The sequence below is a fragment of the Mauremys mutica genome, chromosome 2, assembly GCF_020497125.1.
Source record: "Mauremys mutica isolate MM-2020 ecotype Southern chromosome 2, ASM2049712v1, whole genome shotgun sequence".
NCBI lineage: Eukaryota > Metazoa > Chordata > Testudines > Geoemydidae > Mauremys > Mauremys mutica.
Genome location: NC_059073.1, coordinates 171,328,677 through 171,400,765, shown reverse-complemented (window position 1 = coordinate 171,400,765; position 72,089 = coordinate 171,328,677). Strand labels below are relative to the sequence as shown.

General features: G+C 43.2%; 2 protein-coding genes across 2 annotated transcripts; one reads left to right on the top strand and one right to left on the bottom strand.

Annotated features, from left to right (window-relative positions):
• Positions 1–26,498: 26,498 nt before the first annotated feature.
• On the bottom strand, positions 26,499–56,997 carry NDUFS6 (NADH:ubiquinone oxidoreductase subunit S6). Its single transcript, XM_045006934.1, has 4 exons — positions 56,787–56,997; positions 44,507–44,560; positions 29,191–29,313; positions 26,499–26,649 (listed from the first exon to the last, which is right to left on the bottom strand). The coding sequence occupies exons 1-4, from the start codon at positions 56,925–56,927 to the stop codon at positions 26,581–26,583; spliced, it is 387 nt and encodes a 128-aa protein (XP_044862869.1). The 5' UTR covers positions 56,928–56,997; the 3' UTR covers positions 26,499–26,580.
• Positions 56,998–57,342: 345 nt separating this feature from the next.
• On the top strand, positions 57,343–57,672 carry MRPL36 (mitochondrial ribosomal protein L36). The gene has a single exon (XM_045004107.1). It carries the CDS (start codon positions 57,343–57,345, stop codon positions 57,670–57,672), a length of 330 nt encoding a protein of 109 aa, XP_044860042.1.
• Positions 57,673–72,089: the final 14,417 nt, after the last annotated feature.

The window sequence follows — 72,089 nt, the reverse complement described above, 5'->3', positions numbered from 1 at the left end:
TGATCAATTTGTCTTTATTTGAAAACAAAGATTACCTTTGGGAATTCAGGATCTCAAGATCTAAGTATGGGTATGGGGCTTTCCCTTGTTCAATTCCTATCCTCAGTTCAGTGCTATATAGATATTTGCCCTGTACCTGGAAGAGGAGGTTAGAGACAAGTTACACAATCTGTTAACATATGGACATGCTACTGTACTAGTTAGTGATACAAAGTAACCTGCATGACACACCCTCTACCATCCAAAAAAAGATGACCATCTCTGAATAACATTGGCCCAGAGAATAAAAATCAGTATTGTTCCCAAAATTTGAGAACTCCAGAAAATCAGGTGGAATTGCTCAATGATAAGGTGGTGAATTGGCTATTGCTGTGAACCTTTGGTTTGTCATCCAGAAAGCTAATCAATCTAATGGCAACTGACTTTAAGTAAAGGCTGTCATGCTTCATTTTTAGCAAATTACATACATCATGTATTACATGTACAGATTTAAGAAAGGCACTTGTGAAAGTGGCTTTTATTGTTACAAAGGACATATTCAGAATTTACCAGTACGTTCTAGCTGCTTTGCACTTCTTCAGCAACATAAAGCAGCCATAAATGAGGCATACCTGGCCAGCCTACCTGCTGTTCTAAACTGCTGGTGGTAAGAATATTCTAGCCACAGTCTTTCCTGCCCCCGTCTCCTCCAACATACCCATTACACAGAAAGGAACAAGGTAGAGCTGAAGATGCCGGCTTTATGCTATATAGAGTTATCACCTTACTAGGAAAATCCCCAGCTACTTCATTAGGGTAGATTTCCAAATACTTTGCTCTCCCTGAACTGCACAAAGCAGTTGGAATGGGGCCATGGAACTAAGCTAACTACCAGCCTTTGGAATTTATTTATTTGCTCAATATAGACTTCTGAACTTCTAACTTCAGGAAGTTAGAGTTACAGTTTTAAAGATAAATCAATTATTTCACTGAGGACTAGATACTCAGCAAATTTTGGCCTCAACCCTTATTCTGCTAATTGAATGTAAAAAATCATCATCAGTCATCATCTTGGCTTTATTCATTATTAGGATTCCCTCAATAACTTTTGAGCTTTTTTGGTTTTGGTTATTTTCACTATCCAAAGTGACTGAACAGTTTGCTGTGGTAAATCAGCACTTGATTTTAAATTTGAGTTCTGTTTGTTGATTGTGATTGGTCAGATAGGGTTCTGTTCCCTGAGGGGGTGAGCATAACTTATTCACCTGCAACAATTTCCTTAACTCTATATTAGTTGCAATCCTACAAAAATGCCCTCTGACACTTGTGCTCTTGATGAACTTAAGTTTCAATCTCCAAACCTCAAGAGTTGGAAATCCAGGAAATGTGGAATTAAAGTTCCCCTGCATATATCTTCCAAGAGTTAGAGTTACAGTAAAAACAAGAGCATTAAAAAGCTGGGAAAAGAGTTAATACACAGCCACGTGCCCTTAACTCCACCCCATTTGAGCTGCCAACAACTGGTTTCATCTTTCTTTTGGAAGTGGGAATATTTGCCTTTAGTGATCTGACCTTCAGGAAAGACTCAGCAAAATCCTCTAATGCAGTGTTTCCCAAACTTGGGACGCCGCTTGTTTAGGGAAATTCCCTGGCGGGCTGGGCAGGTTTGTTTACCTGCCGCGTCCACAGGTCCGGCTGATCACAGCTCCCACTGGCCGTGGTTCGCCGCTCCAGGCCAATGGGAGCTGCTGGAAGCGGCGCGGGCTGAGGGATGTGCTGGCCGCTGATTCCAGCAGCTCCCATTGGCCTGGAGCGGCGAACCACGGCCAGTGGGAGCCGTGATCAGCTGGACCTGTGGACGCGGCAGGTAAACAAACCTGCCCAGCACACCAGGGAATTTCCCTACACAAGTGGCGTCCCACAGTATTCTTGCCAGCAAGTTAAAGAAGTATGGGCTGGATGAATGGACGGTAAGGTGGATAGAAAACTGGCTAGATGGTCGGGCTCAACGGGTAGTGATCAATGGTTCCATGTCTAGTTGGCAGCCGGTATCAAGTGGAGTGCCCCAAGGGTCGGTGCTGGGGCCGGTTTTATTCAATATCTTCATTAACGATCTGGAGGATGGTGTGGACTGCACCCTTAGCAAGTTTGCAGATGACACTAAACTGGGAGGAGTGGTTGATATGCTGGAGGGTAGGGATAGGATACAGAGGGACCTAGACACATTAGAGGATTGGGCCAAAAGAAATATGATGAGGTTCAACAAGGACAAGTGCAGAGTCCTGCACTTAGGACGGAAGAATCCCATGCACTGCTACAGACTAGGGACCGAATGGCTGGGCAGCAGTTCTGCAGAAAAGGACCTAGGGGTTATGGTGGACGAAAAGCTGAATATGAGTCAACAGTGTGCCCTTGTTTCCAAGAAGGCTAATGGCATTTTGGGTTGTATAAGTAGGGGCATTTCAAGCAGATCGAGGGATGTGATCATTCCCCTCTACTCAGCACTGGTGAGGCCTCATTTGGAGTACTGTGTCCAGTTTTGGGCCCCACACTACAAGAAGGATGTGGATAAATTGGAGAGAGTCCAGCGGAGGGCAACAAAAATGATTAGGGGGCTGGAGCACATGACTTATGAGGAGAGGCTGAGGGAACTGGGATTGTTTAGCCTGCAGAAGAGAAGAATGAGGGGGGATTTGATAGCTGCTTTCAACTATCTGAAAGGGGGTTCCAAAGAGGATGGATCTAGACCAGGGGTCCCCAACCTTTTTAGGTCCAGGGACCGGTTTCGTTTGCCGGACCCTCCGCAGGCGTGCCTGCGGGAGGTCCAGCTGAGCCGCGGGACGAGCGCTCCCTCCGCAGTCGTGCCTGCGGGAGGTCCGCTGCTCCCGGGGCTCAGCTGGACCTCCCGCAGGCATGCCTGCGGAAGCTCCACTGGGTCGGTTCGCGGCCCGGTTTCTAAGAGGCCGCGGACCGGTACCGGGCCGCGGACCGGGGGTTGGGGACCCCTGATCTAGACTGTTCTCAGTGGTAGAAGATGATAGAACAAGGAGTAATGGTCTCAAGTTGCAGAGGGGGAGGTTTAGGCTGGATATTAGGAAAAACTTTTTCACTAGTAGGGTGGTGAAGAACTGGAATGGGTTACCTAGGGAGGTAGTGGAATCTCCTTCCTTAGAGGTTTTTAAGGTCAGGCTTGACAAAGCCCTGGCTGGGATGATTTAGTTGGGTTTGGTCCTGCTTTGAGCAGGGGGTTGGACTAGATGACCTCCTGAGGTCCCTTCCAACCCTGAGATTCTATGATTCTATGAAAGAGGTATTGTCAGCCTCTTTCATTGGATTCATATAGCTGGAAGCAAGGAAGAGGCAGCTCAGTGTCTCAAGTGAGATCTCTGACCAGCAGCACTTACTTTCCTGATCAATGCTGCTAGAAGGATTACACTGAAGGCCCTACTGTACTGAATGACTTGGATTTGAAGTTCTAGTGGGCACAGGAAAAATGGCTGGTTTTGTTAGAGAGGAGTAAGGCATTTTGATGTTCTTAGTTTCCCTATGAGACTAGAATTAAAGTTGTATGGTTGTATTCTAGGGGAAAAGTAAAATTAATTCTGCATTTCCCAAGTTTCTCATGTTTTTAAGCTTACTTTGGGGAGTGATCCTCTGATGTTCAGAAAGGGCACAAGCAGCATAAGGAGCACTGTTATATAGCTACAATCATGAAGTCCATGTAGATTTTTTTGTTTGAATTTTTTTTCATACTTACAATATAATTTTTCTCAGAATAATGAGAGAGATTAATTATGTTGCTTTTGCAACCTTAATTCTATGTATCTGCATTGCAATACCAGAGAGTTCTTTCAAAAGTGCTTGATTTAGGAGCCTAAATACCATTTTCCTTAGACTTGGACACTGAGAATTGTAGAGTCTCTGAGAAAGTCAATGGGATTTAGGCTCTTGTGTCACACAGGCACTTTTGAAAATGGGTCTTGAGCATCTAAGTCACTTAAATTTTTTAAAGGCATTTAGGCACCTAAAGGTGCAGATAGGTGCTGAGAAGCAGCTTTCAAAAGCACCTAGACATCCTGTTACTCTAAGATACTATGGTGAACTTCAAATTTCAGTATCTGGTGTGCACTCACCTTAAGACATCAAAGGCCTAATATTTCAGGTGTTGAGCACCCACAGATGCCATTGACTCCATTGGGCATGGTGAGTGTTCACCACTTCTAAAAGTCAGGTTCTAGGTGTCACAAGACAGGCATCCATAAAATAAAGTTAGTGAGTTCAATGCATTCCCAGCAGCACAAAAGAAGCCTGTTACTGAGCTTGGCACAAAACCCAGTTCTCCTGAATTTTAGGAGAGTGCCTTAAACACAGGACCATCCTTTCTCTTCCTGTAGACTCCTGCCTCATTTAATCCACAGAAATTGTGTAATATGCAATTATTCATTAGCCAGCAATAGAATACTGCACATAAAAATTTCTGGGTTCTCTTCTTGACTCTGGGAATAGCATGTGGCTTAGCAGAGGACTGACTGCTAGGATGCTTGGGTGCTATTTTTTATTATGATTTACATAATGATTTATCTGTAAGTCTCAAATGTTTTGTAAATGTGAGTATATAGGAGTAGCCTCAGTCTGCAAACAACATAGTCAGACTGCCTCTCAAAAAGGATATATTACATCTAGGCTAAGTGGATGAAACTTGGGTCTGCTATGTTAGAATTTGAAATAGAAATCAAGTCTCTATCAGAAAAGTTCTTATGCAAACTTTTAGGGACTCAGTTATTGAATCTGTGAGATAGGAATCTCATAGCTGCCTCCATCTATGGTAGGGATATGAAGTTTCATTCATTAATGGTTGTGAAATACAAAATTATTAATGCCATTCAGTGAGAGGATGCATTTTCTCCTCATTCCCAGCCCAGTCTTTCTTATCCTAGGCTAATGGTGTATTGATGAAGAAAAGCAGCAGTAGCTAGCCATTCATCTTACCTATGCCCTGAATGGCTGAAAGCCTGACACCTCCATCAGAACAAGGAGCATGGGCTCATCTATGAAATGACTTAGGAATTAAGCTTCCCCAATAATGAACCTGCTATGAATGACAAGCAGGAAGTGCTGGGCTCGCAAGCCAGAGAAAACTAGTATGCAGGCAATCTGAAAGTGGCTTGCCAGAACTACCATTCCAGAGCAGAAACCCACAGCTATCCTAGCCTTGGGGTGAGCCTAAATCTAATGGAATACTACTATGTGCCCAGTGACTTGCGTATCTGTGAAACTTTTGAATAGTGAGACAGAAAAAAAGTGATTTGAATATGTGAAGTAGAAGCATCCAACCAATTCTTAGAGATAGGTAGTACCAGAATTCTGTAAGAGAAATTCAGTCTTGGGCCCAGCTCTACCATAGCATTTTTCAGACCTATCATTTTTATTTGCACATGTCAGAGGAAGGTGAAAATTAGAGCTTATAATAGGAATAGGGTTGCAACTTTGAAGTTGAGTGCTACCTCCTCCATAATAATCAAGAGGAGAAAATGAAGATGCCTGTGGAACCTTAAAGCTGAATGAGGTAGATTATACAGAGATGTAGCAGTTAAACAAGGATTAGAAATTGCAAACCTTTTACTTGCTGCAGCTAAGGTATTACTCCAACAAAAAATAGGCTAATATAAGGTTTATTATCTGGGTCTAGAGTTTAAATTATCTCTAATTACATTCACACATTAATTCTCTGTAGATGTAGCTCAATTGTGAAAGGTGATGTCAGATTTCAGGCACTCTGATTCTGTGCCAGGGTTGTAGTGGGAGAGGGGCTGGTGTGATATCCTTTGTCAAACTATATTCTACCCCAAATAAAATCAGTGCAGGTGCATGCAAGTTTAAAATGCATTATCCACAAGTACTCTAAATATGCAAGTTTGAAATTTGCTGTCAGCACTCATTTATGCCCCTCAAGCAGAGTCACTTAAATATTTGAGGAAAGCTAACACAGGGGACATACATGATTACAGCTGAAACAAGTTCATTTTTAAATTAGTGAATACTCAAATACTGCAAAATCTCTGCCCAGCTCACTTCACCATAACTTCATTTTAGATTTCTATTTCCTAACATCTTTCCTCCTTTTGTAATTTCTCTACTGATAAAAGGCCTTTCCCCACCTCAATTATATGAGAAAATACAGGTTTGACTTATTGCACACAAGGCTTTAACAGTTCTAGCCACATACCTGGCTGCTTCAAAATCACTTTAAGTAGCCCATAAGAGATCACTTTAATCAACGATAATAAAGTGAACTTTTAAAAGATGCAACTTCAGTAAAACTGGAGAACCAAAAAAAAAAAAAGAATTTTTTTTTTTAAAAACCACAGGCATACTGAGATGTCAGAAGCCCTAGACTTGCTCTTAAATTGGAGGTGCACTAGAAACAAATAATAAACTAGCCATCTAGAAGACATCAGTTTGAATACTCAGCAATATTTACTCAGGGTGATAAACTATACCCAATATATCACCATAACTACACAGTGTTTGAAGGGGGAGAAAAAAAGACATTCCAGCCATAGATTCATAGACTTAAGGTCAGAAGGGACCATTATGGTCATCGAGTCTGACCTCCTGCACAATGCAGGCCGCAGACTCTCACCCACCCACTCCTGTAACAAACCCCTAACCTATGTCTGAGTTACTGAAGTCCTCAAATTGTGGTTTAAAGACTTCAAGGTTCAGAGAAGCCTCCAGCAAGTGACCCGTGCCCCAAGCTGCAGAGGAAGGCGAAAAAACTCCAGGGTCTCTGCCAATATTTCCCTGGAGGAAAATTACTCCATGACCCCAAATATGGCGATCAGTTAAACCCTGAGCATGTGGGCAAGGCTCACCAGCCAGACACCCAGGAAAGAATTATCTGTAGTAATTCAGATCCTACCCCATCTAACATCCCATCACAGACCATTGGACATATTTATCTGCTAATAATCAAAGATAATTAATTGCCAAAATTAGGCTATCCCATCATACCATCCCCTCCATAAACTTATCAAGCTTAGTCTTGAAGCCAGATGTGTCTTTTGCCCCCACTACTCCCCTTGGAAGACTGTTCCAGAACTTTACTCCTGTAATGGTTAGAAACCTTCATCTAATTTCAAGTCTAAACTTCCTAGTGTCCAGTTTATATCCATTTCTTCTTGTGTCCATATTGGTACTAAGCTTAAATAATTTCTCTCCCTCCCTGATATTTATCCCTCTGATATATTTATAGAGAGCAATCATATCTCCCCTCAGCCTTCTTTTGGTTGGGCTAAACAAGCCAAGCTCTTTGAGTCTCCTTTCATAAGACAGGTTTTCCATTCCTCAGATCATCCTAGTAGCCCTTCTCTGTACCTGTTCCAGTTTGAATTCATCCTTCTTAAACATGGGATGCCAGAACTGCACACGCAGTATTTCAGATGAGGTCTCACCAGTGCCTTGTATAATGGTACTAACACCTCCTTATCTCTACTGGAAATACCTCGCCTGATGCATCCTAAAACCGCGTTCGCTTTTTTAATGGCCATATCACATTGGCGGCTCATAGTCATCCTATGATCAACCAATACTCCGAGGTCCTTCTCCTCCTCTGTTACTTCCAACTGATGCATCCCCAATTTATAACCAAAATTCTTGTTATTAATCCCTAAATGCATGACCTTGCACTTTCCACTATTAAATTTCATCCTATTACTATTACTCCAGTTTACAAGGTCATCCAGATCTGACTGTAGGATATCCCGGTCCTTCTCTGTGTTAGCAATACCTCCCAGCTTTGTGTCATTGACAAACTTTATTAGCACATTCCCACTTTTTGTGCCAAGGTCAGTAATGAAAAGATTAAATAAGATTGGTCCCAAAACCAGTCCCTGAGGAACTCTACTAGCAACCTCCCTCCAGCCTGAAAGTTCACCTTTCAGTATGACCCATTGTAGTCTCCCCTTTAACCAGTTCCTTATCCATCTTTCAATTTTCATATTGATCCCCATCTTTTCCAATTTAGCTAATAATTCCCCATGTGGAACCATATCAAATGCCTTACTGAAATCGAGGTAAATTAGATCCACTGCATTTCCTTTGTCTAAAAAATCTGTTACCGTCTCAAAGAAGGTGATCAGGTTGGTTTGGCACGATCTACCTTTTGTAAAACCATGTTGTATTTTGTCCCAATTACCATTGACCTCAATGTCAGTAACTACTTTCTCCTTCAAACATTTTTCTAAGACCTTACATACTACAGATGTCAAACTAACAGGCCTATAGTTATTCAGATCACTTTTTTCCCTTTCTTAAAAATAGGAACTATGTTAGCAATTCTCCAGTCGTACGGTACAACCCCTGAGTTTACTGATTCATTAAAAATTCTTGCTAATGGGCTTGCAATTTCATGTGCCAGTTCCTTTAATATTCTTGGATGAAGATTATCTGGGCCCCCTGATTTAGTCCCATTAAGCTGTTCGAGTTTGGCTTCTACCTCGGATGTGGTAATATCTACCTCCATATCCTCATTCCCATTTGTCATCCTACCATTATCATTAAGCTCCTCATTAGCCTCATTAAAGACTGAGTAGATATTGAGCCATGCCTAGATTATCCTTAACCTCCACTCCATCCTCAGTGTTTAGCGATCCCACTTCTTTCTTTCTTTCTTTTCTTCTTATTTATATGGCTATAGAACCTTTTACTATTGGTTTTAATTCCCTTTGCAAGGTCCATCTCTACATGGCTTTTGGCCTTGCTCACTTTATCCTGTTTTATGTTCTGACCTCAATAAGGTAGCTTTCCTTGCTAATCCCTCCCATCTTCCATTCTTTGTAGGCTTTCTGCTTTTTCTTAATCACCTCTCTGAGATGCTTGCTCATCCATCTTGGTCTACAACTCCTCCCTATGAATTTTTTCCCCTTTCTTGGGATGCAGGCTTCTGATAGTTTCTGCAACTTTGACTTGAAGTAATTCCAGGCCTCCTCCGCCTTTAGATCCACAAGTTCTTCAGTCCAATCCACTTCCCTAACTAATTTCCTTAATTCTTAAAGTTAGCCCTTTTGAAATAAAAAACCTTAGTCCCAGATCTATTTTTGTTTATCCTTCCATCTAGTTTGAACTGAATTGGCTCATGATCACTCGAACCAAGGTTGTCCCCTACAACCATTTCTTCTATGAGGTCCTCACTACTTACCAAAACCAAATCTAAAATGGCATCCCCTCTTGTTGGTTCTTCAACTACTTGGTGAAGGAATCCATCAGCTATCGCATCCAGAAAAATCTGAGCCCTATTATTATTACTATCACTTGTCCTACAGTCTATATCTGGAAAGTTAAAGCCTTCCATGATCACACAATTCCCATTAGTGTTTACTGCATTAAAAACATTAAAGAGGTCTCTATCCATATCCAAATCAGATCCCGGCAGTCTGTAGCACACCCCAAGCACTATCTCAGGGGAGGCTCTAGTAACTTGCTTTCCAAATGTGATTTTTGCCCAGACAGACTCTGTCTTATCCATTCCATCACTTATTTCTTTACAGTTTACCTCATCATTGATATACAAAGCTACTCCACCACCTTTGCCTTTATTTCTGTCTTTCCTAAACAGCACATAGCCTTCAATACCTGTACTCCAGTCATGACTACTATTCCATGTTTCTGTTATCCCTATAATATCCGGTTTCACTTCCTGCACCAGTAGCTCTAATTCCTCCATTTTGTTACCTAGGCTCCTCGCATTAGTGTACAAACATCTTAATTTCTGCCGTTTGGCTTCACTCACATTCTTTACCCGATTAGGCACAGACATTCTACCACCAGTATAACCTATTAGACTGGTATCTACACTACCCTTCCTCCTTATGTCCATTCTCCTACCCACGGCTGTATCCTTTCTTACTTTGTTTTCTTTTCTCTCAATGTTAAATTCCAATGTGGAGATTACCTGGACATCTCCCCCAAATTCCTAGTTTAAAGCTCAGGGGGAGGGATAGCTCAGTGGTTTGAGCATTGGCCTGTTAAACCCAGGGTTGTGAGTTCACTCCTTGAGGGGGCCACTTAGGGATCTGAAGCAATAATCAGTACTTGGTCCTGCTAGTGAAGGCAGGGGGCTGGACTTGATGACCTTTCAAGGTCCCTTCCAGTTCTAGGAGATTGGTATATCTCCTATTATTATTAATCAGTTGTGCCAGCCTCCATCCTAGAAGTCTATTTCCCTCCTTACTCAGGTGAAGTCCATCCCAAGAGAACAGTCCTCTGTCCATGAATGCTTCCCAGGGGCCGTACATCCCAAAGCCCTTCTTATAGCACCACTGTTTGAGCCATCTGTTGATCGCCATAATCTTGTCACACCTTTGTTGCCCTTCTCTAGGAACAGGCAGAATCCCACTGAAGATCACCTGGGCCTCGACTTCTTTAAGTGTCTTCCCCAGTCTGGCATAGTCTCTCTTGATATGTTACAGCAAGAATCTAGCCGTGTCATTTGTTCCCACATGAAGGACAATCAGTGGATTCTTTCCTGCTCCCATTAGGATTCTCTTCAGTTCCACATCCCATATCTTAGCACCCGGCAGACAGCACACCCTTCTGTTCTCTGGATCAGCTCTGGTTACAGGCCCGTCTATTCTTCTCAGTAAGGAGTCCCCAATCACATAGACCTGCTTTATCCTGGTGACAGTGCGATTCTCCGGTCTATCCCCTGTTCCTTCTGGCTGCAAGTCCTCTCAATTTCTATTGTCCCTTGCAATCCTCTGCAACACATCCTGTATCCTTCTGGGACTCATATTTGGTGTTGTTATCTCCATTGACTCTTCCCCTCTTACTATAGAACTAGCTGCTCTTCTCTTCTTCCTTGCCCTCTCACCTTCAGTGACCACCTCCTGTGCCCCTTCTTCATTTTCCAACTCTGCAAACCTGTTCCTGAGCTCTATTTCTCCTTCACTGGCCCGTCTTTTCCTCTGCCTGGTTCTCTTAGTCACATGCTTCCACCATCCACTTTTCTCACCCAGCAGTATCCCCTCAGAATTCTTTGGTCCTGCTTCCATCTGCAAGTCTGAGCTTTTCCCTTCAGCCTCATGTCTTTGCTCTATCATCCGCTCGAACCCCCTTCTAAATTCTACCAGAGTTTCCACCTGCATCTCCAGTCCTCGGATTTTTTCTTCCATCAGCTCTATCAGGCAGCACTTCATGCAGACGAAACTCTTTTCAGGTACCCCCTCCAGGATCATGTACATGCTGCAGTTTCCACATCCAGTCATCCTCATTGTGTCTTTCACTGCTGCCTCTGTATCAGTCATAGCCTTCCCACCTAAAACCTGTTAGTCCAGGAAACACAAACCAAAGCAAACCGCCGCCACCTACAGCAAACCAAACTCCCAACAGGCACCAGAACACCGGCAGAACACCACTCCCTCCCTTCACTAGCTTGTCAATTCCTCTGCCTAGGTCTCTTAGTCTCCCCCGCAAACTCCCCCTGTCAACTCCCCCTGAAACTCCCCTGTTTACAGCTCTGTTTGCTGACTCCTGTGCCACTGCAGCTGTCTATGCCGCTGCCTGACTGTCTGGCTACCTTTATAGGCCCCCTAAGCAGAGAAGCCCCGCCCCCAATCAGGGCTCACTTACTCTCCCAGCACACTGCCCTTACCAGCCTCCACACATATAACTACAAAATACAAGAAGCCTTTATTTGCTTTCTGTCACTCTGCATAGACACGCAACAATGACGCCCTGAATCTGGGCCCTAACAGTGTACAGGGAATAGATTTTGCTAGTGCAGAGTGTTACATCAGAGGTGGTCTTCAACAAAGGCTGCTGCTGAAGCTTGTGATCTTAGTGAAACTGTTCAGCCTGAACTAGCAGAGTTTCAGAAAGAAGAGCATCCCTTGCTTTGTTAAAGAGTCTGTTCTTCATGAAACTGTGCAGATAATTCAAACACAACTTTTGAGCCAGCTGAACACTTTCATGAAGATCCTCTCTGTAAAAATAGCTTACTTTGTCAAACATCCTGTTCTTATCATCAACAATAAGATGAGACACAATATGGAAATCAGATACAAAGAAAGATGTAAGAACAAAAATGAAAAGCAAGACAAAGTTAAAAAGGAAAAACAAGCTTAATCGAAAATGGAGCATTTGAAAATCAAAACGTTTGTACAAAACTAGAACAATTGCAGCTACTCTTACAAGTTGAGTAATATTCAAATGTAAGTATATAATGTTTACTTCCATTGTACACCAGGATCAAATCACTGTTTAGGTCTGGGATTTTTCGGTTGCAGAGTTAGCTGTCCTGTCCCCTCAGAGGAAGCAGCCAGTATCAAGATACACCATGCCCAGGAAGGATATTTTCAAAGGTGTTGAGCAGATTGAGCTCTCACTTGCTTCCAAAGAGTACTGCTCATTACCTCTTGTTCATATGTCTAACTTGACACCCAAGCTTGAAAAATGTAACTTTATCAATACTAAATGCGATAGGGTTCTCTATCTGCTAACTGTGAATAAAAATACTTTTGTAAAGAGTTTGAGAGGCTCAGACAAAAGAAGCTGTAAGTGCAGAGTAACAGTATTCTGACCTTTTATGAGAGTATCAGATTTCATAAGATGGTATATATGCTTTTCAGAATATGCTGGGAGGAACTTGTGTGGCCTGGGGTATGACAAAGAAATGCAGGACTCCTGGTAGCTAGATTTAGTATCCTAAGTCAAAGGTTAAAGTGTGATGTATCTGGGTTAGTTTTCTCATATCTAGTACCCATTATCCCTTCCTCAACGGTGTGTGTGAGAAGGTACGGGAGAGGGCTCATTAGGCATGTGGGGGAGGGAAGTTTCCTAATACTTCCTTTAGGAAAAGCACATAGAGGCAAGCACCACTACAGCCATAGGAAATATTCAAGAAATAAGGTACTAATCAACATGAGGAAGGATGGCGGAAATAGGCATATCATTAGAGTACAGCATTCAAACATAATTCTCTCTTGCCACATTCTCTGCATGGGTGTGTAGAGCCCTAATTGTGAAGGGTGAGGTTAGAACCTTGCCCAGCTTGCTTGCTCCTTTGTCAGGGCTCTAGAGTGGGGGTTTGTCCCAAGCAGTATCCAAAACCGTGAGAATATATCACTTTTGTGAATACTGCACATGCAAAATTAAAATTAGCAATCTGAGTAGCTCAGGATCAGTATTTGACATTTGCTTTCTGTGAACCAAATTTGATCACTAAATAGTCACTGAAAGTGAACATAAAAGGGGTACAATCATTATTGAAGCAAATTGATCAAGTGTTCATGAAAGTTGTGATCTACACCCAATTTTAGATCTACCCTCAGATAAGCATCTAGACAAGTTATTTAGGGTAAAAATTTCAAATGGGAGTGGTGTTTAAAGCTAGATATCTTAATCCTTATTTAGCTGCCTAAATATGCATATGGACCTAAGTTATTAAGTTGGGAACAAATGTTTGAAAATTGAGATCTTAACCTCATTGTTGCCTTCTGTAAAATGGGGATAAAACTGTCGCATTGAAGATTGGGAATGATTGTAGTCCTATGAAAATATAACTTTGTACAGAAGTATTAAGTGAACCTATAGCTGAAAGGAAGAGAGAATAGCAGTGCATATGAGATAATACTACAGGACACTTTCCACAGTGAAAACTGCTTCATGGGAGGTTATCCTGGCCCACATCCCCTTCCATTCTGGATTATGCTGATCGCTCATTCATTCATTAATGAGGTGAAATACCCCGTGGCAACTGCTCAATTGCTTACACAGAGAAGTGATATTAGGAAAGTACTTGATTTATTTTGAGCCACCTTTGAATGCATTTTAGCAGTGCAGAGTGAGCACTACTCACCCAGCAATCTACAGGCCACTGTCAAGAGCTGCATAAACCCACAGGTTTAACATTGTGAGCCAGGGAATCCATCAATACCAACTGGCAGAGGACATACTACAACACAACTCACTTCACGCATGACATGCTCACTGTATGTCTGTATCTAAAAGGTGTCTTATGCAAACTGCTAACAGGTTTGCCTTTAATATTATTGCATGGTATATGTAGGGATTATGAATAAAGAATTACACGTGTGCTGGAAATGTTCCTAAAATGTTTGGCAGGCCCTCCCTAAGTCTAGCCTGTTCTAGACAAAAGAATGTCATTTTCCAGGGTTGACTGTGTCTCCAAAGTAAATTAAGCAAGATGTGACCAAAGAGAATGAAAAGTACACTTACAAGTAAAGTAAACCATAGCCAACAGGAGAGTAAGTAGGGGAAGATGACCACTTAATCTTGACAAGGGTTGGAGACTGCACCCTTGAGGAAGCCTTCCTACTGCTTGAAACAGTCTGAGTGAACTTTGAGAAGATATATTCAGAGGCAAAAAGCCATTTTGTCATCCATCACTGGATGGACACAAGGGGCCAGAGCTCTCATAAGCTGAGGTCACTGTATTCTTCAAGCAAAGGAAGCTGAAGTCTCTGGGAGCTAATTATAGGGAAGAAATATGCCTAGACAAAGTAGCTTGCTGAAGTTAGGTTTTAGTCAATAGAAATCATGTTATGTCTTGTTTTACTTAAAACCGTACATTTTTTATTCTCTCATCTGTTCTTTGTTGTTAAACTTATTTTTGTTTTATTATGAAACCATCTTAGTGCTGTGTATTAATCAGTTTTAATTGCACTGTTAAACAATAGAATACCAATTGAAATTTATTAAATATTTTGGATGTTTTTCTACAGTTTCATATACATTGTATTCTGTGTTGCATTGAAATCAGTGTATATTTTTATAACAAATATTTTCCCTGTAAAAATAATAGTATTTTTCAATTCACCTCATACAAGTACTGTAGTGCAATCTCTTTGTTGTGAAAGTGCAATTTACAAATGTAGATATTTTTTTTTGTTACATAACAGCATTCAAAATAAAACAATGTAAAACTTCAGGTCCTATGGGTCCACTCAATCCTACCTACTTCTTGTTCAGCCAATCACTAAGACAAACAAATTTGTTAACATTTACAGGAGATAATGCTGCCCTCTTCTTATTTAAAAGATCACCAGAAAGTGAGAACAGGCATTTGCATGGCACTTTTGTAGCTGGTGTTGCAAGGTATTTACGTGCCAGATATGCTAAATAATCATATAGCGCTTCATGCTTCAGCCACCTTTCCAGAGGACATGCTTCCATGCTGTGACGCTCATTAAAAAAATAATTAATTAATTAAATTTGTGACTAAACTCCTGGGGGAAAATTGTATGTCCCCTGCTCTGTTTTACCTGCATTCTGCCATACATTTCATGTTATGGAAGTCTCGGATGATAACCCAGCACATGTTCATTTTAAGAAAACTTTCACTGTAGATTTGACAAAACGCAAATAAGGTACCAATGTGAGATTTCTAACTGACCCGAGATTTAAGAATCTGAATTGCCTTCCAAAATCTGAGAGGAATGAAGTGTGGAACATGTTTTCAGAAGTCTTAAATGAGCAACACTCCGACGCGGAAACTACAGAACCCAAACCATCAAAAAAGGAAAATCAACATTCTGCTTGTGGGATCTGACTCAGATGATGAAAATGAACATGCATTGGTCTACACTGCTTGGATTGTTATTGAGCAGAACCCATAATCAGCATGGACACATGTCCACTGGAATGGTGGTTGATGCATGAAGGGACCTATAAATCTTTAGCGTATCTAGCACGTAAATACCTTGCGACACCAGCTACAACAGTGCCATGCGAACACCTGTTCTCACTTTCAGGTAACATTGTAAACAAGAAGTGGGCAGCATTATCTCCTGCAAATGTAAACAAACTTGTTTGTCTTGGCAACTGGCTGAATAAGAAGTAGGACTGAGTGGACTTGCATGCTCTAAAATTATACATTGTTTTATTTTTGAATGCAGTTTTTTGTACATAATTCATAGAATCTCAGGGTTGGAAGGGAACTCAGGAGGTCATCTAGTCCAACCCCCTGCTCAAAGCAGGACCAAACCCAACTAAATCATCCCAGCCAGGGCTTTGTCAAGCCTGACCTTAAAAACCTCTAAGGAAGGAGATTCCACCACCTCCCTAGGTAACCCATTCCAGTTCTTCACCACCCTACTAGTGAAAAAGATTTTCCTAATATCCAACCTAAACCTCCCCGTCTGCGACTTGAGACCATTACTCCTTGTTCTGTCATCTTCTATCACAGAGAACAGTCTAGATCCATCCTCTTTGGAACCCCCTTTCAGGTAGTTGAAAGCAGCTATCAAATCCCCCCTCATTCTTCTCTTCTGCAGACTAAACAATCCCAGTTCCCTCAGCCTCTCCTCATAAGTCATGTGCTCCAGCACCCTAATCATTTTTGTTGCCCTCCGCTGGACTCTCTCCAAATTATCCACATCCTTCTTGTAGTGTGGGGCCCAAAACTGGACACAGTACTCCAAATGAGGCCTCACCAGTGCTGAGTAGAGGGGAATGATCACATCCCTCGATCTGCTGGAAATGCCCCTACTTATACAACCCAAAATGCCATTAGCCTTCTTGGAAACAAGGGCACACTGTTGACTCATATTCAGCTTTTCGTCCACCGTAACCCCTAGGTCCTTTTCTGCAGAACTGCTGCCCAGCCATTCGGTCCCTAGTCTGTAGCAGTGAATGGGATTCTTCCGTCCTAAGTGCAGGACTCTGCACTTGTCCTTATTGAACCTCATCATATTTCTTTTGGCCCAATCCTCTAATTTGTCTAGTCCCTCTGTATCCTATCCCTACCCTCCAGCGTATCTACCACTCCTCCCAGTTTAGTGTCATCTGCAAACTTGCTAAGGGTGCAGTCCACACCATCCTCCAGATCGTTAATGAAGATATTGAACAAAACCAGCCCCAGCACCGACCCTTGGGGCACTCCACTTGATACCGGCTGCCAACTAGACATGGAACCATTGATCACTACCCGTTGAGCCCGACCATCTAGCCAGTTTTCTATCCACCTTACCGTCCATTCATCCAGCCCAGACTTCTTTAACTTGCTGGCAAGAATACTGTGGGAGACTGTATCAAAAGCTTTGCTAAAGTCCAGAAATAGCACATCCACTGCTTTCCCCTCATCCACAGAGCCGGTTATCTCATCATAGAAGGCAATTAGGTTAGTCAGGCATGACTTGGCCTTGGTGAATCCATGCTGACTGTTCCTGATCACTTTCCCCTCTTTTAAGTGGTTCAGAATTGATTCCTTGAGGACCTGCTCCATGATTTTTCCAGGGACTGAGGTGAAACTGACTGGCCTGTAGTTCCCTGGATCTTCCTTCTTCCCTTTTTTAAAGATGGGCACTACATTAGCCTTTTTCCAGTCATTCGGGACCTCCCCTGATCGCCATGATTTTTCAAAGATAATGGCCAATGGCTCTGCAATCTCATCGGCCAACACCTTTAGCACCCTCGGATGCAGCGCATCCGGCCCCATGGACTTGTGCTCGTCCAGCTTTTCTAAATAGTCCCGAACTACTTCTTTCCCCACAGAGAGCTGGTCACCTCCTCCCCATACCGTGCTGCAGAGTGCAGCTGTCTGGGAGCTGACCTTGTCTGTGAAGACAGAGGCAAAAAAAGCATTGAGTACATTAGCTTTCTCCACATCCTCTGTCACTAGGTTCCCTCCCTCATTCAGCAAGGGGCCCACACTTTCCTTGACTTTCTTCTTGTTGCTAACATACCTGAAGAAACCTTTCTTGTTACTCCTAACATCTCCGGCTAGCTGCAACTCCAAGTGTGATTTGGCCTTCCTAATTTCACTCCTGCATGCCTGAGCAATACTTTTATACTCCTCCCTGGTTATTTGTCCAATCTTCCACTTCTTATAAGCTGTTTTTTTGTGTTTAAGACAAGCAAGGATTTCTACATTTGTAAGTTCAACTTTCATGATAAAGAGATTGTACTACAGTACTTGTATTAGGTTAATTGAGAAATACTATTTTTGTTTTTTTAAAAGTGCAAATACTTGTAATCAAAAAATTATAAAGTGATCACTGTACACTTTTTATTTTGTGGTGTAATTGAAATCAATAGATTAGAACATAAGAACATAAGAATGGCCGTACCGGGTCAGACCAAAGGTCCATCTAGCCCAGTATCTGTCTACCGACAGTGGCCAATGCCAGGTGCCCCAGAGGGAGTGAACCTAACAGGCAATGATCAAGTGATCTCTCTCCTGCCATCCATCTCCACCCTCTGACGAACAGAGGCTAGGGACACCATTCATCCTGGCTAATAGCCATTTATGGACTTAGCCACCGTGAATTTATCCAGTTCCCTTTTAAACATTGTTATAGTCCTAGCCTTCACAACCTCCTCAGGTAAGGAGTTCCACAAGTTGACTGTGCACTGCGTGAAGAAGAACTTCCTTTTATTTGTTTTAAACTCGCTGCCTATTAATTTCATTTGGTGACCCCTAGTTCTTGTATTATGGGAATAAGTAAATAACTTTTCCTTATCCACTTTCTCAACATCACTCATATCCCCCCTTAGTCTTCTCTTTTCCAAGCTGAAGAGTCCTAGCCTCTTTAATCTTTCCTCATATGGGACCCTCTCCAAACCCCTAATCATTTTAGTTGCCCTTTTCTGAACCTTTTCCAGTGCTAGAATATCTTTTTTGAGGTGAGGAGACCACATCTGTACACAGTATTCGAGATGTGGGCGTACCATGGATTTATATAAGGGCAATAATATATTCTCAGTCTTATTCTCTATCCCCTTTTTAATGATTCCTAACATCCTGTTTGCTTTTTTGACCGCCTCTGCACACTGCGTGGACACCTTCAGAGAACTATCCACGATGACTCCAAGATCTTTTTCCTGACTCGTTGTAGCTAAATTAGCCCCCATCATATTGTATGTATAGTTGGGGTTATTTTTTCCAATGTGCATTACTTTACATTTATCCACATTAAATTTCATTTGCCATTTTGTTGCCCAATCACTTAGTTTTGTGAGATCTTTTTGAAGTTCTTCACAATCTGCTTTGGTCTTAACTATCTTGAGTAGTTTAGTATCATCTGCAAACTTTGCCACCTCACTGTTTATCCCTTTCTCCAGATCATTTATGAATAAATTGAATAGGATTGGTCCTAGGACTGACCCTTGGGGAACACCACTAGTTACCTCTCTCCATTCTGAGAATTTACCATTAATTCCTACACTTTGTTCCCTGTCTTTTAACCAGTTCTCAATCCATGAAAGGACCTTCCCTTTTATCCTATGACAGCTTAATTTACATAAGAGCCTGTGGTGAGGGACCTTGTCAAAGGCTTTCTGGAAATCTAAGTACACTATGTCCACCGGATCCCCCTTGTCCACATGTTTGTTGACCCCTTCTAAGAACTCTAATAGATTAGTAAGACACGATTTCCCTTTACAGAAACCATGTTGACTATTACTCAGCAGTTTATGTTTTTCTATGTGTCTGACAATTTTATTCTTAACTATTGTTTTAACTAATTTGCCCAGTACAGACGTTAGACTTACCGGTCTGTAATTGCCGGGATCACCCCTAGAGCCCTTTTTAAATATTGGCGTTACATTAGCTAACTTCCAGTCATTGGGTACCAAAGCCGATTTAAAGGACAGGTTACAAACCTTAGTTAATAGTTCCGCAACTTCACATTTGAGTTCTTTCAGAACTCTTGGGTGAATGCCATCTGGTCCCAGTGACTTGTTAATGTTGAGTTTATCAATTAATTCCAAAATCTCCTCTAGTGACACTTCAATCTGTGACAGTTCCTCAGATTTGTCACCTACAAAAGCCAGCTCAGGTTTGGGAATCTCCCTAACATCCTCAGCCGTGAAGACTGAAGCAAAGAATTCATTTAGTTTCTCTGCAATGACTTTATCATCTTTAAGCGCTCCTTTTGTATTTTGATCGTCAAGGTGCCCCACTGGTTGTTTAGCAGGCTTCCTGCTTCTGATGTACTTAAAAAACATTTTGTTATTACCTTTGGAGTTTTTGGCTAGCCGTTCTTCAAACTCCTCTTTGGCTTTTCTTATTACACTCTTGCACTTAAGTTGGCAGTGTTTGTGCTCCTTTCTATTTGCCTCACTAGGATTTGACTTTCACTTTTTAAAGGAAGTCTTTATCTCTCACTGCTTCTTTTACATGGTTGTTAAGCCACGGTGGCTCTTTTTTTAGTTCTTTTACTGTTTTTCTTAATTTGGGGTATACATTGAAGTTGGGCCTCTATTATAGTGTCTTTAAAAAGGGCCCATGCAGCTTGCAGGGATTTCACTTTAGTCACTGTACCTTTCAACTTTTGTTTAACTAACCCCCTCATTTTTGTATAGTTCCCCCTTTTGAAATTAAATGCCACAGTGTTGGGCTGTTGAGGTGTTCTTCCCACCACAGGGATGTTGAATGCTATTGTATTATGGTCACTATTTCCAAGCGGTCCTGCTATAGTTACCTCTTGGACCAGCTCCTGCGCGCCACTCAGGATTAAATCTAGAGTTGTCTCTCCCCTTGTGGGTTCCCGTACCAGCTGCTGCATGAAGCAGTCATTTATAGTATCGAGAAATTTTATCTCTGCATTTCGTCCTGAAGTGAAATGTTCCCAGTCAATATGGGGATAATTAAAATCCCCCACTATTATTGGGTTCTTAATTTTGATAGCCTAATTTCTCTTAGCATTTCATCATCACTATTACTGTCCTGGTCAGGTGATCGATAATAGATCCCTAATGTTACATTTTTATTAGAGCATGAAATTTCTATCCATAGAGATTCTATGGAACATGTGGATTCGCTTAAGATTTTTACTTCATTTGAATCTACATTTTCTTTCACATATAGTGCCACTCCTCCCCCTGCACGACCTGTTCTGTCCTTCCGATATATTTTGTACCCCGGAATGATTGTGTCCCATTGATTGCTCTCAGTCCACCAGGTTTCTGTGATGCCTATTATATCAATATCCTCCTTTATCACAAGGCACTCTAGTTCACCCATCTTATTATTTAGACTTCTAGCATTTGTGTACAAGCACTTTAAAAACTTGTCCCTGTTTATTTGTCTGCCCTTTTCTGATGTGCCAGATTCTTTTTATGTGACTGTTTATCATCTGATCCGGCCCTTACATTATCCTCTTCCGTCCTCTGCTCCTGACTATAACCTGGAGACTCTCTATCATCAGACTCTCCCCTAAGAGAAGTCTGTGTCCGATCCACATGCTCCTCTGTAGCAGTCGGCTTTCCCCCATCTCCTTGTTTAAAAACTGCTCTACAACCTTTTTAATGTTTAGTGCCAGCAGTCTGGTTCCACTTTGGTTTAGGTGGAGCCCATCTCTCCTGTATAGGCTCCCCCCATCCAAGAAGTTTCCCCAGTTCCTAATGAACGTGAACCCCTCCTCTCTACACCATTGTCTCATCCATGCATTGAGACTCTGAAGCTCTGCCTGCCTACCTGGCCCTGCACATGGAACTGGGAGCATTTCTGAGAATGCCACCATAGAGGTTCTGGATTTCAGTCTCTTCCCTAGCAGCCTAAATTTGGCTTCCAGGACATCTCTCCTACCCTTCCCTATGTCATTGGTACCTACATGTACCACGACCACCGGCTCCTCCCCAGCACTACACATAAGTCTGTCTAGATGCCTCGAGAGATCCGCAACCTTCGCATCAGGCAGGCAAGTCACCATACGGTTCTCCCAGTCATCACAAACCCAGCTATCTACGTTTCTAGTAATTGAATCTCCCATTACTAACACCTGTTAATTAAATGGTATTCTATTATTGTGTAACAGTGCAATTAATTGCAATTAATTTTTAATCGCTTGACAGCCCTAGAAGTTACATATATGAAAGGGGAAGCTGATAGCTACTGATTTATATTTATTATTAGAAATTGTAGAAAGTTGATAAGGGAGGTAAAAGGACAAGGAGACGCCTATAACCAACACTAAGGAGTTTAAATACATTAGGAGTGAAAATAATCCTGACAATGGTGCTGGTCCATATTTTTTCCATCTAGTAGAATTACCAGTAAAAATAATGAAGAGGCTGATTTAATTCTTTACTAAAAGAAGTCCTATAATATAATTAATGCAAGCCTACATAGGTTTATGGAAAACAGATCCTGTCTAACTTTTTACCAGCCAAACTTGTAATTTCATAAAAAAAGAAGATTAATGTAATTACTTAGATTTCCGGAAAGCATTTGACTTGGTAGCACATGGCATTTTGATTAAAAACTAGAAAGATAAAATTAACATGGCACACATTCAATGGATTAAAAACTGGCTAATGATAGGTCTCAAAATGTAATTGTAAACAGGGAATCATCAAATGGGTGCATTTCTAATGGGGTCCCATAGGGATCTGGCTTTAGCCCTATGCTATTTAACATTTTTATTAAGGAAATGGAAGAAAACAGAATCAGTGAAAGTTTGCAGATGACAAAAATTAGGGGAGTGGTAAATAAAGAAGAGGACAGATCACTGGTACAGAACAATATGGATTGCTTGGTAAACTGAGTGCAAGCAAACAATATGGCTACATGTAGATGTCTACATCTGGGAACAAAGAACACTTACAGAATGGATGACTATCCGGGCAAGTAGTGACTCTGAAAAAGGTTTGGTGGCCATGGTGAATAATCAGTTGACCATGAGCTCTGAATGCAATGCTGTGGCCTAGAGAGCTAATGCTTAGATGCACAAAGGAATCTCAAAGCAGACAGGTTATTTTACCTCTATTTGGTACTGCTGCAACCACTGCTGGAATGCTCAGTTCTGTTACCCACAATTCAAGAAGGATGTTAATAAATTAGAAAGGGTTCAGAGAAGAGCCACAAGAATGATTACAGGATTAGAAAAGATGCCTTATAGTGATAGACTCAAGGAACTCCATCTATTTAGCTTAACAAAGAAGGTTAGGGGGTGATGATTACAGTCTGCAAATACCTACATGGGATATAAACATTTAATAAGGGGATCTGCAATCTAGCAAAGGTACAACATAATCCCTTGGCTGAAAGCTAAACTAGACAAATTCAGACTGAAATAAAGTAGAAATACACTTGATCTGAGCTCAAAGAGCCGAGATTTAACAGAGTAATTAACCATTGGGACAATTTAACAAGGGTTGTGGGGCATTCTCCATCACTGACAACTTTTAAATCAAGATTGGATGTTTTTCTAAAATATATGCTCTAGGAATTGTTTTGGGAAAGTTCTATATCCTGTGTTAGACAGATCAGCGGGTCTAAAACTGTGGGTCGGGACCCCAAAGTGGGTCACGAACCCATTTTATGGGGTCACCAGGGCTGGTGTTAGACTTGCTGGGGCCCAGGGCTGAAGCCCGAGCCTGAGTCCCACCACCCAGAGCTGAAGCCCAACCCCTTGGGCTTCAGCCCTGGATGCTGGGGCTCAGATTACAGCCCTCTCACCTGGGGCTGAAGCCCTGGGGCTTCAGCTTTGAATCCCTCCCCCCTGGGTCATGTAGCTATTTTTGTCAGAAAGGGGTCACAGTGCAATGAACTTTGAGAAACCTTGGACTAGATGATCAAAATGGTCCCTTCTTGCCTCAGAATCTATCAATGTAACATTTCTCAATACACTTCCTATAAAATCAATGATCCAGAAGAATATATAAACACAGTGCTATTGGTGAGGGGGTAAACAAGGAGGACAGGTCACTGAGCCAGCACTCCAGGGCATGTGGTAAACTGGGTGCAATTAAACATATTTTAATAAAGCCAAAGGCAAGGTCACATTTAGGAACAAATGTAGGCCTTATTTAAAGGACGGGGGGAGTGGTGACAAGAGACTATCCAGGAAAGCAGTGACTGAAAAGGATTGAGAGATTATATTTTAACCAACTATACAATCATCCACTGCAATACTGTAGCAAAAAGGTATATGTATTTTCTTATGCCTCTGTCTCTGCCCATGTTATTTTGAAATGCTGATATCGGTTTGTAAAAAAGATTACAAATAGCTGCTGTTGCCTAATAAGCCTCTGATATTAAAAAAAAAAAGTGTACAGAAAGTTAAGAATGCTTCTAAGGAGGAGTTTAAGCTAGACCCCAGATTGGGAATCAGATTAATAAATGATTTCCTGAAGAGCAATACAGGAACCAATTAAAGAGAAATGCTGTTTTACACAGTATATCATCAAAATATAGGGTATGGTGTCACTGACACTGGATTTAACATGAGACTATTAAAATTAGTATGTGTAGTTATGTATTCTAACAGACTAATAAAGGTAATCTAATCTCATGCTTCAGGGTATAATCCAATACCTTTCACTGGTCAGGGCCAAAAAAATGCAATATATAGTACATATACAGTAAAAAATCAATTTGGCATCACTTAGTCCCATTTTTCATTGACTGCCAAATGTTTGTCACAAGTCCTTAAATAAATTATCTGTATGTGCAGTTTATACACACCTTGTGTATGCCACAATTCTGTGGACACAGAAGTTACTGTAAAGATACTGCTTGCTGCAGAATTGTGCTTCAGAATCAAAGCTCATTTAAAACAAAGCTGAAAGCCTGAAGATAGCACTTGACATTTAAATTATTTCACATCAAGCCACTATGCTTATCCCACAATATAGGACTGCGTCCTATGCCTTTCCATGTGCCAAAAGCTCCAAATGCCAAATCCTACAACTTCTACAACGCAGGCATGTAGGAAGTTCAGAAATATTTATATCAAAGTATAGGAACAGCAAGTTGAATTGAATATAAAAATAAACAGGGTTAAAGTATCAATTGTATTATTCAGTTTGTATTCAATTCAGTAAAAGCTTCCAATTTTTTAAACTTAATTTCCAGTCTGCTGCTACAGAGTGCAACAGAATTCAAGTTTACCTTTCCACTAAATACATGGGGGTTCTCTCTGATAGCTAATCTACATCTAATTTCTCCTCTGCTGTTGATGAATCTTGAAAGGTTATTCTGAGGTACTGCAATACTGTTCTGAAATACTGTAATGAAATGCTTAATAAAATAAGTTATATCTGCAAACTATTCTAAGTGTAGAGTGGAGAAAAAAAAATTTGAAGATTCGCTCCTTCCACTCAATATGATGAAGAAAACCACAAAAAAAGTATTGTACATATATGAATGGATACAGTGGTGGAGTTCAATGTTCTACTTTTTGAACTTAGTCCACATTGAAATGAGAAGAATGTAGATGGTCTGGTTCTCCATTATCCTGCACCAAATGTAGTAATTTGCACCAGTGCTAAGTGGTTATAAAATCCCACTGATTTGATCTGATAGCATTTTGTACCTACTTCACAATCCTGTAAACGACTACACATGGTGCAGGATAATGGACAATCAGATCCTAAATGTCTTTTCAGCAGTTAAGACAGAAAGTGACCAAGATTTACTGGTTATCAGCATCATTAACTTTTTTAAAAACTTTGAAAGTTTGTTTTTCATATTTATGAAGAGAATTTAAGTGTGGTCAAACCTTTTCATTGTACTTTAGACATTTTGTGATGTTTTCAAGATGGCTGAGAAATATAGCCAATTACTATAGCCCGTTCTAGTCAGCTATAACTTCTAGCTTTGAAAATGAGAAATCTCTATCCCACACAACAAAAGAGCAAATGGATTTTAATTTAGTTAGTTATTTATATCAGCAGAGAAATGGCACACAATGACCAATCTATGAACAGGAGCAATAATGAAGCCAAGAGACAAATGCCTAGAATTATCAAACCTCATATCCTCTAATCTGAAAACCAGGTCTAATTCAGGCTTGAAAAGAAATTATATATATTTAACCTATCAGAAGGGAAAGGGTATCAAGATTTCCATTTCCATTTGATTTCAGCATCAGTTCCAAGTCAAAGACCTTTTACTAAGAGGCATCCCAGATGGTAAAAGTATAACATGGCACCAGGTCTATTCTATGAACAAATTGATATTAGAATTTCTACCTCAAAACTTCTTTACATTCATCTCTCAAAACACACTTAGGGCTGTCTACACAGTAGGATAATGTGCACTACGGGGCTGTGATTTCTAAAGCACACTAATGTGTTGTGCATTAATTGGTCCACGTAGACCATGGGTAGTCTATTATTTTTGTCAAGGTCCAAATTTCTTGGTCAAGGTATAGTCAAGATCCAGATTCCCGAGAAAATAATGAAAAAAACCACAATAATAATATTAATAGGTAAATAAAAAGATTTTGGGGTCTGTTCAAAAGCATCTGGTGATTTAGATTTGGCCCATGGTCCTCCCATGATGTAGACTCTGCTGGTGCACACTACAAGTTCTCAAGAAAGTCTCAACATAGTATTATACACTACATTAAAGAGCACTAGGGAAACTTTACTGTGCATCAGTAGAGTCTAGATGGACCAATTAACATGCAACATGTTAATGCTCTACAAAAATCACCCCACAAACCTGCAGGGTGCATTACCTCACCATGTAGACAAGCCCTTGGTTTTTCAAGTTTTAATCTATGGAAATGCCATTTGGGCAAGATATTTTCTTAAAACAAATATAAAGGCTCTGAGCTTTTAAATTTCATTTATTGTTAATATTTTAACATGGAAATTCTGACAGAATTCTGCAGGGCATGAAGGGATGATCTTTCAGTGGTGATGTTTCTGTTTAAACTGAAGTCCACAGTAACCACATGTTCCAGTTTTTGTATCTTTGTCCTGCAAAAAGAAAACATCTCAATAAAAAATATAAGACTTGTCAAGTATAATTTTATTTTACTATTGTAGATTTTAAAAATTGCACTTCATTAAATTACCTGTATATTTACCTATCTTCTTCCTAAAATGACTAACATCCTGATTCAAATATAGTTAACTTTACATATTTCAATTGTGATATCTATACTGAAATTTGACTAGAAGTGGCATTGAGATGGTCATGTTTGACTTCCATATCATGCCCAGTTTCCAAGTTATTTCTCTCCTCCTTTTAAAAATGCCAGCTCTATAAACTCAAAGTGGGATCTGAAAATCAAGCTGTTATTTCTATCAGTATATCAACAGTAAAAGGTTTCTCAAGCCAAATTGGACCCTCTGACACCTGTGCAACCCCACAAGTTGCAAAGTTACCTCAAAAAGTAACTTCACTGGGTTTGCACAGATGTCACTGATTGGAATTTAACAAACATTACATGTTGATTATTCAAAATAGTAGAGAGTAACTCTCTTAAGACATGTCTACACTGGGAGTTTGGACAACTGCACAGCCCTGTAGTGTAGCTGACAAAGAAAAGGAAAGTTCAGAGGCTGAATTCTGAGTGACATCCTAAAGGGGAACTTTGGAAGAAGAATAAGATTACTGTAAAAAGTCCAGGCAAATATAGCCAAGAGTTGTTAAGTAACAATATAAAAAGCATTTATAAAATCATAGGACTGGAAAGGACCTTGAGAGCTCATCTCAAAGTGCAGAAAATTGATTTGTTTGTTTGTTTAGAGCCAAGGTACCATAGAATTAGTTTGTTTACTCAACTCAGACCATAGAACAGTCTCATCCTCAAAACATAAGCTATCATCAGAGCTAAGCACTTGTCACTGGCTTTCCAGCTGCTCTTCAACATCAAGTTCATTCAGGAGCAGTCTCCGTTCATCTTTAGCAGCCCCCACAAATGGCAAAAATCAACATCAGTGATTGTGCCACAAAAATAAGTGACAAGCAAAGACTTCAACTTGAGAAAAACATGCCAATCTTTTATGCTAACTAGCAATTAAATAAAAGGGACTGAAGAACTTTTCCTTGGATATTTCCTCCAGATGGATTTAACTCTCAGATCCACTATCAGATATTTCAAGTGAAGAAAAAGAGGAAAAATACAGAAACTAAAAGAATTTTCCACCATTAGAACCGAAGATCAGATTACTACCCAAATATATATTTATAAAGGTGATTTATTGCACTGAACTGAAACGAACAGTGAGAAATTGTGAAAGTTAAGTCACAGAAGAAAAGCCAACGTAATTCAGAACTTTGAATTAAAATATCTGTCCATTCAGCTCCACATCCATTGAGAAAGTTTTCAGCATACTCACATTAGTTAGTCCAAAGCTACATAATAGGCTGGGAACTAAAATAGCAATTTAGTTGGTAAAAGCATCTCAATCTTTCACACCATATCTAAGAGATATTTCTTATAGACTGTGGATTCCATTATTTTGTTTCATTTATAGAATCACAAACTTTTCAATTTTTGATCTAATTGAGCCTTTCCATATCTGAGTAATAAATATACTTATAAAATGAATCATACATTTTCTTCATAAAATGTATGGGGTTTTTCCATGTTGGGAAAAATCACAACAATGCTGACACCAAATAAAACCACCAATTAATTATTTTTTTAAAAAGAGTTCTTGATGGTCATCTTAGCCAGAGACCAAGTGGACACAGAGAAAGATTTTAAACTCAGATTGTGAACTCTTAATCAGGGACCATGTCTTGTGTGTGTGGCGAGCACCCAACATGCTACCAGGCCACCAGTAATCACATCCTACTTACACTTAGAAATGGTTCCTCTAAAATGACATGCATTGGCAGGGTAGCATCCCGGAAACTGTCAGTACTTATGAACAGCAAGATAGTGAGGAGAAGTTCATACTGCACACGATCTCTTAGGTTATATAAAGGATTTTCGTCTTCAAAACTGTCAAACCAGCATTTTATACAAGTACTAAACTGATATTTTTTTTTAAATTAAAGCATATCTAAGAAAAAACTTGCTTTGAAAAATACAGAGACTATCATAAATCTGCATAGATATTCAGGACAGAAATGTCCCAATGAAAATTCCTACTTTTTGTTTATAAGGCATTATTTGTTCCTAGCTGATCTTTCCCTAGCTCACTTTCCACTATGCCTTTGTTTGATCATGCCATTCCTTCCACTTCCTCTTCCCGGGATCTAATCTAAAACCTACTGAGGTTAACAGAAAGATCCTGTTAATTTCAATGGATTTGAGATGAGGCTCACGTTCAGTCATTTAAGACTGTAAACTCTTCTGAGCAGAAAACCTTACCCCTATCTGTTTAGCCATGCACACCTATGTTATTATAGAAATAATAAAAGTGACAGTCACTCACTCCTTTGCAACTCACTAAGCCAAAACATCAAGAGTGTGAGTGATTTTACCTACCATAAATAAATTAGTAAATAAAATATACTACATGTGATACAGGGGATTGCAAAAGAGATTAAAGTTCTGTTACCAAATTTATGTACACTTTAGGATGTCCCAGAGCTCCACCACCACCATCACACGATATCACTCGGCTTTCAACTTTATTCACAGGCTGCTCTGCTATTAAGTCAATAGCAAAGGCCTCGTTCACCTGCAATAACAGAACAAGAGTAAAGATTTTTCCTGAGGTTCACTGCACTAAGGCACAAATCAGAAGATCACCATCTGAGTACCTCAGAAACCAAATTCTGCATAGTAATTTTTAAAAGAAGCATTATTAAATATTGAACAGATAACCATAGGTGATTGTTTAAGGGAACAAACTAAATACTAAATATATACTAAATATTAAGCAAAGCTTATCTAATTTCTACCAAACTATGGGTAAATTTCCTTGCTTTAGTAGAACAAAAGCAGTTTAAACTCCTTCATGTTAGGAAAAAGATTGGGATTTTTTAATATAGTGAACTCTGACGTGTACAGAAACTCCTTTAACAGAATATATCTGAAACAGAAACTTTGTATTTTATAAATTGCTTATAGACATTTAAAATAATAATTACCTCAACTTGAAGCAAACAGCGTTCAAAAATAACTTTAGATCTATTCAACTGCATTAAAATATGATCTTGTCACAAACGTATCTGTCCAGGCTGTCCCAAATCCACTGTGTATACTCTTCAAAGACTCAGCCCACTTACCTTTGATTACACACATTTCTAATTAGAGTGTGAACTCTGCTTTTATACCAAGGAACAAATTCTGCTCTCAAATTTGAATACAACATTCACTGACTTTAAGTTCAAATGAGCAAATATAGAATTCAACACAATTAATTCACATTTTTATACACACAGTATCTCCTGAACAGCAAATAGGCTTTAACTTTGATCTCACAGACCAAAAGGGAGAAAGTCTAGAAAAAATATTTGGACACTATCTGTAAGTACTGAGCACTACCTTTAACAGCTATTAAAGTACAGCTTAAATTAAAATAGGAACATATGGAGAAACACAAAGTTATTCTAGCAGTTTTAATTGACCCGTATTTGTCAATGAAGAATATACACATTGTTTTCCCTTTAGGGCTTGGACACAGACTAACATACCACTTTTCCCAAAAGAATAATTTTCGTTAATACATGCCTGTGTGATGCTGGCCTCTATTTTACTAGAAAAGCTGGGTATTTTTTTAAAAATCAGCGTTATATACACAAGAGTATAAAATATTCTGCAATGTCAATCAAAAAAGGCAGTATCTGCTGTGTGCATATCTTCGTAAGTATTATACAAAACATGCAATTTGATTGGTTTTGAAAAATGCAGATACTCATGGAGAATACAAGCATAAGGTAGGTTTATATCAGGTGAATCCTGAAGAGCTAAAAGTAGTTACTTTACAATTCTGGCATATGGCAACATGTAACAGATTTCCTGCTCCCAAATTATGTCTTCCACCCAGGATTTAAATTCTTTAATACAAGATTGGAAAATTCATGTAGCTAATCAAATCAATTATCCAGACTGAATGTTTTGGTAGCTAAAGAAGTTAATCAATAATTTCCATTTTGAACCAAGCTTTAGCATGGCCTCAAAACAAGATTTAGCTATTTACTGACAAATACACACATGCAAAAATTAGATTGCATTTTAAAATATAAAACTTTAAAACGACCAAATAACCACAAATACAGAAACTTTGCTGAGACAGTGTCTCAGAATCTCATTGGCATTATGCATGTGTGCACAAGTTGGGTGGAACTTCAGTTAACGTGGGAGGGCTTGGGTAATTGTGAAAGTGGGCATGGAGGAAGTCCTGCCTCCTCCATATAACAGGCGATAGGGAGCACAGAAGGAAATATGGCCTTGAAGTATAGCTGATGCAAAGGCAGGAATAGAACCCATCTCTCTGACATAGTCAATGCCCAACAATGTCCTTTGCCTACACAACTATGCCTCATGTACTGTTCAACCTGCATTGAGCATATGGAAAAAACAGTAAGTGATCAAGTAATTAAGGACAGTAACATAATGCACATGCATGGGGTGGTGAGAATTAAGGTTACAAGGCTACCTTGATTTCAGATTTACTACCAGTAAAGGTAGTGCTCAGTACTTACAGATAGTGTCCAAATATTTTTTCTAGACTTTCTCCCTTTTGGTCTGTGAGATCAAAGTTAAAGCCTATTTGCTGTTCAGGAGATACTGTGTGTATAAAAACTACAGATAGATTTTAAGTGATTATAGGTGGTAAGCATAAAGAACAGAGATGGTTACCAAAGAAAATAAAAATAAGCACACGATCTAAGTTTTATAATCTAAATAGGATTTGAATCAAGCGGTATCTCATCTTGATCGATAGTACAAGACAGTTAACAGAGCTCCAATACACAGGCTGGAATTCCTCTCCAGCTCGGGAACACCTTCCCCCTTCCAGTCTTTGTCCTCTAGATGTGTTTCTAGGTGTTGAGTTGTGGGGGGAGTGAGGCCAAGTGATGATGTCACTTCTCCTCTGTTACAGTTTCTTCCAGCTTGCTGGAAAGATCGTTGCTCCTGACATGCAGGTCCACCCCCATTGGTCAAGTATTCTCCATTGTCTACATGCTCTCTCTGAGAAGTCTCCATTGTATACAGTTCCTAGGATAATCATTGTGAGTGTGGATTCCCTTTAAAGGCATATTAGCTCATCTGGCTGCTCCATTGTTGTACCCGAAAGGCTGGTTGTGAGTGTTCTCAACCTCACAACGTATTTCAATAACACACACATAGCAAAAATTCATAACTTCACATACCATAACAACACATACAATCCAACAGGACATTAATGTTCAACAGATCAAAACTTTTAAAATGCTATCTCATAAGGCATACTTTGTCAAAACATATAATTATATGACAGTTCTGAATATGGGGGTTCCAGGATGCTGTTCTGAGGCACACAGTGCCACAGATATGAGTTAGGTTAGAATGTTATTATGAATGACTTATTATAATGCACTGTAATAATATTTTAACCTGACAAACATGGACAAGTAAAGCAACTGATCTCAGTTATACTTGCCCTTGCTGGATATTTCAATTTTTTTCCCCTTTCTTAGTTTAATAGCATTAATGAATTGCTTCTTATGCTTACTACATTAATTATATGTACCTCTTAATTTACAACATTCATACTGAAAAGCCAACCAGGCACTCAGAAGGTGGGAAATGCAGAGTTCGGGTTGAAATTCTGACCTCAATCTCTTTTCCTCCCTTAAGGCAGCAGCAGAATATGGATAATGCCCCCCTCTCCCCTCACACACACACTCCTATTGGGCTTGTGTGTTCAAGAGGCAGAATCTAATATAGTACAGCTCATGTTCTCTCACATGCTTCCTACATTACACTAGCACTATTCTTGGTCAACTTGAAGCTAGTATACATAGTTTGTTGTTTAATCAGTGAGACAGATATGACAATGTCCTGTAAAATACTGGACAAACCTTACTGAATTAAGTGTAAGTATTTTAGCAGATCATTGTAGTGAAAATGCAAAGGATTGTGGGATTGTATGGAACTTCTTTAGCAGGACTAATGAAATCTCTGGAGATCTTAGGCACTTCAAAGCACTTTGGGGACAATACTTGTAAAGTGCATTTCCTAGAAAATACCTGGGTGGCGGGGGAGGGGAGGAAAATGCAAATTACCCACCTCAAGTCCATCCTACTGAAGCTGTACTTTGAGCAGGAACCCATTGCCTGGCTAATGACCTCTTCACTGTCTTTTCAAAGAGCCAAACTGGATAAATGAGGGACTCACTGAGTCATGGGTTATTCTTGTTCAGAGCAAAGGGTCTGATTAACTTAAAACCATGGTTGAAGGATTACTCCTACCACAGCCCGTGTTGCAGTTGAGGTGATCTCCGGCAAGCTTATTAGGATGCGTGGTGGTTCTTCTATTATTTTTTTCTATAATTTCTCTGTATTGCTTTTAAGAATAAAATATGCTTGCTTAAAAAATGCAGTAAGGTAACATAACTGGGGCAATTATACTGGATACCATCTGAGGAGAGAAGCAAGCAGACCTGCTTAGGTATACTGTCCTTTGCTAGGAATAACACAGTGAAGGCAGGGAACTGCTCTGCCTGGAAATATCCCAGTCAAAAGGGAGCAGGACACTTGTCTCCACCCAAGAGAGGTGTTGGCTGCGGAGCCTGAAGCATAGAGTGGGTGTACTTGCTGAACCACAGAGGAGGAATACAGATGCAGTTGACCTGAACTGTGACAGTCTTTGGACTCTTTGGTATTCACACATTATTATTTTACAACAAAATACATTTTTAGTTTGTATTAACAATTTGTCATTTTTTAAGAGAATGTTTCCCAGTCTTTGGATGATACTGTATTTTCCTAAGAAACTGCGAAATACTGTGGATTGAAAGCCCAAGATTTTCAAAAATAGCAGCCTACAATTGGACTTCTAAATCCATATTCAAGCATATAAATAAAGCCCTGATTCAGCAAACACTTTAAATACATAGTTCTCTGAACAGGGATGGACTTAAGTGGCCTGATTTTCAAAGTAATGAGCATTCAGCAGCTCCTACTGAAAATCAGGCCACTTAAGTATCTAAATATTGATTCAGATGTCTAAAGTTAGGCTATTTTTGAAAATACTGGCTGAAAATTACAGCTAAAAATGCACATTGTTCTAAAATGTAACGTCTATGCCTTTTTTAGACTTTTCAATAAGCCTTTAATTCGTAAACAACAACTTTCAAGAGAGATTCTGGTGACCAAGCTAGCCTTAAAGTTTAAAAAAAAATAGCATTAAGGAGTCTGCAGAAGGTTTTTAACTTTTGATCAATTATTAGGGTTTTGTTGACATTTATTATCAATTAGATGTGCAGTTGTTTGAGAGAAATCAGATTTACCTTTCTGACTGATGGGGGGGAAAAAGAGGTTTAAAAACATTTTAATAGATTTTAAAAGGCAAGTAGTGGTTTTACAAGTCCTTATCTTGTTTTCAGTTAAGCGGTACAATGAATTATCTTGCAGTATTACAGATTGCAGTGAATGATTAAGTTAGTTAGGCCTGCATCTTGCAGGAGGTCAGACTAGATGATCATAATGGTCCCTTCTGATCTTGAATTCTATGATTCTATGATAGTTACTTGTTCACATAGGTGATTTGAATTCATGGATGTTACTTGTTCATGTGATTACTAAACCCCTTTTCCTTTCCTTGTATTTTCAGTTGCTTAAGCAGATTTGTTAGCATCTATATGAAACATCCTCTCTAAAAATCTAAACATTCCTGTGGCAGGAAAAGGCCAGGGTAGAGACCGTCGAATCGTGGAAATCAACGAATGGCTACGCAGATGGTGTCGGAGAGAAGGGTTTGGATTCTTTGACAATGGGATGGTCTTCCAAGAAGAAGGATTGCTTGGTAGAGACGGGCTCCACCTCACGAAGAGAGGGAAGAGCATCTTTGCAAGCAGGCTGGCTAACCTAGTGAAGAGGGCTTTAAACTAGGTTCACCGGGGGAAGGAGACCAAAGCCCCGAGGTAAGTGGGGAAGTGGGATACCGGGAGGAAGCACAAGCAGGAGACTGCAAGAGGGGAGGACTCCTGTCTCAGACCGAGAAAGCGGGACAATCAGCGAGTTATCTTAAGTGCCTATACACAAATGCAAGAAGCCTGGGGAACAAGCAGGAAGAACTAGAAGTCCTGGCAAAGTCAGGGAATTATGATGTAATTGGAATAACAGAGACTTGGTGGGATAACTCACATGATTGGAGTACTGTCATGGATGGATATAAACTGTTCAGGAAGGACAGGCAGGGCAGAAAAGGTGGGGGAGTTGCGTTGTATGTAAGAGAGCAGTATGACTGCTCAGAGCTCCGGTATGAAACTGCAGAAAAACCTGAGTGTCTCTGGATTAAATTTAGAAGTATGAACAACAAGGGTAATGTTGTGGTGGGAGTCTGCTACAGACCACCAGACCAGGGGGATGAGGTGGACGAGGCTTTCTTCCAGAAACAGAAGTTGCTAGATCACAGGCCCTGGTTCTCATGGGTGACTTTAATCACCCCGATATCTGCTGGGAGAGCAATACAGCAGTGCACAGACAATCCAGGAAGTTTCTGGAAAGTGTAGGGGACAATTTCCTGGTGCAAGTGCTGGAGGAACCAACTAGGGGAAAAGCTCTTCTTGACCTGCTGCTCACAAACAGGGAAGAAATAGTAGAGGAAGCAATAGTGGATGGGAACCTGGGAGGCAGTGACCATGACATGGTCGAGTTCAGGATCCTGACACAAGGAAAAAAGGAGAGCAGTAGAACAGAGACCCTGGACTTCAGAAAAGCAGACTTCGACTCCCTCAGGGAACTGATGGGCAAGGTCCCCTGGGAGAATAACATGACGGGGAAAGGAGTCGAGGAAAGCTGGCTGTATTTTAAAGAAACTTTATTGAGGTTGCAGGAACAAACCATCCCGATGTGTAGGAAGAAAAGTAAATATGGCAGGCGACCAGCTTGGCTCAACAGTGAAATCCTTGCTCGTCTTAAACACAAAAAAACAGCTTACAAGAAGTGGAAGATTGGACAAATAACTAGGGAGGAGTATAAAAGTATTGCTCAGGCATGCAGGTGTGAAATTAGGAAGGCCAAATAACACTTGGAGTTGCAGCTAGCCGGAGATGTTAGGAGTAACAAGAAGGGTTTCTTTAGGTATGTTAGCAACAGGAAGGAAGTCAAGGAAAGTGTGGGCCCCTTGCTGAATGAGGGAGGGAACCTAGTGACAGAGGATGTGGAGAAAGCTAGTGTACTCAATGCTTTTTTTGCCTCTGTCTTCACAGACAAGGCCAGCTCCCAGACAGCTGCACTCTGCAGCACGGTATGGGGAGGAGGTGACCAGCTCTCTGTGGAGAAAGAAGTAGTTCGGGACTATTTAGTAAAGCTGGACGAGCACAAGTCCATGGGGCCGGATGCGCTGCATCCGAGGGTGCTAAAGGAGTTGGCCGATGAGATTGCAGAGCCATTGGCCATTATCTTTGAAAAATCATGGCGATCGGGGGAGGTCCCGGATGACTGGAAAAAAGCTAATGTAGTGCCCATCTTTAAAAAAGGGAAGAAGGAAGATCCAGGGAACTACAGGCCAGTCAGTCTCACCTCAGTCCCTGGAAAAATCATGGAACAGGTCCTCAAGGAATCAATCCTGAACCACTTAAAGGAGGGGAAAGTGATCAGGAACCGTCAGCATGGATTCACCAAGGGCAAGTCATGCCTGACTAACCTAATTGCCTTCTATGATGAGATAACCAGCTCTGTGGATGAGGGGAAAGCAGTGGATGTGCTATTTCTGGACTTTAGCAAAGCTTTTGATACAGTCTCCCACAGTATTCTTGCCAGCAAGTTAAAGAAGTCTGGGCTGGATGAATGGACGGTAAGGTGGATAGAAAACTGGCTAGATGGTCAGGCTCAACGGGTAGTGATCAATGGTTCCATGTCTAGTTGGCAGCTGGTATCAAGTGGAGTGCCCCAAGGGTCGGTGCTGGGGCCGGTTTTGTTCAATATCTTCATTAACGATCTGGAGGATGGTGTGGACTGCACCCTTAGCAAGTTTGCAGATGACACTAAACTGGGAGGAGTGGTTGATACGCTGGAGGGTAGGGATAGGATACAGAGGGACCTAGACAAATTAGAGGATTGGGCCAAAAGAAATATGATGAGGTTCAACAAGGACAAGTGCAGAGTCCTGCACTTAGGACGGAAGAATCCCATGCACTGCTACAGACTAGGGACCGAATGGCTGGGCAGCAGTTCTGCAGAAAAGGACCTAGGGGTTATAGTGGACGAAAAGCTGAATATGAGTCAACAGTGTGCCCTTGTTGCCAAGAAGGCTAATGGCATTTTGGGTTGTATAAGTAGGGGCATTTCCAGCAGATCGAGGGATGTGATCATTCCCCTCTACTCAGCACTGGTGAGGCCTCATTTGGAGTACTGTGTCCAGTTTTGGGCCCCACACTACAAGAAGGATGTGGATAATTTGGAGAGAGTCCAGCGGAGGGCAACAAAAATGATTAGGGGGCTGGAGCACATGACTTCTGAGGAGAGGCTGTGAGAACTGGGATTGTTTAGCCTGCAGAAGAGAAGAATGAGTGGGGTTTTGATAGCTGCTTTCAACTACCTGAAAGGGGGTTCCAAAGAGGATGGATCTAGACTGTTCTCAGTGGTAGAAGATGACAGAACAAGGAGTAATGGTCTCAAGTTGCAGAGGGGGAGGTTTAGGTTGGACATTAGGAAAAACTTTTTCACTAGTAGGGTGGTGAAGAACTGGAATGGGTTACCTAGGGAGGTAGTGGAATCTCCTTCCTTAGAGGTTTTTAAGGTCAGGCTTGACAAAGCCCTGGCTGGGATGATTTAGTTGGGTTTGGTCCTGCTTTGAGCCGGGGGTTGGACTAGATGACCTCCTGAGGTCCCTTCCAACCCTGAGATTGTATGATTCTATGATTCTATAAAGTGAACCCTTAAAACTACTTCATATTTAACCATATTTAAATCAATACTTCTGAAACACTCAATGAGCCATTATGTTGCCTTAAAATTTTGGGGAAAGAAATAGATATGCTTTGCAGTTTAGCACTCCAAAGGCTGTATTTCCAAGTTCCAGAATTTGCAGCCACTTCTGGATTAAGTAAAAGCACAGATGCTGTACCTCAAGGAAGTTATTAACAGATAATATCAGGTTACGAGGATTAATTTCCTCACTGGGCCCCTTATTACCTATCAGTTTAAGATGATGGAAAAACTTCAACTCCATTCCTGCTGTATCAAAGTATATCTCAGGGTATGTCTACACTACCTGTCGGATCGGCGGGCAGCGATTGATCCAGCGGGGGTCGATTTATCACGTCTAGTCTAGACACAATAAATTGACCCCCAAGCGCTCTTCCATCGACTCCTGTACTCCACCACTGCAAGAAGCGCAGGAGGAGTCGACGGGGGAGCGGCAGCAGTCGACTCACCGCGGTGAAGACACCACGGTAAGTCGATCTAAGTATGTTGACTTCACCTACGTTATTCACGTAGCTTAGATCGATCCCCCCCGGAGTAGACCAGCTGAAGCTGGAAGAGAGAAGAACTGACAACTTAAACCCTGAGGTAAAGGGAGAAGATAAAGAGGCCTGGTGAGAAGAGGTCCAGGGAAGTAGCAGCAATGAACTGAAGTCTGCAGTATGTGGCTGCTGTTTATAGGGTCCCTGGGTTAGAACCTGGAACAATGGGCATTCCACTGGCAAAGTGGTGTAAATCATGAGAAGTGAGAGGGGGAACAAGTCTTATTTGGAAGCCTGAGCAAAGGGCTTAATTTAAAAGGGCCCAGAGCCAGGGTAGAAGATGCTGGTGAGGGCAGATAGCAAAGGTCTAACAAAACTGCCTATCGCAGAAGGGATTCATTTTGGTTGTATGACCCAGCTGGAAGGCTGAGCCACTGAAGATCTGCCAAGTGAGGTTGATAACCTACAGGGGATATAGGGGGTACATCAGTAGGGGGTGCATTAGTAGGAGTATTGCCAGCAGACTGAGGGATGTGATCATTCCCCTCTATTCAGCATTGGTGAGGCCTCATCTGGAGTGCTGTGTCCAGTTTTGGGCCCCCCACTACAAGAAGGATTTGGAAAAACTGGAAAGAGTCCAGCAGAGGGCAACAAAAATGAAAGTTAAAGGTGATCCTGCTATGATTTATTTTCAAATGGGCTTGTGTCTAATTTTGCTTTTCTAAGATGTATAAAGAAGGCCCCCAAATCTGTTTCTTTTCTTTACCCTTAAAAATATTAGGAATGTCAAGTCTGGTGTTCACTAGTTTTACCAAAAGGAATTCAGGGAAGTCTGAGGGGCTTGTTTTGTGAACTCCAACATCTACCTCAATGAGCAAGGGTGTTTAACATAGGCAACATAGTCATGTAATCCTGTTAATAAACTTAACAAGTTCCATTTTAAAACTAGTTAGGTTGTTTGTCCCCACTAATATTAGAAGGCTGTTCAAGAACCTCACTCTTCTGTAGTAACACTGTGCTTACTGTAAGATATATTAATGAACTAAGGCCCCATCCTGCAAACATTTACACACACACACACAAGTAGTCCCATTGATTTCATTTTGTGTACAGGATCAGGACCCAGTTCTCTAGTAATCTAGCAAATAAGTAAGTACTTACTGGTAACTTTGGCAAATAAATAGTCTCATTGGCCTTCAATAGGACCCCTCAGAGTTAATGTGTTTAACTGTTTTGCTGAACTGAGGCCTGACTTAATGCTATAATTACATTTTAAAACCCTATAAATGGCAGCATATTTTCCCTATTATTCTCAGTTGTACTTAATCTGTAATATATTGTCTTAATTAGTGTCCTGAGTACTTTTCATATAAATAACGTTCATGGACTCTAGCACACACAATACCACAGATACTTTACCCATGCAGCTAAGGTTGCAGAAAAAATTATGTAATTAAGGACTATTGTAATGCATCCTCACATGGAACAGAATGAAAGTTTCACATGCATCCTTTGCTGTGGTATTTCATGAATGTTTAGTGCTTAAACATGCAGCCTTAATGGTCTCAACTTGTTTTTGGTATTGAATTACTAGGAGAGAAGAGGGAAGATATTTGTTTTTAAAAAGATTTTCTACAGAAGCTTCATAATAAAGTGTTCTACAATATATAATCTTTTTTTATTCCTGTATGCCAGCTCAACAGCAACAGGGCACAATGAAGTCTATCCATCATCATACCGTATTGTCCCGAGTATAGGCCGCACTTTTTTCCCCTAATTTAAGTCTTTAAACTAGGGGTGCAGCCTATAATCGGGATCTTGCAAAAAAACCAAAAAAACAATAAAAATACTTTAAATCCCAGCCGCGGCGGGGAATCAGAGGGCTCTGGGCTGCCCTCTGCGGCGGGGAGCCCAGAGCTCTTTAAATCCAAGCCGCGGCCGGGAATCAGAAGGCTCTGGGCTGCCCCAGCCGTGTCCCCGCCTCCCCTGCCGCCCGGCTCCGACCCCGGCCACGTCCCCACCTCCCCCGCCGCCCGGCCCCGGCCCGGCGTACCCGCCTCCGCCGGCCCTGGCCTTGCGCCGCCCGGCTCCAGCCCCGCCCACGTCCCCGCCACCCGGCTCCGGCCCCGGCCCCGCATCCCTTCCCGGCCGCCCTACTCTGGCCGGCCAGCTACCTGGCTCTGGCCGTCCAGCTCCTGCCACATCCTCCAGCTCCGGGCTCCGGCCGCGTGACTCCTGCCCCGGCCCAGCATCCCAGGGCTCCTGGCTCCAGCCGCGGCCGGACTGTAGTGCCGCCAGCCACATCCAGGCAGTGCAGTAAGGGGGCGGGGGGGGGGGTGTTGGAGAGAGGGCAGGGGAGTTCGGGGTGGGGGTGGATCGGGGGTGGTGGGGTCAGAGGGCAGGGAACAGGGGGATTGAATAGGGGCAAGGGTCCTGGTGGGGCAGTTAGAAAGGATCAGGGGATGGATGGGGCGGTGGGAGGCAGTCAGGGGCAAGGGTTCCAGGGGCTGTCAGCGGACAGAGAGAAGGGGTGGTTGGATGGGGCAGGGGTCCCTGGGGTAGGGGGAGGTGTCAAGGAACGCGGGGGGTTGGATGGGGCAGGAGTTCGGGGGGGGGGGGGCATGATTCCTAACCCTAAGAACATTTGCTAATGTTGTTGATTGTTGTGCAGGGGAGAGGGTGAGAACTGTTCCCATCAGTCTCCTTGCTGTCCATTCCTTTTCCCTTCTTTATTTACAGTATAACTACAAAATAGTTTTCAATATTTCTGAGTATGTAACATATGCCGTCAAAAGCAGGACTACCAAAAGTGTTAAAAGTGTTAAAAATACTGGTACATGTCTTCCTATTCATTAAATAAAATACTGTTTTACTGTTCTACTAATGTGTATATTTTCTTTAAGTTAAAAAAAGTTAAAAATTTAATTTTTTTAAAATAGCACCAAACTTTAAGGGTGCGGCTTATAATCAGGAGCGGCCTATACTTGGAACAATACGGTATATAATATTTTAAAAAGTTGTTTTATAGAATCTTCAGGCTGTATGACTTCCAAGTTTTGCAGGTTTCCAACAAACTGCAAACAGTGCACTGAATTACCACAATCCAGCTCCCACATAACAATCTCATGCACCATATGGGATCCAGGGGAGCTTTTGTTTGCACTGTGTATTTTTCAAGTTGAATTGGAACCCTTTCTCAGCCCTTAAATTACCATACGCTGTATATGAAAGTTTTTGCTTCAGCCCTGACTCTAAGGCCAAAATCCTGCATATATTTGCACACATACTTAAAGTTAAGTGCATGCCTAAGTGTCTGTAGGATCAGAGCCTAAATTGATTGGACTGTACATTGTGAATCTAACTTAATGCACAAGCACATGCCACCAGCCTTCTTCAGTGCACACCTAACAAAAAGTTACTGCACATGGTTGGAACCCAGTTTCAATTATCTAGAAAACAGTGAAATCAAAGTCTATATCTGCTGAAATAAGGCTGAGACTCCTCTTCAGTGGAAACTAATTTCATGCCAAATTTCAACTTCCAATTTATCTGTTTAGGCAGTAGGATTGCCCAAAACATGTATTCCTTTCACACTCCCATTTTTCCCCAGAGATTATAAGGCCAGAAGGAATCACTGTGATCAACAAGGCTGACCACCATCACCATCCCACTGGCCAATATAAACACATCACAGGACTTCCCTAAATTAATTCCTGTTTGAACTACAGCATCTATTTTAGAAAAAGATACAGTCTTGATTTAAATTTCCGGTAACTACAAATCCACCACAACCATTTACAAATTGTTCAAATGGTTACTCTTACTGTAATAAATGTGCACCATATTTTTTAGTGAGAGTTTGTCTAGTTTCATTTCCAATCATTAGATCTTGTTATATCTTTGTCCACCAGAACAGAAAGCCCTTTGTCAAATTTCTTCCCCTCATGTTGGTACCTATAGACCTTCTCTTTGTGAAATTAAAGAGACTGAGCACTGTTACATTAATTTAGATGGAATATATGAGCCCAAACAGTTAAAGGTGTCAATACAACCCAATCACTGTCCAACATTAAACAGTTTTAAACCAGATTAGGGATTTGGTATACAGAGACCTCAGCCTGCTTAGAACCATGGCAAACAGACTATTCAAATTCCTAACTTTTTATTAAAGATACAGAAAAGTAGGAAAACAGTCAAAGTAAAGTATTAAAAACGACTTTCATTTTAACATGCCCCCTTTGTTCCCTTTAGCTGGACACTTTTTAAGAAGGAAAAAAAATCCTTATTTGAAAATCTTTTAGGTGGTATTAAAGATGGTAATAACTCTCCTTTTGGGGAAATAAGAATTTAGTAGAGATAGGCTGGAGCTGTCGTTATTGCTGTTGTTGTTAAATCCAATCCTGTTTCCTAAGACGACAAAACAAGAAACACACACACAAGGAGAGAGAAAAAGAACCTCAAAGATAGAAGCTGCAGCTTGTCTCTCTGGTGTTGACTTTCACTTGCAACCTTACTGCTGGAAAAACACAGGCACAGCACAGTCTTATCAGCCACTCTCAGGCCTGGCAAACTCATACGAGAATCAGGCTATTTAAGGCATCGCTTTTAGCTGCCTCTTGTTAGTCACAGGCTTATAGCAGTGTTGTAAAATACAGTCTTAGCAGACTAAGCCAGACTCTTTTTAGAGAGATGGGAAAAGAATAGTAAAAGAGAAAGAATCAGGTAGGGAAGGAAAAAGAAGACAAGTGGGGTGAGGGTGAGAAAGAGTCTCACATCTCAGGTGGTATTTGGGATTCAGCCTAAGCCAGTGGAGGTAGCAATGTTATTTGGTTCCTTCTTCCTGGCCTGGTCTGCTCAGGATCTCTCTCGGGACCGTCTTCATCCTAATCGTGAGTCCAAGGAGACCAAAGGGAGGGAGGATGGCAGCCATGATGGTGAATGTCGTTCCAGTAACCAATTTTTCTCCCAAAAGCTTTCTTTAAGGACCCCCAAAGGAAATGATAGGTGCAATAGCCCATCTCCTCATTATTTTGTCCACCAATTAGACCCAGTTTTATACACAGCAATTCTGGTTCTACACTTCTCTTGTTACCAAGCATGATCTTAACACAGTCCTTGAGTCATATCAGGAGACTTTTTTGTTTGGACTAATTCAGTCTGTCTCACTTTTGCACCTCTACCCATCAATATTTGTTGTTACAGGTTATTGTGACATCTCATGAACTTACACTCACTTTTTACAGTTGAGCTAACAAGTCGAGTAAATTTGTAGGTCCAATTATCACAACTGTTCTTTGAGTAATAAGGTACGTTTTCCAATTCTTTCACCAATCTTGTCATGCTCAGAAAAACAGATGAAACATTCTTGTTCAACTTTACAAAACAAGTCAGCCTCTAGGCTCAGCCAAAGCATAGGAAGTTTTCAACCAACTGAAACAACTGAAAAGTCAGTTATAATGGAAAATGTTATGTAATTTTAACTAAGCAAATCGTGACCACTCCTCTGCTATAATAGAGTACTATTATTGCTCTATTTGGAACTGCTGCTGGAAAGATCAAGACAAAGTAAGCTTCCACAGAAAGATCATTCATTATTAAAGGAGAGTCAAACTGTAATATAGTACTAAAATTCTGTATGGAATGTGGTTACTCTCTCATCATGTGTTTTTACTTCACCTAGAACAATAGTGGCTTCATGTCATTGGGGACTCTAAGTGCTACCACAATTCGAATAATAACTATGTATCAAGTATCTAATTGCTTGATTACTTTTAATCTGTGGATTTAAGACAGTTTGGCAGAATTTGATTTTCATTGAGTAGATGGAATAAAATGTATTGTTATTAACTGAAATTTAGTGACTAATATATACAAGCTTTAAAAAGTTTAAGGGGAAATTCTCCAGAGTAACAATATTTGAGAGAGTAGGAATTAGTAAGTGGACATTTAAGGTTTGTCTAGTCATGCTACTATTCCAGATAACTACATATGTGGATACACTTTTTCCAGAATAAGAGAGCCTTGTTCCTGAATAACTCTACATGTAGACAACCCCCTAGATCAAAGCTGTGGAACAGAGGAGTATTTAAGCAGTCTGACATCAAAGCAAAGAAGTACACATCAGCAAGAGTTTGGATGAGCAACTTGTTCAAAGACAGCGCAAAACAGATCTTTCATTTCTACTTTGTAACACATTTTTAAAATTGTGGACATTAAAATTATTTATTTTGATAAACCTAAATATTTAAGGCATCATTACCCAAGAAAATTAAAATCATATCCTGAAGAGTCTAGATACTATGTGTTTTACCTCCTTTTGTCGAGCAACAAATCGAACCTTCCTGTAGTCATTTTCTTCATAAACCTAAAATACAAAATAAGTTGCGTCTTAATTAGAAAGTAGTTACCATGACTGAGGGGTATGAATATTTAAGCTACAATAACAATCTGCTGGCAGTTCAAAACAAAAGTGAAATTGACTTTCTGGGCTTCAAGCTCATTGTCATCTTGAGGATAGGGATTGAGGGCGGAGTTATCACTTCCCACAAAATATTTAAAATGGGCAAATGATACAATTTAGAACATAAGAACAGCCATACTGAGTCAGACTAATGGTCTATCTAGCCTTTCTATCTTCTGAAAGCAGCCAAAGCCAGGTGCGTCAGTGGGAATGAATGGAATAGGCAATCATCGTCATCCACTCTGGTAATCAGAGGCTAGGGACACTCAGAGCATGCTGTTGTATCCCTTACCCTCTTAGCTAAAAAGACATTGATGGACCTATCAGTCATCAATTTATCCCTTTGCAACTCTTTGCAGTCTACTTTGGACTTAACTATCTTGAATCTCATCTGCAAATTTTGCCTCCTCACTGTCTGCCCCCTTTTCCAGATCAATTATTAATATATTGAACAGCACTGGTCCTAGTACAGATCCCTGGAAGACACCACTATTTACTATCTCCACTGTTAAAACTGACCATTTATTCCTACCCTTTGTTTCCTATCTTTCAACCAGTTATTGATCCATGAGAGGATGTTCCCTCTTATCCCATGACTGCCTACTTTGCTTAAAAGCCTTTGGTGAGGGACTTTATCAAAGCCTTTCTGAAAGTCCTAGTACACTATATCTACTGGATTACCCTTGTCCACATGTTTGTTGACCCCCACAAAGAATTCTAATAGATTGGTGAGGCATGATTTCCCTTTACAAAAGCCATGTTGACTCTTCCCCAACATATGTTGATCTATGTGTCTAATAATTCTGTTCTTTATTATAGTGTCAACCAATTTACCTGGTACTGAAGTTAGGCTTACTGGCCTGTTCTGTAATCACCAAGATCACCTCTGGAGCCTTTCTTAAAACATTGGTGTACATTAGCTATCCATCAGTCATTTGGTACAGAAGCTGATTTAAATGACAGGTTATGTAGTTCTGCCGTTTCATAAGTCCTTCAGAATTCTTGGGAGAACATCATCTGGTCGTGGTGACTTCTTCTTATTTCAAGGTTTCAGCTGGCTACCGGCAGGTGTTCAGGAAAGGATCCCACTACCCACCCCCTTCAATGTACTGGGTTGTTTTTTTTTTAAATCTCAATCCTCGGAAACATCAGGGATGGCCACGGCTGGAGATGAGACACTGGTGGGCTGGGCCAAGGCTCTGAGGTGGCACTGAGCATTTACTCTCTCAGGTACTCATGCGCTCAAGATCTAACCATATGTGAGGTCAGGAAGGAATTTTACCCCAGATCACACTCAAAGTGTGCACAACGCAGGCCACAGAATCTCACCCACCCATTCCTGTATCAAACCCCTAACCTATGTCTGAGCTACTGAAGTCCTCAAATCATGGTTTAAAGACTTCAAAGTGCAGAGAATCCTCCAGCAAGTGACCTGTGTCCCACGCTGCAGAGGAAGGTGAAAAACCCCCAGGGACTCTGCCAATCTGCCCTAGAGGAAAATTCCTTCCCGACCCCAAATATGGCAATCAGCTAAACCCTGAGCAGGTGGGCAAGACTCACCAGCCAGCACCCGGGAAAGAATTCTCTGTAGTAACTCAGATCTCAACCCATCTAACATCCCATCACAGGCCATCGGGCATATTTAACACTAATTAATTGCCAAAATTAGGCTATCCCATCACACCATCCCCTCCATAAACTTATCAAGCTTCGTCTTGAAGCCAAATATGTCTTTTGCCCCCACTGCTCCCTTTGGAAGGCTGTTCTAGAACTTCACTTCTCTGACGGTTAGAAACCTTCATCTAATTTCAAGCCTAAACTTCCTGATGGCCCATTTATATCCATTTGTTCTTGTGTCCACATTGGTACTGAGCTTAAATAATTCCTCTCTCTCTCTTGTATTTATCCCTCTGATATATTTATAGAGAGCAATCATATCTCCCTTCAGCCTTCTTTTGGTTGGGCTAAACAAGACAAGCTCTTTGAGTCTCCTTTCATAAGACTGGTTTTCCATTCCTCGGATCATCCTAGTAGTCCTTCTCTGTACCTGTTCCAGTTTGAATTCATCCTTCTTAAACATGGGAGACCAGAACTTCACACACAGTATTTCAGATGAGGTCTCACCAGTGCCTTGTATAACAGTACTAACACCTCCTTATCGCTACTGGAAATACCTCGCCTGATGCATCTCAAGACTGCATTAGCTTTTTTCATGGCCATATCACATTGGCGGCTCATAGTCATCCTGTGATCAACCAATACTCTGAGGTCCTTCTCCTCCTCTGTTACTTCCAACTGATGCATCCCCAATTTATAACAAATATTCTTGTTATTAATCCCTAAATGCATGACCTTGCACTTTTCACTAAATTAAATTTCATCCTATTACTATTACTCCAGTTTACAAGGTCATCCAGATCTGACTGTAGGATATCCCGGTCCTTCTCTGTATTGGCAATACCTCCCAGCTTTGTGTTATCCACAAACTTTATTAGCACATTCCCACTTTTTGTGCCAAGGTCAGTAATGAAAAGATTAAATAAGATTGGTCCCAAAACCAATCCCTGAGGAACTCTACTAGCAACCTCCCTCCAGCCTGAAAGTTCACCTTTCAGTATGACCCATTGTAGTCTCCCCTTTAACCAGTTCCTTATCCACCTTTCAATTTTCATATTGATCCCCATCTTTTCCAATTTAGCTAATAATTCCCCATGTGGGGAATGGCTTACTGAAATCGAGTTAAATTAGATCCACTGTGTTTCCTTTGTCTACGAAATCTGTTACCTTCTCAGAGAAGGAGATCAGGTTGGTATGGCACGATCTACCTTTTGTAAAACCATGTTGTATTTTGTCCCAATTACCATTGACCTCAATGTCCTTAACTACTTTCTCCTTCAAATTTTTTTCCAAGACCTTGCATATTACAGTTGTCAAACTAACAGGCCTGTAGTTATCCGGATCACATTTTTTTCCCTTCTTAAAAATAGGAACTATGTTAGCAATTCTCCAGTCATACAGTACAACCCCTGAGTTTACAGATTCATTAAAAATTCTTGTTAATGGGCTTGCAATTTCATGTGCCAATTCCTTTAATATTCTTGAATGAAGATTATCTAGGCCCTCCGATTTAGTCCCATTAAGCTGTTAGAGTTTGGCTTCTACCTCGGATGTGGTAATATCCCTCCACGCCGTGAGGACGGGAGATAAGTCAAAATAAGATACATCGACCTCAGTTACACTAGTCCCGTAGCGGAAGTTGCGTATCTTACATCGACCCCCTCCTCCCCGCCCCAGTGTAGACCAGGCCGAAGCTCCTCATTAGCCTCATTAAAGACCAAGGCAAAGTATTTGTTTAGATATTGGGCCATGCCTTGATTATCCTTAACCTCCACTCCATCCTCAGTGTTTAGTGATCCCACTTCTTTCTTTGTTTTCTTTTTATTTATATGGCTATAGAACCTTTTACTATTGGTTTTAATTCCCTTTGCAAGGCCAAAAGCCATGTAGAGTTGGACCGATCTCACTTTATCCCTACATGTTCTGACCTCAATAAGGTAGCTTTCCTTGCTAATCCCTCCCATCTTCCACTCCTTGTAGGCTTTCTGCTTTTTCTTAATCACCTCTCTGAGATGCTTGCTCATCCAGCTTGGTCTACAATTCCTGCCTATGCATTTTTTCCCCTTTCTTGGGATGCAGGCTTCTGATAGTTTCTGCAACTTTGACTTGAAGTACAGTAATTCCAGGCCTCCTCTGCCTTTAGAGCCACAAGTTCTTCAGTCCAATCCACTTCCCTAACTAATTTCCTTAATTCTTAAAGTTAGCCCTTTTCAAATAAAAAACCTAGTAACATCTATTTTTGTTCATCTTTTCATTTAGTTTAAACTGAATTAGCTCATGATCGCTCGAACCACGGTTGTCCCCTACAACCATTTCTTCTATGAGGTCCTCATTACTCACCAAAACTAAAATTGTATCCCCTCTTGTTGGTTCAGCAACTACTTGGTGAAGGAATCCATCAGCTATTGCATCCAGGAAAATCTGAGCCCTATTTTTATTACTAGCACTTGTCCTCCAGTCCATTTCTGGGAAGTTAAAGTCTCCCATGATCACACAATTCCCATTAGTATTTACTTCATTAAAATCATTAAAGAGGTCTTTATCCACATCCAAATCAGATCCCGGCAGTCTGTAGCACACACCAAGCACTATCCCAGGGGAGACTCTAGTAACGTTTTTTTCCCAAAATGTAATTTTTGCCCAGACAGACTCTGTCTTATCCATTCCATCACTTCTTATTTCTTTACAGTCTACCTCAACATTGATATACAATGCTACTCTACCACCTTTGCTTTTATTTCTGTCTTTCCTAAACAGCACATACCCTTCAATACCTGTACTCCAGTCATGACTACTATTCCACAATGTTTCTGTTATCCCTATAATATCTGGTTTCACTTCCTGCACCAGTAACTCTAGTTCCTCCATTTTGTTATCTAGGCTGCTCGCATTGGTGTACAAACATCTTGATTTTTGCTGTTTGCTCCCAACCATCTCTCCACAATTCCTAGTTTAAAGCCCTCTTAATCAGTTGTGCCAGCCTGCATCCTAGAAGTCTATTTTTCTCCCTACTCAGGTGAAGTTGATCCCAAGAGAACAGTCCTCTGTCCATGAATGCTTTCCGGTGGCCATACATCCCAAAGGCCTCCTTATAGCACCACTGCCTGAGTCACCTGTTGATCATCATAATCTTGTCACACCATTGGTGCCTTTCTCTAAGAACAGACAGAATCCCACTGAAGATCACCTGGGCCTCGACTTCTTTAAGTGTCTTCCCCAGTCTGGCATAGTCTCTCTTGATATGTTACAGCAAGAATCTAGCCGTGTCATTTGTTCCCACATGAAGGACAATCAGTGGATTCTTTCCTGCTCCCATTAGGATCCTCTTCAGTTCCACATCCCATATCTTAGCACCCGGCAGACAGCACACCCTTCTGTTCTCTGGATCAGCTCTGGTTACAGGCCCGTCTATTCTTCTCAGTAAGGAGTCCCCAATCACATAGACCTGCTTTATCCTGGTGACAGTGCGATTCTCCGGTCTATCCCCTGTTCCTTCTGGCTGCAAGTCCTCTCAATTTCTATTGTCCCTTGCAATCCTCTGCAACACATCCTGTATCCTTCTGGGACTCATATTTGGTGTTGTTATCTCCATTGACTCTTCCCCTCTTACTATAGGACTAGCTGCTCTTTTCCCTTGCCCTCTCACCTTCAGTGACCACCTGCTGTGCCCCTTCTTCATTTTCCAACTCCACAAACCTGTTCCTGAGCTCTATTTCTCCTTCACTGGCCCGTCTTTTCCTCTGCCTGGTTCTCTTAGTCACATGCCTCCACTGTCCACTTTCCTCACCCAGCAATCTCCCCTCAGAGTTCTTTGGTGCTGCTTCCATCTGCAAGGTTGAGCTTTTCCCTTCAGCCGTCTCATGTCTTTGCTCCATCATCTGCTCAACCCCCCTTCTAAACTGAACCAGAGTTTCCAGCTGAATCTCCAATCCTTGGATCGTTTCTTCCATCAGGCGGCACTTCATGCAGACGAAACTCTTCTCAGGTACCCCCTCCAGGATCATGTATATGCCACAGTTTCCACATCCAGTCATCTTCATTGTGTCTTCCACTGCTTGGGTCACCACCACTGCTGCCTCTGTATCTGTCATAGCCTTACCACATAAATCCTGTAAGTCTGGGAAACACAAACCAAACCACCCACAGCAAAACAAACCCCCAAGGAGCACCAAAACACTGACAGAACACCACACATTCCCTTCACTAGCCTGTCTGTTCCTCTGCCTGCCTCTCTGAGTCTTCCCCCAAATTCCCCTTGCAAACTCCCACTCAAACTCCCCTGTTTACAGCTCTGTGTGCTGGCTCCTGTGCCGCTGCCTGACTGGCTGGCTACCTTTATAGGACCCCTAATCAAAGAAGCCCCACCCCCTAACTAGGGTTCAGCTTTTCTCCCAGCACACTGTATGAGTCACTTGTCAGGATTATCAGATCATCATTTCCCTACTATTCTGGAGGCCTCAGGTCCTGGTATGCCTTGGTCCCTCCTATTCTCTGCCTCTGGCACATAATAGCCTAGTCTTCTGTGAGCTGTAATACTTTGGTCTAATTTTGGTTGTTGAGTTTAGTGTCCTGGATGGCGGGTGGCCTACAATGTAAAGGAGGTCAAACTAGATGATCAAATGGTCCCTTCTGGCCTTAAACTCTATTACTATGACATTCCCCAAATAATCAACTCCTATTTTAAAGTTAACTAGTTGTTTCTATAGTTAATACTCTCCAATTCTTTACTCTGCCCTACAAAAGTACCTGTGAAGTATTGTATGTATCTCACTGTATCATCACCTCGAGATACTAGATAAATTTTGCTTTCCAAGTACATTTTGAGGGACAACCAAAGCACTCAATTCTGCCTCTCTTTCTGGCTGCTACAGTGAGGGGAAGGAAATGGAAACACTAAGCACAAGCCTGAGCTCTTACCAATCATTCTGGCAGAAGGGGCTCTGGGGGTAACAAGCAGCTGTGATACTGCTGTCTGCCCCCAAAACACCCATTGTCAAATTGATTACAGTCTGAGCAGGGATGAAAACTAAATCTCCCATTAAGACGTCTCCTCCTACACAGAGAGCAGAGAAAAAGTGGCACAAAGGTTAAGTCTGTATGATGCTTGTGATCACACTGCCAATTTTAGCCTTGCTTTTCCCCTTCAAATTCAGTTTTCATTTAAATCTATGCAATGTTACCAGTTTGTTGTAGACTTTAAGATTAATTTTTATTATAAAGTCATGAAACCAGGGACTGGTCTCTGAGATTTCCTGTCAGAGTAGACAACTCCCTCAGTCAGTGACTCTCTTGTGTTGGCCAGTGGAGAATCTCCTCTCTGCCCTACAGCCATCTCCAGTACTGGATTTACATTGGCGCCATCGTGCCGGGCCCATACTTGGAAGGGGCCAATAATGATTACTTAGGTACCCACAAAAGGTTAATCCGGCCCTAACCACAGTCTGGTAATGTGAAGAGTCAGCAACTTCCCAGCACCCACTGAAAATGCTCAGCAGTCCAGGGAGCACAGCACACAGGCGCAACAGGGACTCAGTGTTGCGGGGTATGCTGGGAGCTGCAGTTCACACACTGCTGCATTCCACCGGGCCCTTGGACCTGAGCCACCAGCGTTGTCTGTGGCCCCCAGGAGCAGTGTAAAGGCTAATGTAGTGCCCATCTTTAAAAAAGGGAAGGAGGAGGATTCGGGGAACTACAGGCCAGTCAGCCTCACCTCAGTCCCTGGAAAAATCATGGAGCAGGTCCTCAAGGAACCAATTTTGAAGCACTTTGAGGAGAGGGAAGTGATCAGGAACAGTCAGCATGGATTCACCAAGGGCAAGTCATGCCTGACTAACCTAACTGCCTTCTATGAGGAGATAAGTGGCTCTGTGTATGCGGGGAAAGCAGTGGACATGTTATTCCTTTACTTTAGCAAAGCTTTTGATACAGTCTCCCACAGTATTCTTGACAACAAGTTAAAGAAGTATGGGCTGGATGAATGGACTATAACATGGATAGAAAGCTGGCTAGGTCGTCGGGCTCAATGATCAGTGGCCCCATGTCTAGTTGGCAGCTGGTATCAAGCGGAATGGCCCAAGAGTCGGTCCTGGGGCCGGTTTTGTTCAATATCTTCATTAATGATCTGGAGGATGGCATAGACTACACTCTCAGCAAGTTTGCAGATGACACTAAACTGGGAGGAGTGGTAGATATGCTGGAGGATAGGGATAGTATACAGAGGGACCTAAACAAATTAGAGGATTGGGTCAAATTGGGGGGAGGGATAGCTCAGTGGTTTGAGCATTGGCCTGCTAAACCCAGGGTTGTGAGTTCAATCCTTGAGGGGGACATTTAGGGAACTGGGGTAAAAATCTGTCTGGGGATTGGTCCTGCTTTGAGCAGGGGGCTGGACTAGATGACCTTCTGAGGTCCCTTCCAACCCTAATCTTCTATGAAAAGAAACCTGATGAGGTTCAACAAGGACAAATGCAGAGTCCTGCACTTAGGACGGAAGAATCCCATGCACTGCTACAGACTGGGGACCAAATGGCTAGGCAACAGTTCTGCAGAAAAGGACCTATGGGTTACAGTGGACAAGAAGCTGGATATGAGTCAACAGTGTGCCCTTGTTGCCAAGAAGGCTAACGGCATTTTGGGCTCTGTAAGTAGGGCATTGCCAGAAGATCGAAGGACATAATCGTTCCCCTCTATTCGACATTGGCAAGGCCTCATCTGGAGTACTGTGTCCAGTTTTGGGCCCCACACTACAAGAAGGATGTGGATAAATTGGAGAGAGTCCAGCGGAGGGCAACAAAAATGATTAGGGGGCTGCAGCACATGACTTATGAGGAGAGGCTGAGGGAACTGGGATTGTTTAGTCTGCAGAAGAGAAGAATGAGGGGGGATTTGATAGCTGCTTTCAACTACCTGAAAAGGGGTTCCAAAGAGGATGGATCTAGACTGTTCTCAGTGGTAGCAGATGACAGAACAAGGAGTAATGGTCTCAAGTTGCAGTGGGGGAGGTTTAAGTTGGACATTAGGAAAAACTTTTTCACTAGGAGGGTGGTGTAGTACTGGAATTGGTTACCTAGGGAAGTGGTGGAATCTCCTTCCTTAGAGGTTTTTAAGGTCAGGCTTGACAAAGCCCTAGCTGGGATGATTTAGTTGGGGATTGGTCCTGCTTTGAGCAGGGGGTTGGACTAGATGACCTCCTGAGGTCCCTTCCAACCCTGATATTCTATGATTATATGATAGCAGCACTGGGCGATACTGGCTGCCATGCCCCCAGCCAGTGGGAATGCCCAGAAACTTCTCTCTGCACTCCAGGGAGGGGAGGTGGTAGAGCACGGTTTGGGGGGAAGGGACGAGTTCAGGTCCAATGTGGGAGCTGACAGTGATGGGGGGGGGGGGAGTGTTAGGAGAAGCGGGGTGTGAAGGGGGACAGAAAGGAGAATCTGGGTTGAAGGTGGGGGGGGGGGCAGTAGGAGGGAAGGAGGAAGGCGACAGCCCTGGGGTGAAAATAGGGATGGGTAGGTGGGCAGTTATACTCCTGGGGGAATTCTGCACCAAAAAATTAAACATTCTGTGTACAATATTTTAAAATTCTGCAAAATTCTGCATATTTTATTTTTCAAAACAACATTATATAATTACGCCAGTTTCAATTATTATTTCCAAGTTCATTTTCAATTATTATGTCTAACAATACAGACACAAAAAAAATCCTTGTTTCTCTGCCCTACCACCCACAGAGCCCAGCTACAGGTCCCCCCAGCCCAGACACTCATACCCCACCTTCCTCCACAGCCCAGCTATGAGGTGCCCCCTATCCCAGACACCCACACCCCCTACTCCCCCAGAGCCCAGCTGCAGAGCTCCCCCTGCCCAGACACTCACACGCCCCCCCATCCCTCAGAGCCCAGCTGTGCCCCCCCCACACACAGCCCAGATACCCACACCCCCTCCTCACCCAGAGCCTAGCTGCGGGCCTTCCCAGCCCAGGCACCCCCTCCCGCCCAGAGCTAACTACCACCTTCCCCCCTGCACCAGACACTTGCACCCTCCAAAGCCCAGGGGATCCAGAGGAAGAAACAGCCTGATACTGGGTCCCAGGCTTGTGTGGAATTTCCTGCATGCCACCTCTTTTCTTCAGGCAGCACGCGAGGAAATGGAGCTATCAAGAACCCCCATGCTTCTCCTCTCTCCTTCTGCCCCCCATAGTATACAGTCCAGAAGCCCTTCGTGGCCACCAGCAGCTTATATCTATGGGAGGAAAAGGAAATTCTGTACACACAACATTAATTTCTGTGCAAATTCTGCCTAGGCAGTGGTGCAGAATTATTCCAGGAGTATACTGGGAGTAGCAGGGAGATTGAGGAGAGCCCTTGTGTGAAGGTGGGATTTAGTTTTATGTGTGGAGGGAAACAGTAGGACGGATGGGGGGGCGGGGGAGAAGCCCAGGTGTGAATGTTGTGAATGAGCCTGGATTGTGGTAGCCTTGGTGGTAAAGCGTGGCTCTCTCATCAGAGGCCCTGTCTCCCCGCAAAAGATGGGCAACAGCAATTTTCCTCCCCACTCTCCACCCCAGTAACTTTAATGTTTCTTCACCTGAAGTCATGAGTGATGGTGAGGCAAAGGGAGAAACAGCCTAAAGAAACTAACATTTAAAAAAAGTTTTGTAAATATTTTTGTACCAAAGCAGAAAATACACCTTTCAAAAAATATATTTTTAAAACATAATTTTGGATGGAGGAGGTGGGGAAATGCAGGTGCAATTCCACTAACTGGGCTTAATATGGCTCAGAAATGTGCTAATTAAGCATGTGTGTTCAGGCCCCAAGCAGGCACTGAGTGTTTTAACAAAAAAGAAAAAACTAACAAACAACCCTCTCCCACATAAATAAATCAAATTCAAGAGTATTCTGGGTATATTGATGTTAGCTCAGTTTGTTCTCTACGGGTTGAGTGGAGACATCAATCAAGTGTGGCTTCAAATATCTTATTTTGCTTTTGAATAAATGTTTTCATTCCCATCCCAGTAGTACTGGATTTACTATAGGGCCAATGGCGTCAGGTCTACATTCAGAAGGGGCCCATAACGACTACATGGGGGCCCATGAATATGTTTGGTGCCAGGCCCACAAAAGGTTAATCTAGCCCCAGTCATTCCCCATTCTGCTCACCCCCACACAGTATTCTACTCTCTCCAGAAGTGTCCCCATCCATTCATTCTCCTGTTACCTCCCCAAAATTTGCCTCCCAGGACCTTAGCAAACAATCCATCTGGGGATTGTCCTATGCGACTGCACTCTCATCACATAATCCTCACATAGAAGTCCACTCAGCCACGCCTACGGATATGTCCACATACAAACCAAACACTTGCAGTAGTTATCTTGAATTCTGAGAGACTCCTCAGCTGGTGAACCAGAGACAGGAGGCAATTACTAGAGCTAGAGGGAAACCATACAGAGAAGGGGAGACATACTGTGAAGGCTGTAGTCTCAGTCACCAATCCACAGCTGAATTACTACTAAGGGCCTGTAGAGAAAGTAAGGGAGAGATATGGAGGGGACCCATGGGGGTATTTCTGGGGAGGGGAAATACTGTGAGGGGCTGTAAAGAGCATGGCAGTTAAAGTGCAATCTCAGGCCTGGTCTACGCTACCATGGTAAATTGATCTAACTTAATGCAACTTCGGTTACATGACAACACTGCTCTGTCGACGGGGGAGCGTCTCCTGTCCAGGTCATGTCTACACTATGGGGAGAGACTGACCTAAATGATGGAAATTCAGCTACATGAATAATATAGCTAAAGTCAACATACTTAGATCTACCTATGTGCATTGGAGACGCTCTCCTATCGACTCCCCTTGCGCTTCTTGTTCAGGTGGAGTACAGAAGTCAATGGGATCTTCACTAGATCTGCTAAATCGATCACCGATGCATCGATCCCCCGGTAAGTGTAGACAAGCCCTCAGGGAGGTGCAGTACACAAATGGCTTGATTTAGTGTGTCTTCACCAGACCCGCTAACTCACCACTCGCTGCATTGATTGCAACACTGCTGATCTACCAGTAAATTTAAACATGCCTGCAGCTAGTGAATTACATAGGTCAGCTGAGGGGCCTGCTGAAGAGGACAGCCCACAGCTCCATTGACAACAGCTAATCTTAGCGCAGGTGCAAGTATTATAGCAACGGGGAATGGCTAGTGTGCAAAACCGATCTGAACACCCCAGCAAAGAAAACCTAATCACATAGTTGCACTGTGCACCAGCGCAGCAGCGCCCTGCTCTGACTGGGGACTCCGGCTACCACAACGCACCGGGTTAAAGGGCGCTGGAGGGGCAGCGGAGTGACGCCCCGTAACACCTGCCGCGCCGGCATTAGAGACACAGGAAACCCAGAGAGGCGAGCGGCTCCCAGTCCCGGGAAACCCGCTGGCTTCTGGGCCGCGGCCGGAAGCGCGTAACTCGGGGCCACGGACCGGCCCCGCCCGGGGGCAGCCCCGGCCCGGCCCCGCAACGTTACCTGTCCCGTGTGCGTCGCCTTCTCGCCGCTCTCGGGCACGCGCGCGCCGTAGCCTCTCCGGGGGGGGGCGGCCGCCACGCGAACCGGAGCGAGGCGCCTCAGCAACCACAAGCCGCGGAAGGTCGAGCAGGGCGCTGCCATGTTGACTCAACCACGTGATCGAGCGACCTGGCGCTGCGGCTGCACATGCGCAACGCGCTTTGCCCCGGAGGAGGCGCAGTGGAGCACGTGACAGCGCAGCGCCCCGCTCTTTACGTGACCTCGCCGAGCCCGAGCCCGAGCCGCGCGCCTCGGTCCCCGCTGCCGCCGGCGAGCGAAGGTCGGTGGCTCGGACGGGGGGGGTGGCCCGGCTCGTGGCAGCGCCGGGGTCAAGGGGCTTCCCCGGGCCGGAGCGGCCCTGTGCCTGCGGGGGCCGTTACCCGCGGGCGGGCGGGCGGGCGCTCGGGCTCCGCTGGTGGCCGGCGGGGTGAGGGCGCGGGGTGGGGTCGCCGGGGCCCTGCCTGGGCCGCGGGGCGACAGGCCCCTGACTCGTCTCTTCTGCCGCAGGCGAGACAACATGGCGGCGCTGCTCGTGAAGACCCTGTTGGCGGCCGCCGCCGCCCCGCTGCGTTACCTCCGGCCCTGCGCGGCCCCGCGCCTGCCCTTCTCGTCCCTGGGCTTCGGACACGTCCTACCGACCGCGCCGGCGGTGGCCGCCAAGCAGCGCGGCCTGGTAGGTCAGCCGCTGCTCGCAAGCAGCCAGCTTCCAGGCGGCCAGACTGCCATGGGGATGAAAACAAAAGGTGTCATCAAAAGGCGCTGTAAGGACTGTTTTATTGTTCGCAGACGTGGACGATTATTTGTGTACTGTAAAACTCATCCCAGACACAAGCAACGACAGGCATAATTTCAGTGTTTTAATGCAAGTAAAACATCTGTTCTCTGAAAATGTCCCTCAGAAGACTAGTAAGCTTCCGAAGGAAAATACTAAACTAATTCTGCCTATGAAATGATGATCACTGTAAAGATTGCATATAGTACCAGAGTACACGTGAATGGCTACTGAGCTGTGGATATCTCACTATCTGGTGGATTGATCTGTTCCTATAACAGCTATGGCCCCTAATCAGAAAAAGTCGTGTAAATGACTCATTTATAATAACTACGTTCCCAACAATAAAACTTGTGTTAAACTTACATTTGCTTTGAGTTCCATGTATTTTTACTTCTTTTTGGTATGATATTTCAAACTGTAACAGATTTCATATAAGATGCTCAATAATAAAATAGAAAAAAACCCTTAAGTGATGGTGTTTTCCTACTTTCTCTAATAACTGTGGAGGTAATCACTAAAATGTTGGTAAATGAATATAATTTTTCCACCACGTAAGGGAGGGAGCAATTGTGGAGCTAAGTTTTCACTGTCTGTAAAGTTGTAAGGTATTTAACGCTCGTTACAGTTCAGAATCAAGATAAAATAATTGTAGTAATTTCAAGTGGTACAGCTTGTAGTACTGCAATAACAATGATAATTGTGCAACAACTTCTTGCTAGATCAAAACTGCTATCAATCAAAAGCCTAATTAAAAAAATTAAACGAGTATAAACATAGTGTTTTACTTTGTTGTGTGATTTTTGTCAATCCCTATAACTTATATACACACAGTATTGGCATAACTGTCAGAGGTTTGACTTAGTTTTTTACTGATACACCAGCATAAATGTAACCCCTAGTGTAAAGACATCTTTACCAATATAGATGTGCATTGGGGTGGGGCAGCATTCTACTACTTTAACTACAACTGGTATTGTTAGAGCAGTAAAACTTTTGTGCATGGACAAGGTCTTAGTTTACTACTATTGCCAGCCAAGTTAACCTATGAGTATGCTGATTTTCACCCACCAAAGATGTCAGTTGCTCACCATTAATATCCAATAGTGGGTTTGTTTTTCTAAAAATCAGTATTAATTATATATTTCAGAGTAGCAGCCATGTTAGTCTGTATCCGCAAAAAGAACAGGAGTACTTGTGGCGCCTTAGAGACTGACAAATTTATTTGAGCATAAGCTTTCATGGGCTACAGCTCACTTCTTCGGATGCATGGAATGGAACATATATTGAGGATATATATATACATACACACACAGAGAGTATGAAAAGGTGGGAGTTGCCCTACCAACTCTAAGAGGCCAATTAAGTAAGGGGGGGAAAAAACTTTTGACGTGATAATCAAGATAGCCCAGTACAGTTTGATAAGAAGTGTGAGAATACTTACAAGGGGAGATAGATTCAATGTTTGTAATGGCTCAGCCATTCCCAGTCCCTATTTAAACCTAAGGTGATTGTATCTAATTTGCATATCAATTCCAGCTCAGCAGTTTCTCCTTGGAGTCTGTTTTTGAAGCTTTTCTGTTGCAAAATTGCCACCCACAGGTCTGTCATTGAATGATCAGACAGGTTAAAGTGTTCTCCTACTGGTTTTTGAGTGTTATGATTCCTGATGTCAGACTTGTGTCCATTAATTCTTTTGCGTAGAGACTGTCCGCTTTGGCCAGTGTACATGGCAGAGGGGCATTGCTGGCACATGATGGCATATATCACATTGGTAGATGTGCAGGTGAATGACACCCTGATGGTGTGGCTGATGTGATTAGGTCCTATGATGATGTCACTTGAATAGATACGTGGACAGAGTTGGCATTGGGCTTTGTTGCAAGGGTAGGTTCCTGGGTTAGTGTTTTTGTTCAGTGATGTGTGGTTGCTGGTGAGTATTTGCTTCAGGTTGGGGGGTTGTCTGTAAGCGAGGACAGGTCTGTCCCCTAAGATCTGTGAGAGTGAGGGATCATCTTTCAGGATAGGTTGTAGATCTTTGATGATGCGCTGGAGAGGTTTTAGTTGGGGGCTGAAGGTGACAGCTAGTGGTGTTCTGTTATTTTCTTTGTTGGGCCTGTCTTGTAGGAGGTGACTTCTGGGTACTCGTCTGGCTGTCAATCTGTTTTTTCACTTCAGCAGGTGGATATTGTAGTTTTAAGAATGCTTGATAGAGATCTTGTAGGTGCTTGTCTTTGTCTGAGGGATTGGAGCAAATGCGGTTGTATTTTAGAGCTTGGCTGTAGACAATGGATCGTGTGGTGTGTCCTGGATGGAAACTGGAGGCATGTAGGTAAGTATAGCGGTCAGTAGGTTTCCGGTATAGGGTGGTATTTATGTGTCCATCGCTTATTAGCACAGTAGTGTCCAGGAAATGGACCGCTTGTGTGGATTGATCTAGGCTGAGGTTGATGGTGGGATGGAAATTATTGAAATCATGGTGGAATTCCTCAAGGGCTTCTTTTCCATGGGTCCAGATGATGTCATCAATATAGCGCAAGTAGAGTAGGGGCGTTAGGGGATGAGAGCTAAGGAAGCGTTGTTCTAAGTCAGCCATAAAAATATTGGCATACTGTGGGGCCATGCAGGTACCCATAGCAGTGCCGCTGACTTGAAGGTATATATTGTCTCCAAATGTGAAATAATTATGGGTGAGGACAAAGTCACAAAGTTCAGCCACCAGGTTAGCTGTGACATTATCGGGGATAGTGTTCCTGATAGCCTGTAGTCCATCTTTGTGTGGAATATTGGTGTAGAGGGCTTCTACATCCATAGTGGCCAGGATGGTGTTTTCTGGAGGATCGCCAATGGATTGTAGTTTCCTCAGGAAGTCAGTGGTGTCTCGAAGATAGCTGGGAGTGCTGGTAGCATAGGGCCTGAGGAGAGAGTCCACATAGCCAGACAATCCTGATGTTAGGGTGCCAATGCCTGAGATGATGGGGCATCCAAGATTTCCAGGTTTATGGATCTTGGGTAGCAAATAGAATACCCCTGGTCGAGGTTCTGGGCATGTGTCTACAGATTTGTTCCTGTGCTTTGTCAGGGAGTTTTTTTAGCAGATGGTGTAGTTTCTTTAGGTAATCCTCAGTGGGATCAGAGGATAATGGCCTGTAGAATGTGGTGTTAGAGAGCTGTCTAGCAGCCTCTTGTCATATTCCAATTTATTCATGATGACAACAGCACCTCCTTTGTCAGCCTTTTTTATTATGATGTCAGAGTTGTTTCTGAGGTTGTAGATGGTGCTGTGTTCAGCATGGCTGAGGTTATGGGGCAGGTGATGTTGTTTTTCCACAATTTCAGCCTTTGCACGTTGACGGAAGCAGTCTATGTAGAAGTTCCCATGTAGAAGACGGTCTGTTGTTTTGACCCGTCCGGATGAGTCCACGCAGAATCCTTGTGTTTGTAGTGCTGGTAGGGAGGATTCTGTGGGTTAATATGCTGTTCAAAGGTATATTGGAAATATTCTTTGAGTCAGAGACGTCGAAAGTAGGATTCTAGGTCACCGCAGAACTGTATCATGTTCATGGGTCTGGAGGGACAAAAGGAGAGGCCCCGAGATAGGACAGACTCTTCTGCCGGGCTAAGAGTATAGCTGGAAAGATTAACAATATTGTTGGGTGGGGTAAGGGAACTACTGTTGTGGCTCCTTGTGGCATGTAGCAGTTTAGATAGTTTAGTGTCCTTTTTCCTTAGTAGAGAGGCAAAGTTTGTGTTGTAAATGGCTTGTCTACTTTTTGTAAAGTCTATCCATGAGGAAGTTTGTGTGGAAGGTTGGTTTTTTATGAGCATATCCAGCTTTGAGAGCTCATTCTTAATCTTTCCCTGTTTGCTATATAGGATGCTGATCAGGTGGTTTCGCAGTTTCTTTGAGTGTGTGTGACACAGTCTCTCAGCATAGTTTGTGTGATATGTAGATTGTAATGGATTTTTTACCTTTAGTCCTTTTGGTATGATGTCCATCTGTGTATCTGTACGAAGTTTTCATGAAGTTGATGGATTTCCACTCCATACGGCTAAACGCAGTGCCTTGCATAATGACAGGTTTCAGAGTAGCAGCCGTGTTCGTCTGTATCCGCAAAAAGAACAGGAGTACGTATTAATTGTATATGCATCCATATAGTGAATATGAACTTTATGAACGTAAGAATGGCCATACAGGGTCAGACCAAAGGTCCATCTAGCCCAGGGGTCTCAAACTCAAATGACCATGAGGGCCACATGAGGACTAATACATTGGCCCGAGGGCTGCATTACTGACACCTCCCCCTCCACCACCACCCTTGGGCCTGCCCCCACTTCTCCTCTTCCATGAAGCCCCGCCTCTTCCCTGCCCCCATTCCAACCCCTTCCCTGAAGTCCCCACCCCAACTCCGCCCTCTCCTTGCCCGAGGGGGTGCATGAGGGATGTGGCAGGGGCTCAGGGCAGGGAGTTGGGATGAGGGGTGTGGCAGGGGATTGGGGTGCAGGAGGGGTGCGGCAGGGGATTGGGGTGTAGGGTGCAGCAGGGGTGAGGGGTGCGGCAGGGGATCAGGGAAGGGGGTTGGGGTGCAGGCAGGGTGCAGGATATGGCAGGCGGTTGGGGTGTGGCAGGGGGCTCAGGGCAGAGGGTCAGAGCAGTGGGTTTTGCTGCAGGAGGGGCTCTGGCCCGGTGCATACCGGGGCAGGGCAGGCTCCTTCCCTGCCCGCCCTGCTCCCGCGCCACTCCAGGAAGTGGCTGGAAGGTGGGGGAGCAGGGATACGGGGGGCGGGGTGTTGCTGTTGCTTCAGGCACTGCCCCCAGCATCTCCCATTGTCTGGGAACAGGGAACCATGGCCAATGGGAGCTGCTGGAGGTGGTGCCTGAAGCAACATCAACACACACCCCTGCGCCCCTCCCGCAGGTTCCGTCCACTTCCCGGAGCGGCACGGGCAGGGCGGGCAGGCAGGCAAGCATGGAGGGAGCCTGCCCTGCCCCCAGTGCGTGTCGGGCCAGAGCCACTCTAGGTAAATGCTGGAGGAGGGCGGGGGGGCTGCGAGGACCTTGCGGGCCACAGAAAATAAGCTCACAGGCTGTGTGTTTTGAGACCCCTGATCTAGCCCAATATCCTGTCTTCCGATAGTGGCCAATGCCAGGTGCCCCAGAGGGAATGAACAGAACAGGTAATCATCAAGCAATCCGTCCCCTGCCACCAGTTCCCAGCTTCTGGCAAACAGAGAGTAGGAATACCATCCCTGCCCATTCTGGCTAATAGCCATTGATGGCCCTATTCTCCATCAACTTATCTAGTTCTTTTTTGAACCCTGTTATAGACCTGGCCTTCACAGCATCCTCTGGCAAGGAGTTCCACAGGTTGACTGTGCGTTCTGTGGAAAAAATATTTCCATTTGTTTGTTTTAAACCTGCTCCCTATTAATTTCATTTGGTGACTCCTAGTTCTTGTGTTATGAGAAGGAGTAAATAACACTTCCTTATTTACTTTCTCCACACCAGTCATGATTTTATAGATCTATCATATTCCTCCCCGCCCCCATAGTCGTCATCTCTCCAAACTGAAAAGTCCAATTCATATTAATCTCCACATATGGAAGCCGTTTCATACCCCTAATAATTTTTGTTGCCCTTCTCTGTACCTTTTCCACTTCCAATATATCTTTTTTGAGATGAGGTGATCACATCTGCATGCCTTATTCAAGATGTGGGCATACCACTGATTTATATAGAGGCGATATGATAGGTCTTATTTTCTATCCCTTTCTTGATGATTCCCAACATTCTGTTCATTTTTTTTGACTGATGCTGCACACTGAGCGGATGTTTCCAGAGAACTATCCACATTCACTCCAAGATCTCTTTCTTGAGTGGTGACAACTAATTTAGACCCTATCTTTTTATATGTATAGTTGGGATGTTTTCCAATGTGCATTTCTTTGCTTTTATCAACATTGAATTTCATTTACCATTTTGTTGCCCAGTCATCCAGTTTTGAGAGAGCCTTTTGTAGCTCTTCACAGTCTGCCTGGGACTTAACTATCTTGAGTAGTTTTGTATCATCTTCAAATTTTGCCACCTGTTTACCCATTTTTCCAGATCATTTATGAGTACGTTGAATAGCACTGGTCCCAGTACAGACCTCTGGGACACCATTATTTACATCTCTCCCTTCTGAAAACTGACAAGTTTATTCCTACCCTTTGTTTCCTATCTTTTAACCAGTTACCAGTCCATGAGAGGACCTTCCTTCTTATCGCATGATAGCTTAGTTTGCTTAAGAGCCTTTGGTGAGGGACCTTGTCAAAGGCTTTCTGAAAATCTAAGTACGCTACGTAAGAATGGCCGTACTGGGTCAGACCAAAGGTCCATCCAGCTCAGAATCCTGTCTACCGACTGGCCAATGCCAGGTGCCCCAGAGGGAGTGAACCTAACAGGTAATGATCAAATGATCTCTCTTCTGCTGTCCATCACCACCCTCTGACAAACAGAAGCTAAGGACACCATTCCTTATTCATCCTGGCTAATAGCCATTAATGGACTTAACCTTCATGAATTTAACCAGTTCTCTTTTAAACCCGGTTATAGTCCTAGCCTTCACAACCTTCTCAGGCAAGAAGTTCCACAAGTTGACTATGTGCTGTGTGAAGAAGAACGTCCTTTATTTGTTTTAAACCTGCTGCCCACTAACTTCATTTGGTGGCCCCTAATTCTTATGGGAACAAGTAAATAATTTTTCCTTATTCACTTTCTCCCCATAACTCATGATTTTATATACCTCTATCACATCCCCCCTTAGTCGCCTCTTTTCCAAGCTGAAAAGTTCTAGCCTCTTTAATTTCTCCTCATATGGGACCTGTTCCAAATCCCTAATCATTTTAGTTGCCCTTCTCTAAACCTTTTCTAATGGCAGTATATCTTTTTTGAGATGAGACTACATCTGTACGCAGTATTCAAGATGTGGGCGTACCATGGATTTATATAAGGGCAATAAGATATTCTCCATCTTATTCTCTAGCCCCTTTTTAATGATTCCTAACATCCTGTTTGCTTTTTTGACTGTCGCTGCATACTGCGTGGATGCCTTCAGAGAACTATCCACGATGACTCCAAGATCTTTTTCCTGATTAGTTGTATCTAAATTAGCCCCCATCATATTGTATGTATAGTTGGGGTTATTTTTTCCCAATGTGCATTACTTTACATTTATCTACATTAAATTTCATTTGCCATTTTGTTGCCCAATCTGCTGGATCCCCCTTGTCCACATGCTAGTTGACCACGTCAAACAATTCTAGTAGATTGGTGAGGCACGATTTCCCTTTACAAAAACCATGTTGACTCTTCCCCAACAAATTGTGTTCATTTATGTTTTTTACTATAGTTTCAGCTAGTTTGCCCGGTACTGAAGTCAAGCTTACCGGCCTGTAATTGCCGGGATCACCTCTGGAGGCCTTTTAAAAAATTGACATCATGTTAGCTATCCTCCACTCATTTGGTACAGAAGCTGATTTAAATGACATTTAGTAGTCCTGCATTTTTACATTTGAGTTCCTTCAGAACTCTTGGGTGAATACCATCTGGTCCTGGTGACTTATTACTCTTTACTTTATCAATGTGTTCCAAAACCTTGTCTAATGACATCTCCATCTGGGACAGTTCCTCAGATGTGTCACCTAAAAAGAATGGCTCAGGAATCTCCCTCAGCCATGAAGACTGATGCAAAGAACTCATTTAGTTTCTCCACAATGGCCTTATTGTTCTTGAGTGCTCCTTTAGAATCTTGATCATCCAGTGTCCTCACTAGTTGTTTGACAGGCTTCCTGCTTCTGATGTACTTAAAAAAAATTACCTCTTAGTTTTTGAGTCTTTGGCTAGCTGTTCTTCAAATTCCTTTTTGGCCTTCCTAATTATATTTTTACACTTCATTTGCTAGAGTTTATGTGCCTTTCTATTTTCCTTACTAGTATTTAACTTCCACTTTTTAAAGGAAGCCTTTTTGCCTCTCACTGCTTCTTTTACTTTGTTGTTTAGCCACGGTGGCACTTTTTTGTTCTCTTACTATGTTTTTTAATTTGAGATTTACATTTAAGTTGAACGTTTATTATGGTGTCTTTAAAAAGTTTCCATGCAACTTTTAAGGGTTTCACTTTTGGCACCGGACCTTTTAATTTCTGTTTAACTAACTTTCTCATTTTTGTGTAGTCCCGCTTTCTGAAATTAAATGCTACAGTGTTGGGCAGCTGTAGTGTTTTCCCTGTCACAGGGATGTTAAATTTAATTATATTATGGTCACTATTACCATGCAGTCCAGCTATATTCACCTCTTGGACCAGATTCTGTGCTCCAGTTAAGACTAAATCAAGAATCGTCTCTCTTTTTTATGGGTTCCAGGACTAACTGCTCCAAGAAGCAGTCATTTAAGGTGTCAAGAAACTTTATCTCTGCATCCTGTACTGAGGTGACATGTACCCAGTCAATATGGGGATAGATGAAATCCCCCAATATTATTGAGTTTTTTATTTTTATAGCCTTTCTAATCTTCATGAGCATTTCACAGTCACTATCACCATCATAGTCAGGTGGTCGGTAATATATCTCTACTACTATATTCTGATTATTAGAGCTTGTAATTACTATCCGTTGAGATTCTATGGTATAGTTTGGTTCATTTAAGATTTTTACTTCATTTGATTCTACGCTTTCTTTCATATATAGTGCCACTCTCCTGTGACCTGTTCTGTCCTTTGATAATATTTTGTACCCTGGTGATACTGTGTCCCATTGATTATCCTTTTTCCACCAAATTTCTGTTAAGCCTATTATATCAATATGCTCATTTAATACGAGGCACTCTAGTTCACCCATCTTCTAGCATTTGTATATAAGCATTTTAAAAACTTGTCACTTTGTTGCTGTCTGCCAGTACATGATGTAATTGAATGGGACTCTTTTTTTCTTTCACTGTTTCTCATCAGATCTTACCCATATTTTATCATCTTCCATTCTCTCCTCCTTACTAGGTCATAGAGAATCTCCATTAATAGATCCTCCCATAAAAACAGTGTTCTTCTTTTTTTTTACATCCATGTGTGGAATTAATTTTATATGCACCAATATTGAGCTGATGTGGGGTGGGGATAGGGCCGAGGGGTTGAATGTGGGAGGGAGCTCAGGGCTGGGGCAGAGTGTTGGGGTGCTAGGAGTGTGGGCTCTGGGGTGGGGCAGGGGATGAGGTGTTTGGGGGCTGCAAAGAGGACTCCCCCCAACCCTCTTGCCGCAGCAGCACCAGGGGAGAGGCGCCTTTCTCTGCCTGCGCAGCCCTTGATAGCCTGCCACGCAGCTTAGAGAGAACTTATCCCCTGAGGGATGTCTCCGTCCGAACCATGTGCTTCTCTGCATCTATCGACTTTCCCCCAGCTCTTAGTTTTAAAAACTACTGTACAACCTTTTAAATTTTAAGTGCCAGCAATTTGGTTCCATTTTGGTTTAGGTGGAGCCCACCCTTCCTGTTTAGGCTTCCTCTTTCCCAAAAGTTTCCCCAGTTCCTAATAAATCTTAAACCTCCTCCTCCCTACACCATTGTTTACTCCACACATCGAAACCCTACAGTTCTGCTTGTCTAAGTGGCCATGCGCGTGGAACTGGAAGCATTTCGAGAATACTACTGTGGAGGTCCTGGACTTAAATCTCTTACCTGGCAGCCTAAATTTGGGCTCCAGGACTTCTCTCCTATCCTTCCCTATATCATTGATACCTACATATACCACAACGACCGGCTCCTCCCCAGCACTTACACATACATTTATCTAGATGTCTCAGGAGCTCTGCAACCTTCGCACCAGGCAGGCAAGTCACCATACGGTTCTTCCAGTAATCATAAACCTAGCTATATGTGTTTCTAATGATTGAAATCCCCATAACTATTACCTGTCTCTTCCTAATAACTGGAGTTCCCTCCCCCGGAAAGGTATCCTCAGTGCGAGAGAATATCATGACATCGTCTGGAAGAGGAAGGTCCCAACTAGGGGATCATTTCCCTCAGCTCCAGTTGGATGTTCTCCTTCCCTGAGACTTTCATTCTCCTCAACAGCAGAAAGGCTGTCAGACCAGGGGTTGGACTGTTCTACTGTGTCCCGGAAAGTCTCACCTATGTACTTCTCTGTCTTCCTTAGCTCCTCCAGTTCAGCCACTCTGGTCTCCAAAGCCTTTACACAATCCCTGAAGGTCAGGAGCTCCTTGCACCAAATGCACACACATGTCACCTGCACATATTAGGATCCACGTTATTTCCAGTGGGTTTCTATAATGATGTGATCCCTTATACATAGTGTATGGGGAAACTAGTTATAACCCAGGCGTCTCAAATGCGGCCCATGGGGCTATTTCCTGTGGCCCGCCAAGCGGCCTGTGCCTGCCTCCCCCAGCCTACCTCCAGGCCAGGGGTGGGCAACCTACACCCGCGGGATTGCCCCCTCGAGCCCCGCACTGCTTCATGAAGCAGCTGGAACCATGTCCCTGTGGCCAGTGGGGGGGGGGGTAGGAGGGAAGCAGAGGGCTTTGTGTTTTGCCCTGTTTTCTAGGCACACACCACACACACCCCCACGGGAACAGGGAACCGCGGCCAATGGGAGCTTCGGGGGAGGTACCAGGAAGCGCGGCAAGCAGCAGGCGGAACCCTGTGTCCCCCTCCCCCAGGGAGCGCAGGGACATGGTTCCAGCTACTTTCCGGAGTGAGGCTGGGGCCCTGCAAACTTGCATCAACACAATTCCAACGGTCAACTTTCCCACTCCAAACTGGTTCCCGACTGGTAGCTGTCTGGAGTTGCCAGTTTCCAGATTGCAATAGCCACCCGCTTCTCCACTGGTAGGGCAGCTCTCAATCTCGTGTCTTTGCGCTGCAGGGTGGGGGCGAGCTCCTCACACAGTCCCATGAAAGTGGCTTTTCTCATCCAAAAGTTCTGCAGCCACTACTCGTCATCCCAGACTTGCATGACGATGTGATCCTACCAGTCAGTGCTTGTTTCCCGAGCCCAAAAGCGGCGTTCCACGGTGCTGAGCATGTCTGTGAATGCCACAAGCAATTTCGTGTCGTACGCATTACGCGACTCGCTATCATCGTCGGACTCCTCATTGTCACTTTGGATCTTAAGGAATAGCTCAACTGCCAAACGTGATGTGCTGGCGAGACTCGTCAGCATATTCCTCAGCAGTTCGGGCTCCATTTCCCGCAGACCAAAACGGAACACAGAATCGCGCTGCACAGAAACCGTTGAAAGATGCAAGATGGCGCCAAACGTTGAGGGAAAAACAGGGTTTGCTGGGATGTGAAGCGATGCATCACGGGGCGTTGGGACAGGAAGCAGAATGACCCGCACCCTCCGCCCCTTTCCCACAGCGCCAGAATGGGAAGAGGTGCTCTGTGGGATAGCTGCCCAGAATGCACCACTCCCAACACCGCTGCAAACAGGGCCGGCCTTAGGCCGATTTGCCCGATTCCCCCGAATTGGGCCCCGCGCCTGAGGGGGCCCCGCGCCGGCAGCGTCTCTCCCGGAAGCAGCAGCTGTTGTTGCTAGGCAACTAGAGACACTGGCCGGCAGAGGGCGGAGGCAGAGGCAGCCCTGGCTGTACTTGCAGGTTATGAGGGGGAAGGGGCAAGGGGGGAAGGCACATGTGCTTCACAGCCTTCCTTCCCCTCCCCCACCCCCAGCACTCACCTGGAGGAGACGCCGAGGGAGCTTCTGATCCGGTGGGAGACACGAATCTCTGCAGTGGACCTCACTCACCTGAGCAGCTGCTGGGGCTTCCAATGGTGAGTGTTTGACCCTGTGATTCCCCGTAGGTTTGTAATATTGGGTTGGTTTTGTGGTTTATGTGGTGTTGGTGTTTGAGGGTGAGTTTGTGGCTGCCTGTGTCTGTTTCAAAACTAATGTCGGGATCATGTAACCCAGGAAAAAAGCCCCGAGCCGGTACTAAGTGCTGTGAACTCCAGGTGAGAGAGAGGGAGGTTTGGAGGAGGAAATCAAATACATCAAGAGGGGAGAATGCAAAAGGTCTGCAACATGGCAGGCTGAGACTTTTATCTCCCCTCCCCCCCCCTCCCGCAGGAGGGGAAACTGAGGCACTGAGTGATCAGATTCCCCTCTCCAAATTATTTGCAAAGGAGGAGGATGGGGGCTCCTATCCAAACCAGTTCGCTTCCCATCAATTCTGCTTTCCCTGCTGCAAGACCGCTGTAGGGGCTGAATATTTCCATTAAACCATGGCTCCTTCATTTGCCCTGCAACAATAAAATAGACCGCCTTGGGGGCGGGGGAATAGCCCCCCTCAAAGCTTTGTGGATATTAAGGTTTTGGGGGGGGGCATGATAATATTCTAGATCAATCAGATGCCCAGCTCAGCTTTCTAGCCATCCAGCAGCTTTAGGGCAGGGAAGGTAGGTGCTCTTGGTGCAGAGTGGTCGCAAAACAGGGGTGAATTTAGCGGGGGGTTGAGGGGTCCGCTTGAAATCCCACCCGATGCAGCCACACAGAATCATTGGCAGCGCTGGGAGAGGCCAGGAGTGGAAGCAGGTGGCCTGGGGGTGGGGGGATATTTGCCCTCAGTCCTGGGCTCTGGGATGGACTAGGCTGGGTGGTGGGTTCAGTCTAGTCTTCCAGCCTGTTGCTCTCACTGGGGTTTGTGGTTTTCATCTGGCTCCACCGAAAAGATCAAACAAGCCCAGTAGAAAAGGGGAGTGAGAGAGGCAGGAAGGAGTTTGTAAGGGGTTTAAGTGACCCATGAGCGAAAGAGTAAAACCAGAGTTTGACTGGGTTTCCTCCCAGCCACCACTCCCGCAAACACTGGGCAAGGGGCAGCTCCATCCCCCACTGAGGCTATGGTGAGGGGCAACAGGGGAGGAAGGAAGCCACATGGCAGTCCCTTCCCCCGAACACCACCCTCCAGTCCCCAAACTCTGTCCCAAAGCCTGCACCCACCCCTCCGCACTCCCTCCCAGAGCCTGCACCCCTCCACCCTTCCTGCACCCCACCCCGTGCCCCAGCCCGGAGCCTGCACCCAGCACCCAAACTCCATCCCACTCAGCCCTGGGCAAAGCTCCTTGGTCTGGCTCCCAGCCCCTCTCCAAGGGTTGCAGCTGTCTGGAGGTGATTGCCTTCCACATCTTCCTCATTCACACCTCATTCATTCAATAGGGCAATTGATTACAAAATGGAGGGAAGATCTTATTCTACTTCTAGCAAAAAGACATTTTTCTTTTACCTTAATTATACTACCTTAGGGGCCCGCTATAACATATTACTAAGGTTCAATACAAAGTCATGTAAAAGTTATACAAAAATGCATAATGCAGAGATTTATCTACAACTGCATGGATTGACTGCTGTGTGCAGTAATATAGTGACCCCTGGGTCTTTGAATGAGGCTTTATACTCGGGGGGGGGTGCAGTGGCGAGTCGGGGGCAAGCGGGTGGGCAAGTGGCAGGTGGGCAAAGAGGTGAGCAGTGAGCCAGCAGGGGTTCTGGGGTGGGCATGGGGGTTTCTGGCAGGGGAGGGAGAAAGTGAAAGGAGGCGAGTGGTGGGTGGGGGACTGACTAGGAGGGACGCAGCAAGTCAGCGGGGGACTAGGGGGTGAAGAGGGGTGTGATGGTGGGGCCGAGCGGGGAGGGGGCACTTCCTATTTTACTGCTGTGATCTGGTCACCCTATGTGTGCCAGGTTTCAGAGTAGCAGCCGTGTTAGTCTGTATCTGCAAAAAGAACAGGTGTAATTGTGGCACTTTAGAGACTAACAAATTTATTTCAGCATGAGCTTTCATGGGCTACAGCTCACTTCTTCGGATGCATAGAATGGAATACTTCTTTTTGCCTGTGTGTGCTGTTTCTCCCTCCTCCCCCCAAGCCTTCCTCTTTGGCCCACAGCTGTTTCGACGGGATGGCGCTGAGGAAGGAGGGTTTGTTTCTGCGAGGCGGGTGGCGCTGGTGTGGGGGGCAGTGTTTCAACGGGGCCGGGCGGTGCTGGGGGGAAGGAGGGGGCATAAAATAAACATTATTGAAGAAAATCAGTTGTACAACTATCAAAACATAAATTATTTTCCTAATATGAAAGTGAAAATCTATAATTAATATTCTTTTAGAATGTGGTGACTTCTATCAATATGGGCAAGAGATCAAGAGATATTGGTAGAAAGTACCCAAGTGGGAGTAAGAAAAGAGCCATATACAATATGATGTAATGTATGTAATATATAATTTTGTTATTATGTATATAGTCATGGAAAGTAAATAATACATATAAATAATACATGGAAGAAATGAAAGGTGGGTTTTTTTAAGTGTTTTTTTTTTTAAGTCATCCTGGCCGGGGCCCCGTCAAAACTGTTCGAATTGGGCCCCGCACTTCCTAAAGCCGGCCCTGGCTGCAAATGTGGCCACACTGCAGCGCTGGCAGCTGTCAGTGTGGCCACACTGCAACGCTTTCCCTACACA

Bases quoted from the DNA above. Each gene is read 5' to 3' on its own strand.
- MRPL36 (XM_045004107.1), top strand. From the start codon at position 57,343: ATGGCGGCGCTGCTCGTGAAGACCCTGTTGGCGGCCGCCGCCGCCCCG.
- NDUFS6 (XM_045006934.1), bottom strand. From the start codon at position 56,927: ATGGCAGCGCCCTGCTCGACCTTCCGCGGCTTGTGGTTGCTGAGGCGC. The intron at 29,314-44,506 runs GTAAAACACATA...CTGTTATTGCAG, and splicing joins TTGTTGCTCGACAAAAGGAG to GTGAACGAGGCCTTTGCTAT. The intron at 26,650-29,190 runs GTAACAGAACTT...TTCTTTTTGCAG, and splicing joins CTAAAGTGTACATAAATTTG to GACAAAGATACAAAAACTGG.